Source organism: Salvia splendens, chromosome 7 (assembly GCF_004379255.2).
Source record: "Salvia splendens isolate huo1 chromosome 7, SspV2, whole genome shotgun sequence".
Lineage (NCBI taxonomy): Eukaryota > Viridiplantae > Streptophyta > Magnoliopsida > Lamiales > Lamiaceae > Salvia > Salvia splendens.
In genome coordinates this window covers 1-69,599 of record NC_056038.1, presented here as the reverse complement: position 1 = coordinate 69,599, position 69,599 = coordinate 1, and the positions used below count along the sequence as shown (strand labels likewise).

Genomic DNA, 69,599 nt, shown 5'->3' with positions numbered 1-69,599 from the left:
CGGAAGGCATACCCGAGAGCGCCTCGGTTCAGGCCATACTCGACTGGCAGAGAAGGACGATGGAGATGATGTATACAGACATTTACAATGTTTTATCAGCAAAAGGAATCCACAATGTGGATGCGAGGGAATACTTGACTTTCTTCTGCCTTGGCAACAGGGAAGTCAAGATCCCGGGGGAGTACACTCCCCTAGAACATCCTGAGCCCAACACCGACTACATCAAAGCCCAACAAGCTAGGAGATTTATGATTTATGTTCATTCAAAGATGATGATAGGTATTCAAAACACCTAATTTTAATCCTTCTGTTATCAAACTTCATTCTACTTCTTGAATAATTTGTTGTCTATCATTCAACAGTTGATGATGAATACATAATTGTGGGATCAGCCAACATCAACCAAAGATCGATGGACGGGGGTCGAGACAGTGAGATAGCAATGGGAGCATTCCAACCTCATCACCTGGCGACAGATCTATCTCCTGCCAGGGGAGAGATATTCGGCTTGAGAATGGCCTTATGGTGCGAGCACCTTCTGCGCGAAGACGACACTTTTCTTGATCCCGGGAGCCTAGAATGTGTTCGGAATGTCAATGCAATTGCCGATCAGAATTGGAGATTTTATTCAAGTGAGACATTTGGGGAAGATATTCCCGGCCATCTTCTCAGCTACCCGATTCTAATTTCGAGTGGTGGTGAGATCAGTGCAATTCCAAGCTTTGAATTCTTTCCTGATACAAAAGCTTCAGTCCTTGGAAGTGTATCAACATATCTTCCTCCCATTCTAACTACATGACCAAGAAATCTGGGCACACAATATGTGATCATTCCTTCAAAACTGTACTCCTACGAAGTTATTCAATCCTAGGTGCCTACTCTATTTTATACTGTATTTATACCATGTGTATCTATTCAATATGAAGTAGACATGAATCTGTGTAATAGTATATAAATATGTTCTCAATGCATCAAGTGTGTGTGTATGAGAGAGAGAGGTAATGATGTGAGTACAGAAGAGTTTAAAGTGCGAAGCATAGCAAAGCACACAAAAACAAGAAGCAATGACTACTAGACTGATAGCTTGTGTTTATATCAACAATTGAAAAACAACAACAGAGAGCAAAGTAGCAGTACCATCCAGATATTTCGTCAGCCTGTCTTCAACATCGAATCCATTCGAAATGTAATGGAAAGTGGGTGAAAAGAGATAGTGGAATGTAAAGGAAGGTGGGTGAAAAGAGATATAGCGTAAAGGAGTATTAATTTTATAATGAAATGCGAGTGAAAAAAATGTTAGTGGAATATGGAGGCTATTACCTGATAGAAATCCATGGGTTCCATCTTAAAACCCTTGGAGTTGTTGGACTTTTTTATGATCGATTGGACAATTGGCCCAATTTTTTTTCGATCCGTTGGACCACTGGCCCAAATTTTCAGCCCAGTTATACTGCTGGGTCAGTCATTTTTTTCGGTTTCAGCCCAGATATACTGCTGGGTCAGTTAAATATGACCCACAGTCGACGACCCGCTCTGATACCATGATAGAAATCCATGGGTTCCATCTTAAAACCAATTGGTGATAAGAGGAGAGGCCCACGAGACTTATATAGTGGATTAAGCTCTTTGTGTACACCGATGTGGGATATTATTATATTCATTTTTATATTTCAATTGTCAACATTACCATTTATGGAATATTCCCACTGAGACTCTTACAGTGGGATATCCAAAAATGGTTAACCAGGATTTCAAAAGTGGGACGGAGGGAATAATAAATAGTTAAGTAAAGAAAGAACAAAGTAAAAAAAAATAATGTAGATAATTTTGTGTTAATTTTTGCATTATTTATTTTAAAAAAGAAAATGATATTAATATAGTAACATACTACTTGTATGAATTACTATAGTAATTGTCTTTAGTTTGAAACATATCAATAGTTGGGCTGGGCAATCCGATCGCGTAAATTGATGGATAGGCTTTCTGGCCTATATGTATTTATATACTGGAGTTGGAACTTCTAAAATTGTGGTTGAAATTTCTACTTTTTCTATTTGTTCCAAATACATTACAGGTGTGTTCGGTTTGTAAGATTATATTCCGTGATTAAATTTGTATTATGTTTAGTTCATAAGATTGCATTTAATGACTTAATCCTATATTATGTCTTGCTATTATTTTATCTAAGACCTATTAATATTTGCTAATTGCTATCTTAATAAGGTGAATTCTTGCAACCAAATGCAAATTTAAGAGTGAAATTAGGTATGAATAGGGACTTCATGATGATATACCAACCAACAAAAACAAAACCTTTTGAAAAAAAGGGAACTCAAACAAATTAGGCGTCGGACGAACTCAAAAGTTGAGAACTCGATAATGAGTAACTTTTAAATTTTTGTTTGTTTTATTTTGGAATACAACCATGTAGAAAAAAGTAATTTACGTATTATCAACCCTTTATTTATTTATAGATTAAAAAATACAATATGTGGTTGGTGGAATTGTAGCAGTTAAAACTAAAAACTACACACAAACACCTACCTGCTCAATTAAAAAAAAGACTTTAGTTGATTTGAACTTTCTTAAGATATGCTACCCCGTTTAAGTTGATTAATTCTTGGAAGGATAATCAGATACAGCTAGCTAGAGTAATATCCTCTCCTAATTCCCAACTCACTCCAATTTTGTTCAGTAGTTGAGATCATCTATTTTAAATTGTACAAGGCGCCTTGATAAAAAAATTGAAATGAACAAAAAAATCCAACTTCTTCTCAATAGATCAAAAACCATTGATTTACAAATCAATAATAGTACAAAACAAGACAGTACATATTTGATAGTTTTATCATTACAAAACTTGAACTGATCCTACCATTTACACTACACAAGCTTCACCCCTATGTCATCTAGGGCCGGAGAGGCGAACTGCGGACAGATAGGCGTCGCTGTTGCAGTCCGAGGAGGTGCCCCCCTCGCTGATGGACTTAAAGAAGCTCGAGTAAAGCCGTGACCCTAGCTGTGAGGCTGTTGGAGGCGGAGGGACAGGGCTGAGGCCTTCGAGCATCTGCACGACTTTAGTCATAGGGGGACGAAGATGCATATCATCTTGTATGCACCATAGAGCAACTTTGATGGCTATAGCAGCCCTCTCATCTTCTTCATGGATCTTCAACTTGTCATCCATGATCTCCTTCAACCTCCCTTCCTCCATCATCTTGAACGCGTAAGAAGGGAAGTGCAACTTCTCCGAGCTCTGTGAAGTGTCATAGTTTTTCCGGCCACCAATGAGCTCGAGCAACACCATACCATAGCTATAAACATCACTCTTTTCTGATATAGCATAGCTAGTGATCCATTCTGGTGCAAGGTAGCCTCTAGTGCCCCTCATTGTCGTGAACACATGGCTTTGCTCACGCGTCATGAGCTTCGCCAGCCCAAAATCGGAGACCTTAGCCATGAAGTGATCATCAAGAAGCACATTCTCAGGCTTGATGTCACAATGAATGATCTTAACATCACAGTCCTCGTGGAGATAAGCCAGGCCCTTGGCTGTCCCCACAGCAATGTTGTATCGCGTGTTCCAATCGAGCATGAACTCGCCTTTGTCTTTTTTGAACAGCCATTTGTCTAAGGAGCCATTAGCCATGTACTCGTAGGCTAGGAGGCGGTGGCTCCCATCCGCGCAGAAGCCCCTGAGGCGGACGAGGTGGAGGTGGTGGATGCTGCCTATGATGCTCACTTCAGCACGAAACTCCTTCTTGCCTTGACCAATGCCTTCGAGTTGCTTGACAGCGACCCGTGTCCCGTCAGAGAGAGTGCCGTCATAGACTGATCCGAACCCTCCTTGTCCGAGCTTGACTGAGAAGTCCCTTGTTGCTGTCTGGAGGTCTTTGTAGCTGAACCGGATAGGCATCCCGGATAGGCCTTCCAAGAAGTTGTCCTCCTCCGAGCTCTCCCTAGGCGTCTCAGGCACTTTCTTGTTTTTACGGTAGAAATGGAATGCAGCAAACACCATTGCTACTATCACAACCACAGTCACAATCACAATGACTATCACTATTGGGGAAGGTTTACTACTGCCTCCGCCTCCATCTCTCCTTCCATTGCTCGAGATTTTGATGTACGAAGCGTAGCCACCTCCATTACTAGATCCCTCCATGCTTCCTATCTCATTAAACAGGAAGCAATTCCCAGAACTGTTCTGGAAAAACAAGGCGCCACATGAGCAATTGCCAAGACACGAAGCCTTGCAACCGTCTAAGGTTGCTGTCTTAGAGAATGGCTGAACAAATGGCAATGCAAAGTAGCTCAGATCATCACCACCACTAACAAGTTCTACCAACGCTGTTGAGTTATCACAGCGAGGAGAGGCGATGGATTTGCACGAGGCGATGGATGAGGGACACTGGCATGTGTTACCAGTATTGCAAACTGCATATGGATCACAGGCTGCAGGTCTACTACACTGATCTTGTGGTATTCTTGTTGAAGAGGGACTAGACGAGCCGGCTTGGAGCATGGAGAATGTGATAGAGCCATCACTGCCTACCACTGCGATCCATGTTGCATTTTCACTAGTGCTCTCCGAGAAGATGAATTGCCAAAGCAACACTCTACTTGAATCATAGAACTTCCAAGAATTGGCTCTTAGAACAGCTGAGGTGACTGCACTGTGCCCTTTATTGATGGTTATCCGGCTATCTCTTCCCATAGACCAATACAGCTGTGGAGGATTGAAACCCGCGGACAGAGACATGTCCCCAGCCTGGATCTTAAGCGAGTAAGTCAAGTTGCTCGTAGCACGATCACTGATAAGCCTCATTCCTTGAGAGAATTCCTGATTGGAAAGAAGGGTGTTAGTGGGATGGCTAAAACTCTGCCAAACAAATGTGTTGTCATCACTCCCAACCAACACAAGATTTCCATTATCCAACAACTGCAATGAGGAAATTCCTTTGTCTGCAGTATCAGAAGACCAGATTGTTGATCCACCACTTTGTAAGAAGGCATTGCCAGAAATATCAAACTCAAAGCTGTCTGAATTCTTAACTGGGGAATCTCTGTTGGCAGCCCAGACTATAGTTGAGCTGCTCTTGTGGATGACAACAAGAAGAAATTGAGTAACATCTGAAGCAGTGGTGGTTAAACCAAAGGCGAAATTCGAGTTGTTTGACAGCAGAAACAATCCATCATTGTCTATGTAATACATCTGAGACCCTTTGAATCCTGGATCTAATTTCCCTATACGTTGCACACTCCCACTGCAGATTTGCAGCAGCAGCAGCAGCAATAGTAATATAATAGGAATGCAAGAAAACCCCCAATTTCCCATCATCACATACAGATTTGCTTCAGCAACAACCACAATCAAAACCAATATTAGCCTCGCACCGAAAATTCACTCTCTCGCCTGAATTCCCTTTTTCAATTCTGAAACTGCAAAACCAGGAGAAAAACTAAACATGTGAACCGTAAAAATCCAATCTTTCAACTGAATTCTGACTCCTTTCCTTTCAAGAATTTGAATAAACAGAGCATATTAAATTATCCAATTCAAGTTCTTGACAAGAAAAAAAAGGAAATGATAGAGATAATGACAGCACAGTTTTGGAAGTTCTGACAATGTCAAAACTGAGGTAACCAATAGGCTGAGACAGAAAGCTTGGCAAAATAAATGATCCAATTGGAACACGGCAACGGAAAAGGAAGTTTACTACAAAAATTCATCAAATGGGACTGCAATTTGCTGAAAAATAAAGACTTTGAATTTAAGAGGAAAATACTCAGCAGCAAGGCATTAAATGAAGGTAGGTAGTGAGCAGTAAACAATAAGTAACATGCAGATGCAGACATACCATTCACAGAATTGCAGCCACCAAAAAATGGAGTCTTTTATGCATAAGGCTGACAGAGAAGAGAAAATAAAAATAAAAAGAACAAGTGGGATTTGAAGAGATGGGCATTTTCCCTGAATTGAAGGCAGAAACAAACAAACAGAATTGGATGTATCTGTTTCTGCTTATGTCAAAGTCTGGGAGAGTTCTGAGGTGGGCATTAACTTTTTATCGTCAAAAATCCAAAATACAGGGTGTGCATGTGCTATATAAATAGGGAGTAGTAGTATGAGGTGATGACCCTTTTTTTTAAGAAATAACAAGATTATATTTTGATAGTTAATCCATGAGTATATCAGTAAAATGCTTATGTATGTGTTGCATATTGTTTGCGTATGTGTGTGAGATATATAATGAATTTTTTTAAATCAACAAATACTAATTCAACATCAACCCCACCTAAAAGTGTTTTCCTGGACTCGTGCTTGGTGTAAAGAGTTTCACACAAATTTGTGAATATTCTCAGTTGAATTTGATTTTACATAAATCTGTTTTAGATGTGTATTACTAGCATAAAATCTCATACCTATACTAATTTTGTGCCCGTATATGTATAATAATATAGGTATAGAGGAGATGGAAGTATAAATTATTTCGAAATTTAATACTACTACTAATAAGCTGTCCGTATGTGATTATGCCATGTAGCACGTAAACTTTATTTTATTAATAGTAGATGGATGGGAATTAATGGGGAAATAAATTAGGGATGGGATAATTAAATAAGGTTTGACGACTTTGATGCAAGATGAAATAAAAAATAGCCTAAGGTCTAAAGCATACCAACTCCATATCTTCCTCATTTAAACTCTAACTATCCTGGGCTATTTTTTATTTTTATGTATTACATACTTTTTTTAACATTATATATGAGATGTTTAGTAGTAGTTTAAAATTTATTTTATATCACCACGCGCAGGTACTAGAAATAGTAGTATTAGTATTAGATAACCTATGTGGTTGAAGAAGTAAGCAGACAATTTTCCTTGAACAGAATTAATATTATCGTTAATTATTAATTTAGTAAGATGTAGTAGTAGTAGTATATAGTAGTAGCAGTAGTAGTAATTCACTCAGATTTTTAATGAGAAGTAAGAATATGCAATTGAAATTAATTAGGTGATGGAGATGAATACCATGTTCTTAGCTTGACCATATGCATCAGTAATTCACTCAGATTTTTAATTTTTTTAATATCAGATGTCTAAAATTTATTTCATATAATTATTATTATTAACTTCATCTACTTTTTAAAAATAACAAGTTTTGAAATGGTTGCAATTAATAAAATAAAGAGAGAAAGAAAAAATGTAGGGTAAGTAGTGATAGTGGATATTGGTGTTTAGGCCATCCATAATAGGAATAACCCAGCAATAGCCTATCCACAAACTCCTCCTGCCACATCATCAACACTAAAAATCCTCCTGCCACATCATCAAAACAAACAAATAGCCCAGCCATAGCGTAGCCATATCCTAGTCACATCACTCAAAATTATATAAAACAAATAATTAACAATCACACAAAATACGGAATTAAATTTCCGACACATATACGAGAAAATTCAATAATAATATTAAAATTTTAAAAAGTACATTAATTAAAAAAACACACTTCATTAAAATTAAAATAACATTACAACATCCTCATTAATGAGTTTGTCCCACATCGAAAGTGGAATATAAAACATTTAAGGATGTCTCTATAAAAGAGAAACAACCAAGAATGAGTTTGTCCCACATCGAAAGTGGAACATAAAACATTCAAGGATGTCTCTATAAAAGAGAAACAACCAAGAATGAGTTTGTCCCACATCGAAAGTGGAACATAAAACATTCACGGATGTCTCTATAAAATAGAAACAACCAAGAATGAGTTTGTCTCACATCAAAAGTGGAACATAAAACATTCAAGGATGTCTCTATAAAAGAGAAACAACCAAGAATGAGTTTGTCCCACATCGAAAGTGGAACATAAAACATTTAAGGATGTCTTTATAAAAGAGAAACAACCAAGAATGAGTTTGTCCCACATCAAAAGTGGAACATAAAACATTCACGGATGTCTCTATAAAATAGAAACAACCAAGAATGAGTTTCATAAAAAAAACATTAAATAAAAAATTAAAAAATTTGCTGGGCGATGCGCTCGGCGATCCGGAGCCTGCAATGGCGCCGAGCGGATCGCCCAGCGTCCACACATCGCCTAGCGCTAGGCGATTTTTTTTTCAGAAACCGGCTCGGCGGTTACTAGGGGTGTCGAAACGGGTAGCGGGTATTGGGTACCCGCACACCCGACCCGTTACCCGTCGGGTTTCGGGTACCCGCTACTCGACATAAGTGGGAACGGGTTCGGGTACGGGTATTGAGTTTCAGGTTTTTGCGGGTATCGGTTTAAATATAAATATTGTATTAAAAATTTTAATTAATATCCATTTAAGTCTTTTGTCCATTACCGTAATTTTAATTAATACACATTTTAGGATTAACTCTGAAGTCTTTTGTCCATTACCCTAAATTGTCTGCTCTTCACACACCGCGCCGCCACCCGCCGCCCGCCACCACCCACATCAGCCGCCGACCCCTGCCGCGAAGAAGGTAAGGGCTCAAGTCAATAACTTCCAGATTACTGTCCCAATTCCTAAGAAACTGCGTTGGAAATTATTAAAACTAAAACAAGATTTTGTTCTGTGTTTACAAAATATTGCATACTCTTTCATGCAGTCTCTTTATGCATTAAAATATAGATTTAGGTGGCAAGTATTTGGGGATGAGTTTTAGAATTATAACACGTAACCTATGTGCCAACGTGATGAATATATTTTAAACGGGTCGGGTACGGGTACCCGCCTGTCGGGTACGGGATACCCATACCCGACAAGGCGGGTACCCGTCACTGTGCGGGTCGGGTAACGAGACAAAGATTTTGGCTACAAACGGGTACGGGTACCCGGTTCTCCGGGTACGGGTACCCGCAGGTACCCGTTTTGACACCCCTAGCGGTTACAATGGTTCGCCTAGCGGACCGCCTAGCTCCGGGGCTCGGCTAGGCGGTGCGCTAGACGCCATTGTGGATGCTCTTACAATATTAGTAGTAATGTTAGTGAATTTTGCGATCTATAAATGTTAAATTTATAATTGGAATGATATAATTGTAAATAAAATGATGTCTAAAGGTAATATGTTTGTTCAAAAATTTTATAAATTAAAATTATTGTTTAATTTTAAGGAAGAATAAAAATAGAAATATTTGATATTTTTATGGAGGAGAAAGTAATAGTAGTAGTCTGAGATTGGATTCTGCATCTCACTCCATTAGGGGATTGCATCCCATTAATTCTTCCATATCTGACTCACGTTCTAATTAAATTTTTATTTTTGTCGAGTTATATTTATTTATTTTGAAAATTACTACAGTGGGAAATCCTTTAAACAATGATTTCATTGAGACATACACAGATTATAATTACTAATTAAAATACCATCTTAAAAAAAGATCTACGCACGATATATAGACCCTTTTCTGTCACAATACTGAACTAAAATTAATTTTGATGAAAATGGTGATATTCTCGGTATTGGGATATGCAAAAAACAAGGAATATTAAATGCCAAAGAAATACGTGATTAACAAATACGACTAATTAGTAGGTGATCAGCACGATTATAACTTGTAGGAATCAAGTGTTTTTAATTAATGAAGCATTTCTTATTCTCGTATTTTGGGACTAAGAGCATCCGCATCGCTGCTCTCTCAGAAGGACGACGTCTGTGCCGCTGGCGCAGCTTTGTGCTGTCCGCCGCTGTGCTCTTGCCGCTGGCACGGCGCTGCTCGATGCATCGAGCACGTCCGTGCCGCTGAGCAGGCTGACGTGGCATGGCGGGATTGGCCAACGGCAAAGTCGTTGGCATTTTCAAATTTTTTTTAAAATAATTTGAATTTAATTTAAAAATTCTTTTTAAATAAAAAAATTATTTTCCCACTTCCCAATAAATTATATCCATTTTTTACCCATTTTTAATTTATTTTTCAAAAATGTCCCCAAAATTCACATTTTCATCTATAAATAGCCCCACTTCCACACAAAAAATTTCCCACCACATTACATAATTCTCATCTAAATTCTCTCATCTAAATTGTCTTATCAATTCTCAATCTTTTACTCTTACAAAAAAAATGTCCGGCTCCGGCGATCACCCCTCCGACTCCCGCGGTTGGAACCACGAATGGTTCGGCTCACAACCATTCCCTAGTCCGGAAACGCAATTCTCGGCTCATCCTCAAACCCAAGGTTCTCAAGTTCCGGGTGGCTACCAGCCTTACCCGGTGGACGACCAAGATGCCCCCGATGGGCGATACGGGTGGGCACCCGAACCCGGATCGGGAGGGAGCGGCGGCTCTCAAACTCATCCTACTCCTACTCCTACTCCTCGTGGTGTCCACACCCCGTACACTCCGGCGGAGATGGATCAGTTATTCATAGCCTATTTGATTATCTTCGAAGATCCGGAGGTTAGCACGAACCAAAGTGGAGATAGGTTTTGGTGGCACGTCTCTCGCCGGTACAATGAAAACTGCCCGGATGGAACCATCGAGCGCAATGAGAGTATGGTGCGCAATGCCATCTTCAGAGCCAACGAAGAAATCCAAAAGTTCCAGGGGTATTACCTCCAGGAAGAGCGGTCGGCGGGGAGCGGCAGGAGCGAGCTCGACATCATCAGTGCCGCGTTGGCGACCTACCAATCCCAACATTACAAACCGTTCAAGTATCTCAGCGCTTGACAGGAGGTGCGTGTGCATCCGAAGTATAAGGGAGGCGTATCATCCTCCTCCAGCTCCTCCAATAAACGGTCGAGGTCGGTATCCCTATCCGACACCAGCGAGGATGAGGTGGCTAGCCAGCTTGCCGGAGCTAACTTGGGTGGCCCCGACGCCGACCGCAAGGAAGGAAGAAGGCGACGACCAACCGCCGTCGTGCCGCGACCCCATCCGCCCCCTTTGTGCCACATCAACCCCCCACCAACTCGCTGTGGACCCTTTTGGCTCAACTCAATTTGGTCGATAGGTCTCGGATGACTCCCGAGCAACTTGATTCACATTTGACCATGATACGGGGTCTCCGAAAAATATTGGGGATAGGGCTAGAGGACTGGTCTTCCAAGGGGGTATTTTTTAGCCTTTAATTATGTAATTTTTAATTTGTAGGATTTTAATTATGTATTTTTTATTTTTTAGGATTTTAATTATGTATTTTTAATGGAATGATAAGACCCTTGAGCATGTTCTTGCGGAAGAGCATGGATGTGAGTGTTGTGCTCTTGAGGAAGAGTAGAGAGTAAAAAATTAATAAAAGTGAGTCAGGGTCCACATCCATGCTCTTGCCAAACAGCATGGATGTGGATGCTCTAACGTAGATAATATCTTCGTGGCTCAGCAAAATGACTAGAAAAATTCTGCTGGATGTCATATTTATTTAATTTATTAATTGTATGCAAAATAATTATCATGGTAAATTTGTGGTTATCATTCTCATTTCTCCGTCGCTAATCACATGTAATAATGAGAATATGGCTCAAAAGCATTTTATGAATATTAAATAGTATACAAAAATAATATCATTGCTGTTGGAAATACTAGCATTGAGCGCATCCTTTTGTTTCTAGAAATAGAGAAGTTCAACACCAACCTTTGAAATTGAGTTGATCATGCAAGAAATACAAAATCTAATCAAATAAATAATACAGTATCTAATTAGTTCAACTGGCCAATTTTTAATTATTAAAATTTTAACTCGGGTATCGAATAAATAGACCCAAAATAATTAAAAATCAACAGCTTGAGCAGACTGACAACTGCCAAGAAAACAATAATACTCCTAGTAAGACAAAAAAAGTTACTACTCCCTCCGTTTCTTCATAGTTGAGGCGAAACTTTTCGGCACAGAGTTTTAGAAAGGAATGTTGACTGTGTTAAATAAATAGATAAAAAAAGTAAGAGAGAGGAAAAGGTAGAGAGAATAAAGTATAAGTGAATAAAGTATAAGTGAATAAAGTAAGAGAAAGTAAAGTAAGATTTAGAAAAAAGTTACCTTATATAGAAATGACTCAACTATGAAGAAACTTCCCGAAATGGAAAAATGACTCAACTGAAACGGAGGGAGTACATCAATGGCCAAAATTCAAACACGCATTTAAAAAACGTAGAACTGTATAAAAACGTCGTATGTTTGCGTATCTTATTACGTTGTATGTATTTTCCTTTCAATTTCAAAACTAAATTTTTTACCAATGATTATACATAATGTGACGAAATATGAAAATTCCATTTTCCAGTAACTGACTTAATTTCATTAATTGGTCCATTTTAGATTTTAAACAAAAGCGTTTTGAGAAGGGATAAGGGGCAATGTCCAAGTTAGGTTAGGCATTGAAAAACTGCAGCAAGAAAGCACAATAAATTTAGAATTAAAAGTCATTTCCCCAAACAAAAAATAATTAGTTAAAGAGAAAAGCTACTTTTGCTTGAAGAACACTCTTTTTCAGCATTAAAATAAACATTAGCTTGTAAACTTTGTCTTGAAAATAAAAACCTTCAACACTAAAAAGCTATGAAGTAGTATTGGATAGGGAGATTGCTTAGTGGGGTTAATATAAATTATTTATTTTGTGTGAGATAAGAATCCAACTGTATTATGATAAGTCATCTATTTGGTTAAGGATAGTGGGGTTAAGACGTTAAGTGCAATAGTGGAATTGAAATATTGCTTTCCTTATCATACTCGAGAATTAAGCATATTTTCGAATGATGTGTGTATGCAATAAATCTAAATTGGTTCTCTAATTAATTATGTGATATGATGTAGACAATGAAAGAATTATTTGTGACTAACTGTGACCATGCTATGAATTTTCGATCATAGTCCTTACTAGTAGTACTAGTATATTTTTTTTCTTCCAGTCTATTTGGGCCAAAATTGAATTCAAAACCAAATTAGCTCATGAACTTGGGCTAGTATACCTTATCTTTAACAAGCTTCGAGCCCAGATATAAGTACTATAAAAAAGGATTACTAAAACTAAATGTAAATCATTTACGAATAATAGGTATCAAATTCCATTGAGACAGATAGTAATGTTTTAAGATCAAATTGGCACAAATATCCAACGAAGAACTTCGAATTTTACAACTTAAGCAAGTCGTCACATTGAGTGCTACATTCCAATTCTCTTTGATTTGCATTCGATTATCTTTTGGCAAAATGCATAGTCAAAGGGAGACACCATCAAGTCATCTAAATAGGCTAATTTTTTCCAACTAAGATGATAATCAGAGGCTCTCAAGCCCAAGAAAATATTCTAAAACACATACTCCATATAAACCTTAGCAAAGACAAAGATATACACCAAAAAACAGTACCATGACCTCCTCCTACGTTGTAACTGAAAAGGGTGCCTATTAGTATTACTCCATATATACAGTATATTTTCTGAAAAGATATGTATTAATGTCATCAAACAAGTTTACAAAGATGGAGAGATAAATAAGTGGATTATTGGACAGGAGAATCTTCCACAAACACTAATCATCTCTCTTTCCTCAAAGTCACGTACTTGGAATCAAACCACATATAATGCACTGGAATATTATATAGAACTGTAATCTATTACTATATGGTGACATATAACAAAATTTAGAAAGGAGCATAGGAGTACCCGGCCGGTGGCACTCCGGATCCGTTTACTGGCGGCATTCCATAATACGAAGGTGTGCCAATCTTGGCGAAACTGGTCTGGCCTTGCATTCCTTCTCTGGAATATTGTTGCCATACCATTTGCTCCTGAGCAAGCAGACCTTGCTTCTTCTCCATATCAGCCATCTGCACATAGGCAGGGGGTTGGATGCTCAACGATGCAGCAAAAGGGTCTTGTCCGAATGTCTGGACTGTTCCATCAGGCGCAGGGAGTGCTAAAACCGGTGTTTTACTTGCACCAGCACTGGGCAATGCTACACTGCTGGCACTGCCTCCACTCATCTTGGTAGTGCTTGTATGATGCTGAACCACTCCTTGATCATACATGCCATCCAAGAGTAATGAATCTAATCCACCACCCATTGCAGCCTTTTGATTGGACAAGTGACTAGCAGATTCGACCAGAGCCAACTCCCAATCGGCCTTCCCAGCCTCAGCAGCTGGATTCTGCCAAGCAGAACTCACATCCGCCTCTCCATTGGATGGGAACGCCTCCCACGAGCCATTCCCGTTGTTTGCAGCAAACAATGCCAATGCTAGCTGGTTACCTTGATCGTCTGCAGTTACTTCCCTCAAATCCACCAAATCCTGAACTGCAGGCTTAGCTGGCTCAGGCTCAACCGGTGGAGGGGGAGTTATGTTGCCAGGAGGTGGCAGTGCTTTAACCTCATTCATATCCTGCACTTGCTCCTCCTGCGGAGTTGGGTGACTCTCGACTTTCCTCTCAGGGCTCTTCATTGCCTTTGTCCTATCTCTTACAAACTCGTCCAAAGTTTCAAGTAATTTGTCAGTTATCTTTTGCACTTGTGGATACTCAGAGGACCGTGCCACGCCAGTATCCTTGCACCAGTTATAGAATCCAACCAGTTCGTCAATCTGCTTTGCAGAGCTAGCGTGTGCATCAAAGGCCTTTATACAATCTTGATGTTCCATATCAAAGAACTTATCAAGAAGCACTGCCAAGACCTCACACACATCAGCATAGAGCTTGAAACTCTCCTTCACTATGGCGTAAAGAGCCACCAAAATCATCCGCTCGTTCTTTGCCAATCCTGTAGGACGACATGCCAAAAACCGATCCAACAGCCTCTGCATATGCCCCATCTTCCCGAAAATCTTCTCCAGTGCCATCTCCCTCAATGGAGTAGCATCTTTTGCTGACTCTCCCACATCACCTGATGACCTTGATCTGCGCATTCCGTTGTTTGGCTCATTGAAATCATAATCATAATCGCGCCCCCTGCTGCTCGATTCACGATAGTTATATCTCGTGATCTCACCTTCCTTTCCACTCTGCTTTCGCTCATAAGCCATCAACTCAAGCTTCTGATCCAAGTAGAGAGCATATGTCCTGACAAAAGCCGAATGGTCCCATGAATTGGAGTGGGCCTCATCGCGAAAATCGGACAAATTCAACAACCTAGTCCCCCTCCTAGTAGCATACATCATCTCCTGCTGGAAAACAACATCCCCCTCATTGAGCAAACGGTGAATGAGCGTCAAACATTTCAGGGCAACAATCCAATCACGCGTTTTCCCCAATCTTTTGGACACTAGCACAACACAAGCACTAACATATCCGTGAGAATAGGTCGTCAATTGCAGTATTTCCCTAATATACTTCTCCGATGCGGGGTCATTGTCATGGCCGGTGGCCTTTACCACAGCGACCTCCAGCTCCGGCGCCAAATTGCTAGCGACTTTAGCGATTCCGATGCTCGTCTGATCCTTCACCGCCCCGATCGCCTTGCGCAGGGTGCTTGGAGCCATGGATTCGATTCGATTCGATTCGATCAACTACACAATCACTCACCGTTTGCTCAATTTTTACATCAATCTATCTAACTTAAAGTAGTAATGAATTGCAACTGCAAACAGTGACGAAATAATGAGTTTACCTGAAAAATCAAGCAATTAGTTCCAGGCCGGGGAGAAGCAATGCTAATGCTATACGCTGTGAATGCGATGCACCGACAGATCTAGGAAAAACTAATGGGAAGTTGGAATTTGATTTGACGGCAAAATTCTCTCTCTAGATACGGGAACTAGGTATGGAAACAACGAGGATATTTGGTAGATTCTGAGCCGTCCGATAAGATCTATGTTTGTTTTTCGTTAAAACCACAGTTCTCTGTCTCTTCTTGTTTGGACAAATCAATAAACCAACTTTTTTTTATTAGTGGACTCTCTACAAACGGCTTAACTACGTTTTCCTATATATTTTAGGCCATCCGCAACGCTGTCTCATATCCGTCTCTTTACCATCTCATCTCTTCACTATTTATGAGCTTTACCATACTTTTCACTCCATCTCTTAACTAAGAGACATCACATGCAACCCTCCATCTCTTAACCATCTCATCCCTTAACAATTCTTTCAATTTTATTTTTTATTTTTATTTTCAACAAATTCAATTAATAAAAACACACTTCATTAAATAAAATAAAATTACAACTTAAAATTCTAAAAAAATAAAAAACCACATTAATAAAATCCTAAAAAAAATAAAAATTACAAAATTTAAAATCTTCCTCTCACTCTCTCTAAATTCAAAATATCAAAACTCAAAGAAGCAGAAGAAAGAGTTGTCTAATGGCGATCATGTGCGTCTACTAGTTGCCAAATTTTGCCCAAATATGCTCAATTAGATCCTCCTGGAGTTGGGCGTGGGCGGTAGAATCACTTGTCCTTGCCCGAACAGACAACCGATCTTGCATAGACGGATGCACTCCACTGCGAGGCGGACTACTTGCGGTAGAGCTTCCCGGGGTTTCAGGGTCGAACCAATTTCCCGCCTCAGGTCCTTCGTCGGCGACAATCACGTTGTGCAAAATTATGCACATATACATGAAGTCGACCATATTCTCCATAAACCACGTACGAGCCGGGGCTTTGATAATGTTGAAGCGAGCTTGGAGAATCCCGAACGCTCTCTCCACATCCTTGCAAACAACCTCTTTCTTCTGCGCAAAAAGAGCCTGTTTTGAGATTTTTTTTTGTAAAAATACAAAAAAATACAAAAAAATAAAAAAATTTGTAAAAAACGGCTATAAACGGCTAGTATAATTTTGAGATTTTTTTTTTGAATTTTTTTTCTAAATTTAAAAAAAATAAAAAAAATACATTTTCAACCGAAATAAACGACGCCCAGTCGCGGGCCAGCGAGTGGGCGTCACGCGACGAGACACGGGACGGGCAGGAGACGAGACGGAGCCCGCAACTCTGTCTCGATGCAGTCTCGTCTAGACAGCAACGAGACGCGTTGCGGATGCTCTTACGATCTTTAATTTCATTAATCCTACAAAATAGGAATCAAAAGTTAAATTTTTTATTTTTATAATCCTATAAATTATACTCCCTCCTTCCCATTTTTATTTGGTTTGAGCACGTATTTTAAGAAATGTTAAGAGCATCCACAGTGGGCGCGGACGATAGTCCGCCACTGTAGCCATGCGGACGATGCCCGATGCATCGTCCGCGCCTTATACATCGTCCACGGACGATGGCGTCGGAACACGCATCGTCCGCGGTATCGTCTGCCCCACTGCGGCGCGGACGATACTGATGACAATGCAATGTGTTTTCCTTTTTTTAAATTTTTTTTTCAAAATTCTTATCTATTTAAACCCTATTTCTCTTCCATTTCCCACACCAATAATTCTCTCCCATCTCTCACTTTCCCCACACACCAATATTTCACTTCCAATCTTTCTCACTAAAAAAAATGAGACCCGACGACGACTGGAGTACCTCGGAGGGCATTACTCGGGCCTTATTCGATTGCGTTCATGAGGCTGCGGCAGAATGCTTGGCCGAAATGAAGCGCGAAGCGGCGGAGCAGGCCCAGGCGGTGGAACAGGTCCAGGCGGTGCAGATCCCGCGTCCGATTCGACGTCGGACGTTTGTCCGCCGCGAGTACGACGTAGCTCATCAACGTCTGTTCGCAGACTATTTTGACGAGCAACCGCGGTGGGGCCCGACGGTTTTTCACCGCCGTTTTAGAATGCGGCGACATCTTTTTCTCAGCATTGTCCAAACATTGGAGGCACGTGATGAATACTTCTAGTATCGGGAAGATTGCATCGGCAGACCCGGACTTACGCCGTTGCAGAAGTCCACGGTTGCGCTCCTGCAGTTGGCCTACGGCACCACGACGGACATGTTCAACTAGCACCTTCACGTCGGGGAGACAACTGGCCGCGAGTGCCTGAAGAATTTTTGTAGGGGAGTTGTGAAGGCTTATAGCAACACATATTTGCGAAAGCCGACTGCTGAGGATTGCCAGGCCCTGATGAAGATGCACGAGACGGCGCACGACTTTCTTGGAATGCTAGGGAGCATTGATTGTATGCATTGGGAGTGGAAGAATTGCCCGACGATGATCCTCGAAGCTGTCGCTGACCATCGGCTCTGGATCTGGCATGCTTACTTCGGTGTAGCGGGGTCGAACAACGACATCAACGTCCTCAACTCATCCATCCTCTTCACCGAGCAATGCAATGGCAACGGCCCTGCCATCGACTTCACTGCCAACGGACGCCAATATCATATGGGGTACTACTTGGCCGATGACATATACCCGAGGTGGCCTGTTTTTTTGAAGACGATCAGCTGCCCAATGGGTGAGAAGAGAGTTTTATTCGCGCAAAAGCAGGAGGCTGCGCGGAAGGATGTGGAGCGGGCATTTGGTGTGCTCCAAGCGCGGTGGACAATAGTGAAGGGTCCGACGCGGTTCTGATACAAGGACGTCATCACCGATGTCATGTATGCGTGCATCATCTTGCATAACATGATTGGGGCGATGATGAAGGTGGATCTAGCTTCAGCACGGTGGCCCCGCCCCACGTTCGAGGATTACCGATGAGCTTCAATGAGGTTCTATCTAGACAGGCCTCAATGCGCAACCAATAAGACCATGCTCAGCTCATGAACGACATGATTGAAGAAGTTTGGGACCGTAACCGCCATTGAGAATTTGTAGTTTTTTTATTTCGTACTGTAATGTTTGAATTTTTAATGAAATGAAGTTTTTTCCCAATTTTTGTAGTGTTTTAAATAGTCAAATAAATAAAATACTTAGGGCGGACTATATGGCAGCCTATAGGGCATCCCACTGCAGGTGGAAGGGTAGAATGATGAAATGTTGATGTGGTGGAGCATAGGGCATCCTATAGGGCGGACTATAGGGCGCCACATTGTGGATGCCCTAAGAATAATGAGTTTAATAAGTTAGTATAATATGGACTTTACTTATATATATTAGTTTTATAATAAAATGTGAATGGAATAAGTTGGTTGAATGTAGTGTTTATTTACCATTTATGGTAAATGGATGTAATCAAATGAAAACTCTAAATATTGTACAAACTACAAACTATGATCTAGTCCGTTAGGAAATGTCAACAGATAACAAAATAATAGCAACAAAAAATGTCAACACGGTGTCAACAGTTGATGAAACTGCGTTGACATTTTCTGTTGGTGTTATTTTGTCTTTTGTTCTCATTTCTAATGGTTTAGATCATAGTTTAAAGTTTGTACAGTATTTAGAGTTTGCCTTTTATTACTACCATTATGGTAAAAATGAAATATAACTTTTATTATGAGACCGGATGAAAATTAAAAAATAAATACATGGAATAGAGAAAGACAGACTTGTGGTATCTTGGGATGATAGTTTACAACTGTTTAAGTTTTGGTTCCATTCAATTAAGCTTTTATAGCTAAGAGCATCCACAATAACACGGACTAGTCAATAGGCTAGCACTAAAATTAACAAAAAACACCTCATGCCACATCATCAAGGACTTCCCATAGCCCAGTAATAGGCTAGCAATAGGCTAACTGACGCCCTAGCCAAGCAAATACGGAATTAAAATTGGACACGAATACGGAGAAAGTGCAACAATTTTCTTTCATAAAAAAATACATAGTTCAATTTAAAAAATAAATACATAGTGCAACGAGCTCTATATATAGAGTTGAAATAAAAAAAATATTAATTACGGCTCGCTGATCGAGGCCGCACAATAGCGGACGAGCGATTGGCGAGCAATCGGCTAACACTTGGCGACCGCGCCCGTGCGCACGTCCACCCCCCTCTCGTCCGTCTTGTTCGCCGCACGCAATAGAGGACTTCCGCGACGCCCGAACTGCTAGCCAGTGGCTAGGGCGTGCGTTCGTCCGCTATTGCGGATGCTCTAAAAATTTCAATTTTTAGGCTAGTCAATAGGCTAGCACTAAAACTAACCAAAAACACCTCATGCCACATCATCAAGGACTTCCCATAGCCCAGTAATAGGCTAGCAATAGGCTAACCGACGCCCTAGCCAAGCAAATACGGAATTAAAATTGGACACGAATACGGAGAAAGTGCAACAATTTTATTTCATAAAAAAATACATAGTTCAATTTAAAAAATAAATACATAGTGCAACGAGATCTATATATAGAGTTGAAATAAAAAAATATTAATTACGGCTCGCTGATCGAGGCGCACAATAGCGGACGAGCGATTGGCGAGCAATCGGCTAACACCTGGCGACCGCGCCCGTGCGCACGTCTACCCCCTTCTCGTCCGTCTCGTTCGCCGCACGCAATAGAGGACTTCCGCGACGCTCGGACTGCTAGCCGGTGGCTAGGGCGTGCGTTCGTCCGCTATTGCGGATGCTCTAAAAATTTCAATTTGTATTCTTGAGTTCTTAAAATTAGGAAAAAAATTTCTGTTTGGGTGATTTGGATAGCTAAAAGTTTAAGTGATAAATACCACAATTTTAGAATAAATCAATCAAATTCATTATTTTAAAAAAATATTTTTATCTATAAACTGCTAATCTTGATTATTACAAAACTTTAAGTAGTTAATAATTTGTGATGTTGTTATACTAAATGGTCCAATTCGATAATTTGCTATAGAATTAGAAACTGACAAAGTCTAACATACGTTTAAACTTTAATTAGAGAATGTTTTTTATAATAATTACGGATTACTACTATTTTAGAGCATCCTCATCCGTGCTCTTGCCAACAAACACAGATGTGGGACCCACTTTTACTCTCTGCTCTTAGGCAAGAGCACAACACTCACATCCGTGCTCTTCCGCAAGGACAAGCTCAAGAGTCCTACCATTCTATTATTCAATTTAAATAAAAACATTTCCACAAAATTAAAATGCATTAAAAATATCCGGAATACTATTACAAATTACAAAAAAATTAAAAATTACAAAATTAAAATCCTAAAAATTAAAAACTACATAATTAAAATTCTAAAAATTAAAAATTACATAATTAAATTCATAAAATTAAAAAACCCACTACTCGTGAAGTCAATCGCCGGTGCTACATCATTCAGAACATCATTGAAGAGTGGTGAAGAATAGAGCGCGTTCAAGTCGTTGTTGGATCCGACAATACCAAAATATGCATGCCAAATCCATAGGCGATAGTCGGCGACCGCTTCAAGGATAAGTGTTGGGCCTCCTCCTTTGTGGCCGCTTAAGTGTTGCCCCCTCCAAGCAGTCGGACAATTCTTCCACCTCCAATGCATGCAGTCAATGCTGCCAAGCATACCGGGAAAACCATGGACTGTTTCGTGAAGACGAAGCAACCGTTGGCAATCATCGGTGGTGGGTGCCCGAAGGAATTCCTCACCGAAAGCTGAACGAACGCTGTCGCAAAAATTTTTAAGGCAAAGGATTCCAGTTGACTCACCGACATACAAATACTCGTCGAAGAGATCAACCATTTGCCCAGTAGCAAGTTGTCAGATGGCACACGTACACTTTTGCAACGCCGAGAGACTTTGCCGACCGGTTGCGTCTGTACTTGATTGAAAGTATTCAACACGGGCAGATAATGTGTTGACAATACGCATAAACAAACGTTTTGACATGCGAAAACGGCGCCGGAAGTAATCTTCCGGAAACCGCAACTGGTCGGAAAAATAGTCGACAACGAGCCTTTCGTTGGCTCCCTCCGGTCACGATGGATGTAGCGGCGAGTTGATCTAGTTGGTCGAGGAGGGGCGAGGGTATTCGCGGTGACATAGGCTTGATAGGCGGCAATATTGTTCATAGTATTCTTGTTCTTCGCGCTCCGCTTCTGTAATGAAATTAGTGAAATCCATTTGAGAGGGTTTGAGTGAGAGAGGAAGATGTAGATAAGTTGTATGAAAAATATGAATGAAAGATGAATGAGAGATGATTTGATGTGAAAAATGGATGATAAATGTGTGTATTTATAGTTGATTTTGGGAATAAAAAAATCAAAAAAATGCCAGAAAAACGGTAAAAAACAACCATATTTTTGGGAATCTTAACTTTTTTTTAATTTTTGCTATTATTTTCGATTTTTTTAAAAAAAATGAATTTTCAATGGAAATATCGTTGGCCAATCAGAACGCGCCACGTCAGCTGCTCGCTGGCACGGACGTGCTCTATGCATCAAGCTGCGCCGCGCTAGCGGCAAGAGCGCAGCGGCCAGCAGGCGGTGCCGCGCCGCTGACATGGACGGACGGCCGCGTGTCCACTCACTGCTGCGGATGCTCTTATACTTCCTCCATCTCATAGAAATAAGTCATTTGTGGTTGACACTAGTTTTAATGTATAATTGGAAAAGTAAGAGAGAAGGAGAAAAAGTAATTGAAATTATGCAGTGGATGATGTGACCCATAAATGATACAGTAAAATAAAAGAGAAGGAGAAAAATGTTACCATAAATGGATATAGCACAAGGACGAGTACAAGGGTCCCACCATTCCATTATTCAATTTAAATAAAAACATTTCCACAAAGGTAAAATGCATTAAAAATACCCGGAATAATATTACAAAAGACATTAAAAATTAAAAATTACATAATTAAAATCCTAAAAAATAAAAATTACATAATTAAACTCCTAAAAATTAAAAATTACATAATTAAACTCCTAAAAATTAAAAATTACTCCTAAAAATTAAAAATTACATAATTAAACTCCTAAAAATTAAAAATTACATAATTAAATTCAAAAAATTAAAAAACCCACTACTCGTGGCTGAATTTCTCCCACATGTGTTTGATTAGGTCTTCTTGTAGCTCAACATGGGTTCAGGTATCGCGCATTGTGTGCCTTGTTTCGTGGGCTCCCTCCCGGTCACGATAGATGTAGCGGCGAGTTGATCTAGTTGGTTGAGGAGGAGAGGCGGGGGTATTCGCTGCGACATATGCTTCATAAGCGACACGATGTTGTTCGTAGTATTCTTGTTTTTCGCGCTCCGCTTCCGCAATGAGATGAGTGAAATCCATTTGAGGTTTTGAGTGAGAGATGAATGTGTAGATAAGTTGTATGAAAAATATGAATGAGAGATGATTTGATATGAAAAATGGATGATGAATGAGTGTATTTATAAATGATTTTGGAAAAAAAATAAAAAAATTCAAAAAATACAGAAAAACAAAAAAACGGCCATTTTTTTGGGATTGTGAAAATATATATTTTTTATTTTTTAATATTATTTTCGATTTTAAAAAAATGATTTTCCAACTGATATGCCGTTGGCCAATCAGAACGCGCCACGTCGCCTGCTCGCTGGCGGACGTGCTCGATGCATCGAGCAGCGCCGTGCTAGCGGCGCGAGCGCAGCGGCGGGCAGCGTCTCCGTGCCGCTGGCACGGACGGACGGACGGCTGCATGCTCGCCGACATGGATGCTCTAAATTTCAGCTGATGATATCAAATAGCATTGTGAAATACTGCATCTATGAATAATAATTTAGCCCTCAGATTTGTTAATTCAGTCTCCATCTTAGTAGTATAATTTACCATTTCTTCATTCCCAGTTAAAAAGGATTTTACATTTGTATCGAATTGGTTTCGATAGATGATTGTTGCAGCCAATTTGTCGTGTTTTTAGGAAAGAAGTTGGCTTCATACGGTTCTCGGGTCTCACCTTTCGCGATTTTTCTCCATCAGATAAGGTTGCTGATATGAATAGTAATCTCATCTTAACACAATATCAGATTCACGATTCTTGAAATTCTATGTTTTTTTTTCCTCATAAGAAAACTAAGGAGAAAGGTTACAACTTTGGGCTATTCCCTCATACTAGTAAAATTTGCAGCAGTTCAGCACAAGGCAAGGAAGAAATGTGGCACCGGCGTGTTGTTAGATTATGGAGTTGAAGATGCTCCATCACTTAGTTTCTTGAAGATTCTGCTGACTTCCGGAGGTTTGGAACATTTTAATATGGTCCAACATAAGCGTCTAAAGATTGTATAATATTTATGACTATGTATTGAATGACCCGAATACGTGATCTACTAAGTTAATATAACTTATAGGGTCAAACGATCATCTATAAAAGTATGAGGACTATTGTGCAGATACTACTTTGGATAGTTTTAATTTTGTTATGGGTGAAATTATAGTTATAATGAAGTTAGGGACTCGTTCTCTAAATACGGGATTATGGTCCCCAAGTGCAACCTATAAATACATCGATAGATTCCCATTCCTATTAATGTTACATAATACAGAAAACATATTCTCCGTAAAAAAGCGTTGACACTTGGAAGACCGACTTCACGAATCATCAAGAACATTATGAATCATCTGACTTCACGAATCATCAAGAACATTATGAATCCGAATTCATGTACGCTTCCACTTTATATTTATCAATCGTATTCGACATGTATGATTTATGTGAATCATTAATTTGAATCCAACAATTGGTATCAAAGCCCATACATGTTGGATCGAATTGATTATTCGATTGTTATGGATTTTTTTTTTTGAAATTCTTGATTCATGATTTTGTGTTTCGCTTCGTCTTTTAAGTGCCGGATGAATCACCTGTTTATAAATTATTGTTCATGATTATTGTTACTGCACGCAAACCAAGATGTGATTGGTTTATAAATTAAGAATTCAATTACATGACTTGATTACATGTGTGTGCGATTAATTCTGTTTTTGGTTGAATTTTTTTCAGTCGGTGGAATTCTTCCTGGACTAATTTATAGTTGGTTCAACAAATTTGTTTGAAGAAAAGCTTCAGTGAAATACGTCAAAAATTTTGCCCAAAAATCTTTCAATTTTGTTTGCAGTTTTGATTGGATTCTTTACATTAAAAGTTTTCGTAAATCTTTAAATCTGATTTGATGCGATTCAGTCATCAATTTCGAAATTTTGGTTAAATCACGTGTCAGATTTTTTGGGAAAATTTTGGTGTTCTTGAGCACCCTGTATTTCAATTTTTCCGTTGATTGTGGCTAAATTCCGGCAAACGTCGTAGGCGCCAAGTCACCGATAATCGTCGCGTCAGTTGTGGCGGCGAAACGGTGCGTCTGTTTTGTTTTTATTTTTTATTTTTAAAATAGCCGACAACTGCTAATATTTTTTTGACTAAAGGCCCAAAATGGTCCCTAACATTTATCGGTTTTTTGATTTTGGTCCAAAACATTATCTTTTGGATTATTCGGTCCCTTCACATTTGAAATCAGACCACATTTAGTCCTAAATTGACGGAATGGTTAAAATTGACGGAATGTTCGAGTCAACGCGATTTTAATCAATTTTGACCAGATTAATAGTTATAACTATGTTTTATTAATTGCTAATACCTAATTAATCTAATTAATCAAAAACTTAAAAATGTAAAATTTAAACATGAAAAAAAAATCAAAATTTTTTAGAGGAAAAGGCGAAGCGACGCACGCAGCACTTCAGCAACACTTCGAATTCGAACAAAATCCTTCATCAACACTTCTTCGAACAAAACCCTTCTTCAACACGTCTAACAAAACCCTAAACTCTTCACAAAATTCGAATAGATTAGGCGATTCAACCAGTTTCGAGCCGGCGATTCCAAAGCAGTTTGCAATGAGTTGGTACGTGTATGACTCCTATCACCGTTGCTTCGGCGATCCTCGTGACAACAAATACACGTTTGAGAGGAGGAGGAAGGCGTTGCACAGTCAACCAGCGCCGAGTGAAAATCGAGAAGATAAGCTTTACTGCATGTTTAATCTCGTTTCGAAAGTGGTCCCAAATGTTTGTGTCAATTTGTCCTCTATTTGTCTCGATTTTGTCTTATTAGGAATTGAGTTGGCTTGATTTTATCTTATTATGAATTGATTTGTCTCGATTTTCACTTATTACGCGATTAGGGTTTTGTCTCGATTAGGATTTTCATGTTGTGTGCTGAGCATGTGGGTCAGGTGTACTGAGTGTGCTGAGCATGTGGGTATGTGTGTATATTCTTTGAGGGTTTAGGGTTGGTTGGTGTTGTTGAGGAGGTCAATGTGGAGGTGCCTCCATATGTTGACAGTGACTACGCCCTTACACAAGACCATGGAGAGGCTAATGTTGATGATAAGGGGAAGAGCAAGGTGGATGTTGTTGCTGAGGAGGTCAATGTGGAGGTGCCTCCATTTGTTGATAGTGACTACGACCTTAGTGATAAGGATGAAGAAATATTATGGTTGCCCAAGTGGAAGGGTAGAATAGGGTCGTGGATGTAATGTCAAGGCACCATACTGATGATACTAGTGACAATGATCAACTTCCTAGTAACTCACCAAGTTCGGCATCCGAAGATGAAGAAGAGCAAGAGCATGATGACGATACAAGGCGTTTGACTAGAAGATATAAGGCTGGCACTGATTTGAACGACCCGAGATGGGATGCTCGAGTGTATTAGGATGTATCTCATGGATAGGTTTACCACAAGGAGGAAGATGGGGGCAAGGTTGGAGGATGCTTTTGACCCGAAAATCAGAAAGAAGCTTGAGAAGACGAAGGAGAAGATTGGAGAATGCATGGTGAAAGAGGCCGGGGATTGGATTTATCAAGTCAATACAAAGTGGAATGACCAATTTGTTGTCGACCTACAGGACCGCACTTGTAGCTGCAGGCGCTGGATGTTGACTGGATTACCGTGTCAACATGCCATTGCAGCGATTGAGATGACTTCGAAGAATGTTGACGACTTTGTCGCAAAGTGCTACTCCAAGGAAACCTTCGAAATGGTGTATGGAGCCATCATCTATCCAGTCCAAGGACCACAACTATGGACAAAGACGGCCCACCCGAACGTTATTCCACCCGAGCTGACCAAGCTGCCCGGACGTCCGAAGGGAGCTAGACAAAAGAGCGTGCAAGAGGCTCGAGAAATGACAAAAGAGAAGGCTCGGGCAGCCCGTATAGTGCAAGTTAGAGATGACATTAATGGTGGCCAAAAGATGTCACGGAAAGGGTTGATGATGGATTACAAATGTCGGCTTTGTGGAGTTGTCGGTCACAACAAAAGAAAATTCGTACCGGAATCAAACCGAAACTCTCACTTTCGGTCTCTGACAGCGGCATTGCATGTGTCACGGCGTCGTCTTCGTCGATTGGCTCACACCACTTGAAAAAACGGCAATCTTTTCTCTCACAAACAAAGTATAGCTTCCCCCTTGTTGGTTTTCCATGGGTGTTGACGATTCTCAGCGAAGCCCGATTCTTGCAATGGCAAAATTCGTACCGGAATCGGAGGTCACGTCCACCGCCACTCTCACTGGTCTCTCTGCTGTGGTTCGAACGGTCCATGGTTGGGGAATTGGGGTTACTTGATGTTCTTCTGAGAACTAGGGCTTCTCGCGTTTATTACCTGCCTCCGACGAAGATGAATAGAAATGAGAGAGAGAATGCAAACGAAGAAGCGAATTTAGAGAGAACAGAGCTTAATATTTATTTTATTAAATCAATTTAACCAAATTTGCATTTATTTCAATGTCTGAAAAAAAATCAAATTTTTTAAAATGTTAATCTGGTCAAAATTGATTAAAATCGCGTTGACTCGAAAATTCTGTCAATTTTAACAATTCCGTCAATTTAGGACTAAATGAGGTCCAATTTCAAATGTGAGGGACCAAATAATCCAAAAGATAATGTTTTGGACCAAAATAAAAAAAAACCCCAAATGTTAGGGACCATTTTGGGCCTTTTGTCTATTTTTTTTATGGCTCAAATCTTTAATAACTAACTTAAATTGTTGGTTATTTTTTCAAAAGCCGCAACTTATGGTTTCTTTTGGGCCTTTTTAGGTGCATTTTTTTACTTTATTTAAATTATTAATTGCTTGTAAAATAGCCCGAAATTAAAAGTGAAACAATTAAATTGTTTAATTGTTTTTGTTGATGTTAAGTAATTGATTAAATAATGACTTAAGTTTAAGTTGTCTATTATTCTAAATTTATTAATTGCTTGTAAAATAGCCCGAAATTAAAAGTGAAACAATTAAATTGTTTAATTGTTTTTGTTGTTGTTAAGTAATTGATTAAATAATGACTTAAGTTTAAGTTGTCTATTATTCTAAATAAATTAATTGAAACATTAACTCGCCAAAATGAGCTCTAATGTGTAGATTAATTTCATTTAGAATATATAGGATATTAGTATACTTGAAATGCATGCGAATAATTAATCGACCCAAAGGAAGATTGTTATTTGGCAGTGTTTCTTGTGTACACTGTGGTGATAATATGAGATGATCCTTTGGTTATTGTGGACACTAAGTCGGCCCAAAGGAAGACTTATTGGTTGACAGGAAATTATTATCTATATTTGATTACTACATTAAGATGTCACTTGCAAGTTAATTATTTTGTCCAAAGATGAAAATTTAATGTTGTGTCAGACATCTTGAAATGGGAATAGTCATTATTTAATTTATTTACTTATTATTTACGTGAGCTAATTATTGTCCTACTTGTTATATTTGTTCTTTCTAGCTCAAGAGTCTGTTATTGGTTTTCTAAACTCCATTCATGTGCTAAAAGGAAATACCTATGCATCATGGAGAAGCAAGGTATTGATTGGTTTGGGAATTGCAAATTTAGACTATGCACTTCGGACGGAGCAACCCGCCCCTCTTACTGATGAAAGCTCCGATGAGGATAAACGGAATTTTGAGAGGTGGGAACACTCCAATCGCATGAGTCTTATGATTATGCAACATGCTATCCCTGAAAACTTTCGTGGTACTGTCCCGAAAGAAGCAACTGCTAAGGAATTCCTCGAGGCCATTGATATGAATTTCGCAAGCAATGAAAAGGCCGAAACGGCTTCATTGATGCATAAACTTGTGACTATGAGGTATAATGGCCGAGGGGAAATTCGGGAGCATATTATGGAAATGTCAAACACTGCTTCAAAGCTTACGGCAGTTAATTTGACGATCTGTGATGATCAATTAGTGCATTTGGTTATGATATCTCTTCCTCATCAATTTGATCATTTCAAAGTCAGTTACAATACTGTGAAGGATACATGGTCATTGAATGAGTTGATTTCTCATTGTGTTCAAGAGAAGAGAGGTTGAATCAAAGTAAGACGGAAAGTGCTCACTTAGCAATAAGCTATATGGGTAAATGAGGAAGGGACAAGGGAAAGAGGATTCTTTCCGAGTTCACTAATGGGAGGAGGATTCTTCCCGATTCCTCCAGAAATGTTGCGGGTCCATCTGCAAAACAGTTTAAGAAGGAAAGATCAGGTTCAGTTTGCTTCTTTTGCAAGAAAGATGGACACAAGAAGAATGATTGTGAAGAATATCACGCTTGGTGCGTGAAAAAGGGTACATTTTTCACTTATGTTTGTTCAGAAGTTAATTTAGCTTTTGTACCTGGACATACTTGGCCGTTAGATTCTGGTGCTACTACTCACATAAGTGTGTCCATGCAGGGTTGTATCCAGTGCCGAAAGCCGATTGATGCTGAAAGATTCATCTATGTGGCCGATGGCAAACAAGTTGAAGTGGATGCAATAGGCACATTTAGATTATTACTAAAAACTGGTTGTTATTTGGATTTAGAACATGCATTTGTTGTACCGTCATTTAGACGGAATTTAATTTCTATTTCTGTATTGGACAAATTCGGTTATACTTGTTCATTTAGAAATAGTAAATTTAGTCTTTATCTAAATTCAACTTTGGTTGGCACCGGTTCTCTTTCTTATGGTGATAATCTTTATTTGCTTAATACTATTACTTCATTTAATGAAGTCCTGCATGTGAACTCACAAGGTACAAAGTGTAAATTAATGAGTGAGAATTATGCTACAATTTGGCACAAACGTTTGGGTCATATCTCCAAACGGAGAATAGAAAGACTTGTATCAGATGGAATTCTTACCATTCCTAATATGACAGACTTTCAAGTTTGTGTTGAGTGCATTAAGGGGAAACAAACAAACATTAGAGTGTCCACAGTGGGAGAGCCGCGGCCCGCGGCTCGGTGCACGGCCCCCTACTGCAGAGAGCCGAGAGACGCGGCTGAGGGCCGAGAGCTGAGAGAGAGCCGCGGCCGCGGCCTTCACGCGGCTGAGCCGTGTGAGCCGCGGCCCTCCACTGCAGCGGGCAACGTTTCGCGGCTGGGCCGCGATATAATTTTTTTTTTTAATTTTCGAAAATTATTTTATAAATATTACTTCCATTTCCATTTTTTTCCACTCCATTTTACACTTCCAATCCCCAATTCAAACACCACTCTTTCCAATCTATTTCAATTCAACTTTTGAATTATGGATTCCGACGATGAACAGTTCCAAGAAGTGGTAGATCTGGAGTTCCAAAACCTTGTTGCAGCGGTGCAACGTGAAGCTGACGAGGCGGAGGCGGCGGCGGTGGCGGTCCCTCGGCCGTTCTATCATCGGCGGTATATCGACCGTGACCATGCCGGGGCTGACCGCCGGTTGATGGAAGACTACTTCAACGAGAACGCCCGTTATCAGCCAGAAATTTTCCGTCGGCGATTCAGAATGTCGCAACATCTCTTCGTCCATATAGCGACCTGTTTGGCGCAGCGGTTCAAGTGCTTCAACTTGCGATATGATGCCACCGGCCGACCCGGCTTGTCGACACACCAGAAGTGTACGGTGGCAATTAGGCAGCTTGCCTATGCCGGGCCCGCCAACATGTTCGACGAATACCTACAGATGGGCGAAACGACTGCCCTACAGACATTGAGGCAGTTTTGTAGGGGCATTAATGATATCTTCAAAGGAGAGTATCTACGGAAGCCAACGGCCGATGATTGCCAGAAACTAATTGATATGCACGGGACGGTACATCATTTTCCAGGGATGTTGGGGAGCATCGATTGCATGCACTGGGAGTGGCGGAACTGCCCGGTGGCTTGGAAGGGGCAGTTCACTTCTGGTTTCAAAGGCCGACATCCCACGATGATCCTGGAAGCCATTGCTGATTATCCCTTGTGAATCTGGCATGCGTATTTTGGGGTCGTTGGGTCGAACAACGACATCAACGTTCTACGCTCGTCCCACCTGTTCAATGACGAGAGCCGGGGTGAGGGTCCGCAAGTTAGATTCATGGCCAACGGCACGCAGTACAACATGGGATACTATTTGGCCGATGGGATATACCCTCGCTGGCCCGTGTTTGTGAAGTCGATCCGACAACCCGTTGGGCCGAAGCAAACCTACTTCGCGAAAAAACAAGAGGGTGCTAGGAAGGATGTTTAGTGAGCTTTTGGTGTCCTCTAAGCGCCATGGGCCATCATACGGTGCCCGGTTCGACAATGGCACGAAAAAGATGTATTAGACTTCATGACTGCATGTATCATATTGCACAATATGATAATAGCTGACGAAGGATTTGCTGCAGAGCGATGGACACCGGAAGATGGTGCTAGTTCGAGCTCGGGTACTGCCATGGAGCCCCTGCAGATGGGTGTACCACGTACGAATGAATACTTGATCCAGCGGTACACCGATATGCGGAGCCAAATATCGCATACATCACTGCATGCTGATATGGTTAAAGAGGTCTGGAACCGTAGAAGGAGCGCCGCAGAGTATAATTTTCCTATTTTAATATAATACAACGAAGTTCTTGTTAAATATTTTTTTTAGGTTATGAATTTTTTTTTGATTCCAAATTATTTTATTTTAATTAAAATTATAAATATAATAAATTGTATTCTAATAAAATTTATTGAACTTAAATTAAAAATATCATTTAAAAAGGCAATCAAATTATTTTTTTTAGAGAGCCACATTTCGTGGCCCTCTTTGTTTTTATTTAGTTTTGTTAATTTACCATTTATGAGGGCCACAAGAGAGCCACAAATGGTGGCCGAGCCAACTTTGGTGGCCTTCAAGGGCCACCATTGTGGACACTCTTAGGAGATTTGAAGCCAATCGGACTATAGACGTCTTAGAACTTATCCATATAGATATCTGTGGACCGTTCCCTACTGCTTCTTGGAATGGTCAATGATATTTTATTACGTTCATAGACAATTATTCCAGATATGGTTATTTATATCTAATAAGTGAAAAATCTCAAGCACTGGATACGCTCAAGAGTTATAAGGCCGAGGTTGAAAATCAACTTGGCAAAAGAATTAAAAACGTCAGATCTGACCATGGTGGAGAATACTATGGTAGATATGACGGCTCAGGTGAACAACGTCCATGACCTTTTTCCAGATTCCTAGAGGAATGTGGAATCGTTCCCCAGTACACAATGCCCGGTAGTCCTACCATGAATGGTGTTGCTGAAAGACAAAATAGAACCCTCAAGGATATGGTTAGAAGCATGATTAGTCATTCTACTTTGCCAGAATCCCTTTGGGGAGAGGCACTTAAGACCGCAACATACATCCTAAGCCGTGTACCTACTAAAGCAACTGCCGTAACCCCTTATGAATTGTGGACGGGCAAAAAGCCCAGCTTAGGTCATTTACATGTTTTGGGTTGTCCAGCGAAGCTCGGCCTTATAGGCCACACGAACATAAATTGGACTCTAAAACGGTAAGTTGTTACTTTGTAGGTTATCCTGAGCGGTCAAGGGGTTTCAAGTTCTATGATCCCACAACTAGATCATTTTTTAGACTATTAATGCAAGGTTCTTTGAGGGAGTTGAGTTTGTGGGGAAGATTGTATGAAGAATGTTGTCTTTGAAGAGGAAGTAATTTCACTTCCCTTCATTCCAGAACAAGCCGACACTCTCGTAATTCCTATTCCGCCTCCCGAACAACAACATGAAGAACAACCTCAACCTCCTCAAGAACATGACGAAGTAGTGCCAAAGAAGATCCACTAGAGTGAGGAGACCTGCAATATCTATAGATGAATATATTGTATATCTCCAAGAGCATGAGGTAGACATTGGAGTGATGGAAGATGACCCAGTCACTTTCCGTCACACCATTGAAAGCTCTAATGCTCAAAAGTGGATCAATGCCATGATTGAAGAGATTAAGTCTATGCAAAACAATGACGTTTGGGATCTTGTCCCATTCCCTGAAGGTGCAAAACCCATTGGTTGCAAATGGATTTTTAAGACCAAACGGGATTCGCAAGGCAATGTGGAAAGATATAAGGCTCGTCTTGTAGCAAAAGGCTTTACTCAAAAAGAAGACATCGATTTTAACGAGACGTTCTCTCCAGTTTCAACGAAAGATTCATTCAGAATAATCATGGCACTTGTGGCTCATTTTAATTTGGAGCTACATCAGATGGATGTAAAAGCAACGTTTCTTAATGGCGATATTACAGAAACGATTTATATGGTGCAACCTGAAAACTTTGTGTCTGGTGATCCAAAGAAGATGGTATGCAAACTTAAGAAATCCATCTATGGTCTTAAACAAGCGTCTCGTCAGTGGTATATTAAATTTCATCAAATTTTCATCTCATTTGGTTTTGAGACAAATCCTGTTGATGAATGCATATACTATAAGTTCAGTGGGAGCAAATTCATTTTCCTGGTTCTATATGTCGACGACATTCTACTTGCTTGCAAGTTGCAACGATGTAGATTTATTACGTGATACCAAGAAATTTCTTTCAAGAAAATTCGAAATGAAAGATCTTGGGGATGCTTCTTTTATATTAGGAATCCAAATACATCGGGATCGTTCCCTAGGTGTACTTGGATTATCACAAAAGAGCATCATCGCTAAAGTGTTGGCAAGATTTGGCATGAAAGATTGTAGACCAGGAGATACCCCTGTGGCTAAAGGTGATAAATTCAGTTTGAATCAATGCCCCGAAAATGAGTTTGAAAGAAAGGAAATGGAATTACATCCCTATGCATCGGTTGTGGGAAGTCTTATGTATGCACAAGTATGCACGCGTCCGGATATTACGTTCATAGTAGGCATGATAGACAGATATTTGAGTAATCCCGGTATGGATCATTGGAAAGCAGTCAAACGTGTTTTGCGGTATCTGCAAAGAACAAAGGATTATATGCTCACTTATAGGAAATCGGATCAGCTTAAGATCATTGGGTATTCCGATTCGGATTTCGCGGGATGCCAAGACAGTCGTAGATCCACATCAAGTTATGTCTTCATGCTCGCCGGAGGGGCTATATCATGGAAAAGTGTTAAACAAACATTGATAGCCACCTCTACAATGGAAGCAAAATTCATAGCTTGTTTTGAGGCATCACAACATGGAGTATGGCTGTGAAACTTTATTCAATGACTGCAAATTGTGGATAGTATTGAAAGACCACTCAAGTTATATTGTGACAATAAGTCCGCAGTCATGTACTCCAACAACAACAGGAGCTCGTCGAAGTCTAAACACATTGATATCAAGTTCCTTGCTGTTAAGGATAGAATTCAGAGTAGACAATTGCAAATTGAACACTTAGGTTCGACTTCCATGCTTGCAGATCCTTTCACTAAAGGTTTACCGCCTTCGGTCTTTCATGAGCATGTATTTCACATGGGTGTTCGACCTTGTGATACTTTGGTTTAGTGGGAGTTTATGTTCATATATGTAATGATATTGAATTTCAATTATTAAGTGCACACTTTAGTTACTTTGGTTTTAGTTACTTTGAATTATGCTTTGGTATTTTCTGATCTCACTACGGTTTCAGAGGACCAGTTGGAAATAGACATGTACAAGATCACATAGCATGTAATTTTCATGCTGCACACTCATATTTTGATTTGTGTGGCTATATATGTTGATATATGTGATCACTGATGAGTTTAGTCATGTATACGTGTTGTGACTTAAACTTCTTTGGTTCTATATTAACATGTTTAGTAGACCGGATCGGTAAAGATGATTAATATAAATAGTAAGCGCGCAACTTTAGTAATGTACAATCATTTGGTGACTTTTATGTTGGCCAAAGTGGGAGATTGTTGGAACATTTTAATATGGTTCAACATAATCGTCTAAATATTGTATAATATTTATGATTATGTATTGAATGACCTGATTACGTGATCTACTAAGTTAATATAACTTATAGGGTCAAACGGTCATCTATAAAAGTATGAGGACTATTGTGCAGATACTACTTTGAATAATTTTAATTTTGTTATGGGTGAAATTAGAGTTATAATGAAGTTAGGGACTCGTTCTCTAAATACGGGGTTATGGTCCCCAAGTACAACCTATAAATACATCGATAGATTCCCATTCCTATTAATGTTACAGAATACAAAAAATATATTCTCTGTAAAAAGCGTTGACACTTGGAATGACACTTGGAAGACCAACTTCACGAATTATCAAGAACATCATCATGAATCCGAATCCATGTACGCTTCCAGTTTATGTTTATCAATCGTATTCGACATGTATGAATTATGTGAATCATTAATTTGAATCCAACACAGGATTCTTCACCTTCCTAACCAGCCTGCAATCGCTTCCATTTTTAGGGGACGCCGGTGATTTAAGCACAGAGTATGTGAATGTGAAAAAAAAGTGGAAAAGAGAGACTAAAGATGTAGCCTAACATTAAGCCTCCTTAGCCAAACAGAATGAAAGACCATATTCAAGACATCGTAGTGCCTTGCCGGCCGATTAATAACAAAATGCCTACGGACCTCCAACACCCGTTTGTGCTTCTCCTCGTACTCCTCTGCTGCTATCCCCTCTAATATATTTTTGATCTCTGGTATCCTCCTGGCCGGAATGTGGATAGAGAAGGTGCTCCAATCAAGAACGTCGCTGAAGGGTGGGGGGTAGCCCTCCGAGATGATGACCGGCACACACCCAACGTGCATGGACTCAACCAACCTCGGGCTGGCTACCTCGTAGCCACTGGGGCAGAGGCAGTACTTGGCCCGCGACATGAGGTCCAAGTAGCTGATGTTTTTGGGGAGATACTCGTGGACTTGGAGGTCCTTGTCTTTGTCTTTCCAGTGGGAGAGGAGGGCTTCCCTTATGGCACCGTGGGCCCCGCCTGCAAAAAAGCCGAGTATGGACTTGGAGTGGTTCAGGTCCGGCTGGTTCAGGGCTGACGATGGGACGTTTATCTCTGGCAAGGTAACATCTCGCACTGGCTTGAACCCTTCGGAGACGTTGGCATTGCAGAGAACACGAATGAGGTTCTTGAAGAGCTTGGCATTCTGAGCAGTGGCATAAGGCCCCTGCATCAAATACAATAAGCAAGTATTTCTAAATTCTAATGAAACTTGAGTTGAATAGGAAAAGGGAAGTACCCAATCATGGCATGAAACGAAGAAATGGTCGGCGCCCGAGCTCCGGTTCCAATAAGGATACTTATTGGCCAAGATGGTGACGTAGTCCTGCAAGATGTTCCCGATGCGGGTTGGGTGGAAGTCGCCGTGGGGGTGATAGAGGTAGTGGACGATGTTGGTGACGGAGACCGGGAGGAGGAAGGCGTGGGCGTCGTCCGGGTGGGGCGCTGCCATGGTGCTATGGTGGAGCTCGTCGATGACGTGGCCTTCGGTGGAGTAGATGTTTTTGAAGGGGGCCAGGTGGAATAGAGGGGGCTCGCCTTCTCTGTAAACCCATACTTTGAATCTCTTCTCCATCTCTACATAGCTCCTACATATAACACACATATTATCACGTGTATTTGCATGAGAAAGAGTGAAAGCAAATGAAAAGAGAGATTGAGTTAATAAATAACTGGTGGAAAGCATGCGGGTTTCTGTATATGGAGCCTCTTGGAATGAAATACTTATGATTATTATTGAAGATGTAACTGTGGCTTCTTCCAGCTTCAAGAATGGCTGCTCGAGCTCTGCTTAATTCTTCTTCGATACTTATCTGCCAATTATTCATTCTCCAATATTATATTTTATATATACAAACACAAAACATTTCTGTCTGTGTATTGCTGTACCTGTTTGTGATGAACAAGATTAGTGGGAAAGAAAGAGAGGAAGTGAAAGTGAAAATTGAGGAATGAAATTAAGAGAATCAGAAATATAGAAGGATATACGACTGGTGCCACTCCAAATTTTAATTTTCCCATGTCTAAAGAGCTTCAATTAATTCCCAACCATATTATATATATAGGCGACTTTCCTGTTAATCTCTTCAACAAAAAGATATGGAGTTTAAAATTTAAATAAGTAGTTGAGAAAATAACTCCAAGATATGGATTTTATGCCTTCAAAAAAAGATATGGAGGTTTGCAGAGAACTAGGCAAAAGCCGTTAGAGTTGAGAATCTATTTATGGCAGTATAGATTAAAAAAATTGTTATTAATTCATTCCTAATTAATAGGATAGCATAGCTAAGAAGGTGATCAATTATATAGCTGGGTACTACGGAAAACCTTTAATTAGTTAAAAATTAGTACGTGTACCTAAATGGTATAAAAGCATTTTAACGCTTCATTTAATTAATCAAAAATATTATTTACGAGCTAAGTATTTTGAAAATACAAAGACATAACAAGAAAAGATGATTAGTATTTAATTAGTACTAAATGAAAAGTTGGATTGTATGCATGATTGGTTTTGTTGTTGCGTGTGAAGCTATGCACCGAATCACATGAACAATCTAAGTAGGAGGGAAATGAAGTGTAATGGAGTAGTTATGAGATGAGGTAAAGGTTGCATTGGAGAGGTTATGATAGCTTGTATGTCCTGAATTCATTCCACTGCAGTCTTCATGAAAGCTTCAAACTGTAGGTAGGTACATTCTCGGTGTTATTTGACTTGTTTATTCTCCTATAGTATGCATGCACAAGGGTCGAAAACCGCCGGTTCAGGGTCATGAACCGGCGGTTCAAGGGTCGGGGAATGTATGAACCTGAACCGGCCCGCCTAGCTCCCGGAGGTTCCGGTTCCGGTTCAAAAAACCGGCGGGTTACGGGGCGGTTCAAAACCGCCGGTTTTCGGCTTGAACCGCCGGTTCCCGGCCGGTTCGACGGTTCGACGAATTGTTTTTTTTTTTTTTGCATTTTTCAACTTTTCAATTTTAATCAACTTACATTACACTTTTCAAGTTTGTTTTTTGTATGAAATGTGAGTAAATAAAATTGAAAAAAATACGGATAAAGTTGCAATTTTATTGAAATTGCATGTTTACAAATTACACGTTACAAGTTACAACAATTACAAATTGAAAACATATGGCGGTCTTGAAGTCTTAAACAAAATTTAAATACAAATGAGACTACTAGTGAAGAACTAATTACAAATGACAAGAAACGATGTTGAAGTTCTTAAACGTATAAGGGTATTATATATATACTCTTAACCGGCGAAGAAGATCTTTCTACATAACTAAATTAAGGACACCTTTAGCAATTCAACTTTAAATGTTGAGTTTCGTCTAACAATCAACAAATATAGTAGAATTGTCAAAAGTTTCCCTCATTTAGCCGTATAGAGAAATATACTTCATCGACTAGAGTATATACAAATACAATTATGTAATTGTTTTTGCATATACAAAAACATATGGCGGTTCAACCCTAAACCGGCGGGTTGTCCACGGTTTCCGTTTTCTGACCGGTTTTGCATGCCTACACACTGACCCTACGGCCTAGCCTCTGAAAAGTTGCCGGAACCGTCAGAAACCGGCTCCCGAACCGGCGGTTTACCCCGACAAACCGGCGGTTTACCCCTCAAACCGGCGGTTTACCCCGCGAACCGCCGGTTCCAACGACTATACTAAACCCCTACGCGAACCCTACGAACCCCTAACCTACGAAACACTATTTAACCCTTTGAACCGGCGGTTCGAACCGCCGAACCGCCGGTTTTGAACCGCCGGTTCAGGTTCAATATATTGTCGAACCTGAACCGGCCCTTCCGACCCTTCAACCCTTCTGCCGGTTCAACTCGCCGGTTCCGGGCCCGGTTCCGGTTCATGAACCGGCGGGCCCGAACCGGCGGTTAACCGCCGGGCCGGGTCGGTTTGTGCATGCCTAGTATAACTGTATAAACATATCTCTTGAATGAAGGTACTTACAAAATATCGACCATGATGTTTAATGGAGTTGATTGACAAAATTTGTAATTCCTGGAGTTACGAATTGAAAATATGAGTATCTATAAATAAGTGAAATAACTAGGAGTACTAAATGAGAGGGTTGCAAATCTAAGGACTAAGATGATGAATATCACAAGATTCCTTTGCTTCCTTGTATTCCTTTGCGTTGTTTAGCAAGGTACTAAGAGTTGAGACATATATACACGCATAGATTGATGTAAATGTAATGAATGGAGAATTATGATAGACTACTATCTGAATTAGTGATCATGCAGGTTGTAGTCGTTGGCGATGTTTGTCAATAGTCGAAAAAAGAATGGGATGTCACTATCAAACATATCTGTGTAACATGCGAACTCTCCTATGGGAATTTCACATGTCCAAATCTTGACAAGTCCCTTGTTCAAGGCAACCGTCATCTCCAAAACTCCAGATGGCAATTGTCAACTTATTGAGTGCACCGGCTTCACTTTTATTTATGTTCGGGTTCAGATCGACTTCTGATCTCTCAAATTCTACACATTGTTATTAGTCTTTTTATGAATTGATAATCGTCTATGAATAAAATCCGAAATGGATTTTTTGGATTTTTTCGTTATGTTGAGCGAGCTCAAGCCATTTTCAATTCCCCCCCCCATTTCATGTTTTTTTTTTATTTAGAGCATCTCCAATGGTGGGCGTCCGGTCGGACGTCCGCGACGGGCGACCGGGACGTCCGCCATTGGAGCGTCGATGGTCGGATACGGACGTCCCGTGAGGACGTCGGGTGTCCTCAGACGTGCGGGCGACGGGCGGGCGGACGTCCGCCATTGTGGAGTGGGTCGGACGTCCGGGTTGGACGTCCGGTAAATATATATTTTTTTAAAACTCTATATATACGGCTCGTTGAGCTTCATTTCATTCGCACCACTTGTGTTAACAAGTTTCTCTCTCTACATCTCTAATTTCAAGTCTATCTAGAATGTCTAGTGACAGTGATAGTGAGAATGAATTGGAGGTCGCTGTGGAAGGTGCGATAGATAGACTGCTACAGCAGAGGGCGCAGCGGCGGCAGCAGGCTGCGGTACCTCGGCCGATCCATCGTCGAACTACAGTACCCCGTGACCACATTGCTGCACATATTCGGTTGTATGCAGACTACTTCGCTCCTCAGCCGCGTTTTGGGGAAGCCTTATTCCGGCGACGCTTTAGAATGCATCGTCCGCTGTTTCTGCACATCGTGGGTGCTTTAGAGAGAAGATACATGTATTTTAGGATCAGGGAGGATGCAGCTGGCAAACCCGGACTCACGCCCTTGCAGAAGTGCACTGTCGCAATCAGACAACTGGCGTACGGAGGCGCGACCGACATGTTCGACGAGTACCTCCACATTGGCGAGTCGACAGCCGTCGAGTGTCTGCAAAATTTTTGCGCGGGCGTGAGAGCGATATTCGGTGAGCGGTATCTTCGGAGTCCGAGCCCCGAAGACTGCCAGAGTCTGATAGATATGCATGGGTCGGTGCACGGGTTCCCTGGGATGTTGGGCAGCATAGATTGTATGCATTGGGAGTGGAAGAACTACCCCGCCGCCTGGAAGGGGATATACACTACCGGCTTCAAAGCCAAGCATCCCACGATGATCCTTGAAGCTGTAGCTGACTACCGGCTGTGGATATGACATGCTTATTTCGGAGTCGCCGGGTCGAACAACGACATCAACGTTCTCCAGTCGTCGCCCCTGTTCAATGCTCAGTGCAATGGCGTTGGTCCCGCCATCAGTTTCGTCGCCAACGGCAACCAGCACAATATGGGATACTATTTGGCGGATGGGATATACCCAAACTAGCCCGTCTTTGTGAAGACAATCAAGCATCCGCTCGGGCAAAAGAAGTCATACTTTGCGAGCCGTCAGGAAGCAGCGCGCAAGGATGTGGAGCGGGCATTTGGTGTGCTCCAGAGTCGATGGGCGGTAGTCAAGGGTCCTGCACGGCAGTGGTATATTCCCAACATCGGCGATGTCATGTACGCATGTATCATAATGCACAACATGATTGTCGAAAATGAAGGTGCGGAACTGACTCAGTGGACCAATGAAGATGATACGGGTGCAGGTCCAAGTCACGGCGTGGCCACCGCGAATGTGAATATGGGGGTACCTCATGGAGATGTCGAGCGGATGCGTGCATTTGCCGACATGCGGCAAGCAGATGCCCATGTTCGACTTCAGAACGATATTATCGAAGAGGTTTGGACGCGGAGGGGTTGACGTTGATGTTATTACTTTTTTTTGTTTTATTACTATGTAATTTTTTTTTTCAAATCATGTATGTTTTTTTAATGAAGTTGATAATTTTTTCCGTTCGTATTCGTGTTGAAATTTTATTTCCGTAAACGTAAATTGTTTTATTTGTGAATTTGTGATTATTTTTTATTGCGGGAAGTCCTAGTGGGAAGGGCGATGGGAAGGGCGGATTGTGCAGGGGATGTCCTAGTGACGTGGCAGTGGGATGTGAAGTCCTAGTGACGTGGCAGGAGGTGTTTTCGGGATGTCCTAGTGGATGTCCGAGTGGGACATCCGCCCACTGGAGATGCTCTTACGTTCCCGAGTCCGACGACACTTGTAAATTATATTACATTGTTGTATGTAGTATACTTGTAGTTGTAGTTGTAGATGCATATGTATTGTAAATTGTAATGTATCGTTGTCCGTTACAACTCAAACTCAATAAAATTGATACCATTTTCTCCTTATTCGTCATATTTCTATTAGAATTATACATTGTCTTGTACTCTTGTTCCAAATTGTTGTATAAATCCAAATTTCAAATTAAAAAAAAAAATTCAAATCGCGAAACCGGCGGTTCCGAACCGGAACCGCCTAAACCGTCGGAAAAACCGGCGGTTCCGAACCGGAACCGGAACCGTGAAATAGCCTCACGGTCCGGTTCCGGTTCCGCCTTCGACCAAACCGGAACCGGCGGTTCCGAACCGGAACCGTCCGGTTCCGAACCGTGGGCAACACTAGATATATGAAATAAATTGATTTTAATTAATTTTAATTGTCAGCTAAAATAAGTATAGTACACTAATCCCATGATTTAGGGGGTGTTCGGTTGGCAAGATTAAATCTCATGATTAAATATGTATTATGTTTGGTTCATAAGATTGAACCCTTCAACTTAATCCTAGATGGATAGTCTCATGATAATTAGTCATAGCCTCCCCCTCAAACTAAAATAATCCCACAACTTAATCCTAGATGGATAGTCTCATGATATTAGTCATGACAACCGAACGCCAGCCAAACAATTACTTCATCAGTCCGCCATAATTTGTGACTAATTTTTCCATCCCTATTTGTCACATTTATCTTTTATTGTAGTACTACTACTCCCTCGGTCCCCCATTAATTGGAACAAATTTCTTTTTTCGTCAGTTCCCAATTAATTGACACCCTTACTTTTACTTTTTACTACTCTCTTCGTCCGCGAATATGAGTTCCGGTTTTTCATTTTAGTCCTTCCGCGAATAGGAGTACCGGTTCAGTTTTACTATAAATGGTAATAAGGTCGCATATTCCACTAACTCATTCCACTCACATTTCATTTAAAACTAGTACTACTATATACAAGTGAGACTCATATTCCTCTAACTTTTTTCCACCCATTTTTTTTAATATTTCTTAAAACCTGTGCCGCCAAGAAATGAGACTTCTAATGGAGGGATGGAGAGAGTACGTTTAGTAATTGGACCTTATATTGTACTAACTCATTCCACTCATATATTATTATAAAATTAATATATTAATACTCATATTTCACTTACTTTTTGCATTCACTTTTCGTCACCTTTCTTAAAACTCATGTCAAGTTAACCAGAATCATCAAAGATTTGACATTTTCGAACTCTGTCCGTAACTCACTAGAGGCCCGGGAAACAAAGAAAAGATGTGTACGTGGGGAACAGTATTATTTTTTATAATGAATACCATATTTCACTAATATTTTATTCTAAATGAAAGTACTTATAAAAATATGACAATTTCTTAATTTCCAAGTCTGAATCAACTTTTGACAATTAGTGACCGATGGAGATGAAAACACAAATTTCCAGCGCATGAGATCAATCACGAAAAATGGACTCGTCGGCGAAACCCGAAAGCGACGGCGAGCGTACGCTTCTTGATCTAAGCAGTTGTCAGCTGCCCGATCTCAACTCCGTCGACCTGCCGCCCACACTCGTCGAAGTAGACCTCACGGCGAACCGGCTGACGGCGTTAGACTCCCGTCTGTCGCAGCTCTCAAATCTGAAGAAGCTTTCTCTGCGTCAGAACCTCCTTAACGACGATGCTGTCCTCCCCTTGTCGTCCTGGCATTCCATCTCCGCTCTCCAAGTACACTCATTTCCTTTTTTCCCCTTCTGTTGATTCAGTCTCTTTTTAGGTTACCCTCTCCTGTTGTTGGTATGAGATTGTGTATTGTTTTAGTTTCATTCCTTGAGAAAATCAGGGATTGGTCTTTTGTACATATTAGAAGGAGTAACCATTACGCATAAAACGAAATCTATTACTTCCTGTCTTTCATCCTCATGTGAAGAATTGGCTCTAATGAATCTAATTAAGTTTGCTTGTGGAGCATGAATTTATTTCATTGAAATTGTCTTGCGTAAATGTGTCATGTATCTAATATTCTCAGTTTTCTTATCTAGTAAGTACATTTTTGCATTGATTAAATGAGATGACATTAATGCCACCAATTCTACTTATGTGGGAGTAGTTTTAATTAGAAAGTGGAGTTGTATGCTTTAGGCATGCATTGTTTACAGAGAACGCGTTCTTTTCCTCCAATGCATGTCATCTTTATCTAACTCCTAACTGATAAAGTAGATGATCTCTTTAATCCTCCTGACGGAATAAACATATACTACCTGAATTTGTGAAAGAAATATCTCAAGTGCAAATGTGTTTCTACTGAAGCATGCATGGAATGGATGTGCAAATGAAGGAGAGTAAAATATGGGTTGATTTATCTCATATTTCAGGGTAGTCTTCTTGCACTATAGATGCTGATTCAAATCCCGTATGATGGATAAAATAATCCGTGAATTTGTTTGTTTATAAAATCCAAACACACAAACTTGTCTGTTTATGAGTATATTGAATTTGGTGCTGTTCTTCTGCAGGAGCTAGTGCTGAGAGATAATCAAATGAAGAGAATTCCAGATGTCACCATATTCAAAATGCTTCTTGTCTTTGATGTTTCATTTAATGAAATTACTTCACTCAGTGGGTTATCCAAGGTTTCAAACTCACTCAAGGAACTGTATGTGTCCAAAAATGAAGTGACAAAGATGGAGGAGATTGAGCACTTCCATGAGCTGCAAATTCTTGAACTTGGGTCCAACAGGCTACGGGTTAGGTCCATTTCTTTAAGGATGTGCTATATTAGGTCTTTTTCACATTTAGAAAAGAATGCATTGTCTGCACATAAGTGTAGCTCCATTAGTTAGAATTATCTAATTTGGATCCTTATGTGAGAATGTATAATAAATTGGAATCATGAATTTGAAACACTCAGCAAATTAATGCATCCCAATGTTCATTTTAGTGTCCTCCTATTAGCACATGGGCCCTTTGTTCCTGATATAAGTGGCTTGGTAAATATGAACTTAATTCTTTGATTTGCCTAAATTATTGATTGGCAGTAGGTAGATGGTTCGTTTGGCCAATGAACTGAGTCTGGTTATCAGGTAATGGAGAACCTACAAAATTTGTCATCCTTGCTTGAGCTATGGCTTGGTCGCAATCGTATCCGATCCATTGACCTTTGTGGACTAAAATGCATTAAGAAGCTCAGCCTTCAAAGCAATCGCTTAACATCCATGGCGGGACTTGAGGTAGCTACGTGGAGTTAATAATGCTACATTTTACAGAAACTCCTTAAATTCAACTTCTTTTTTGGAAGAGATGAATTCACATGCCCTGATTTGCAGGAATGTACTGCACTGGAAGAATTGTACCTGAGCCATAATGGTATTACAAAAATGGAAGGCTTATCAACTCTAGTCAACCTCCGGGTCTTGGATGTGGCATCAAATAAGCTCACAGAAATAACTGACATTGCCAATTTGACAAGGTGTGGAAATCAATCCATTCTATTCCAACACTTTGTTACCTTTCTGATTTTTGGTTACCACCAGGTTGGAAGATCTGTGGCTTAATGACAACCAAATAGCGTCGCTGGATAGCCTAGCTGAAGGTGCTGCCGGTTTCAGGGAGAGTCTCACAACCATCTATCTTGAGTGCAATCCTTGTGTATGTGCTTGTTGTATAATCTCTTTATTCAAATCAACAAGCATCATCTAATCTTTCTTTGTGGAATTGCAGGCAAGTTCTCCCAACTACATGTCTAGGATGAGAGAAATATTCCCCAAAATTGAGCAAGTTGACTCTGAAATGTTTGCTTAGAGCTGGTTTTTTGTGAGGCCAGTTTTGGATGAATTTTTTTATTCATATTCCCGAAAAGAATTGTATGCAGTTTTGGTTTTTGTTTCTGATGGTAAAATGCAGCGTGGCGAAGCAAACCATTTCAGTAATAATTAATCTTAAAATATGAACACAGGGTCTCCTTATATGCACAACACCTCCTTAATGTAGAACTAGAGACTAAATATTGGCCAATGGATTTAAATTTAATGGATGAGATTAAAGCTTCTACATCTTAATTCTGTACTTCATCTTGTGAATTAATTAGTTCAGCCAAGGGGTAGCTTAGTCATTTTGTATATGAGTGAAATAGGGTAAAATTGATTTTGGCATAAATCTTGGGTGAATTTATTGAATGGGGACATCCTCCTAAAACCAAACCGAGGTCCACCTCAAACCCGATGGAACCAAACCGTTCGGGTGAGCTATCCCCAATTCTAGAATTTTAATTTTGTTCACAGTTTTTTGTTTGATTTAGTTGATTAAAGTTTTTGTTTTTCATTCAATCTTGGGTGAATTTATTGAATGTAGTATTTTCGACTGATGTCACTGAATTTATCAAGTTATAAGATGAAGTATGTTCAACATTAGCTGAAGTATTTTTTTTTGACTCTATGATGCTCTGGATTCTGTTTGTTTGTGGTTTGTTGTAACTTAATTCTGTTTGTGGTCTGCTGTAACTTAACTTGTATGATGTTTTCAACGATAAAAAAGTTGATTAGATACTCTTATTTTCATTTAAGAGTCAAAGATGATTGTGCTTTATCAGAATTTTTGAACAGATTCTATCTGAATTTGTGAACAGATATGTAGTCAACAATGCTTCTATTGTATCTGCAGCTATGTTGTATATGAAGTTATTTCATTATAAGATGAAGTAATAGAAGTAATATATGAAATTGTTACAATATAAGATGTAATGCTTTCCTTCAAATTCGAGTCATTCAAAATTTGGTTCTTTTTTTTAGAGGGTTAAAATTTGTTCATTTATTTGGATGTAGTTACAACGTTACATGATGAAGTTATAACATTATATGATGAAGTTAATACTTTATAATATGCATTGCTTTCTTTCATTGCGTAGTATTTCTTGCATTTGGTTCAACACTAACATTGTAACTGTTCTTTATATAAACAAATCAGTTCCTACTAACGAGATACTTGCATTGAATCAACTACGCACGATGTTTTCAACATTCAAACTGAATGAACCACTTGTGCACCTTTTAAAATGATTAATCGAAAAATGTGTATTTGATTCATTATTATGATATACGTTGTATATTATTATATTATATTGGAAAATATTGTTACTATTGTATTTCAATATGGAGTATATTAATATTTAGTTCATTGTTTCTTGAATATAGTTCATTCCATCGTTTATTTAGTTCATGATAGGTACAATGATAGTTAACCTTGTTCCTATCATTACTGTATGCTTTAAAAGGTTATTACTGGTTCATTACTACCATTCATTCAGTTTATTTCTAATGTTCATTGAGTTCATTATTTAGTTCATATACTACACATTTGAAAAAATGTGTTATTCTTCAAGAATAAACAAAATTTTTCATTGATGTTCGTCGATTTATAGATGATTAATTTAGCTTTGATGGATTTCGGACAATCGAGGTGAAATTTGTACAATGAGACACAATTTGAGGATTTAATTTTTCATACTTGTAATATAGATATTTTAGCATGAAATTAGGAAATAATAAATCTTTTCAAATTTGATTCATGATTTGTAAGATCTGATTTTCCATAATCATATTATGGATATTTTAGCATGAAATTAGACAATAATGATATAACAACAAGTAATATTAGAACTCGCAACCATATAAAGTTCAACTTATATAAAAAACAATTCATCTAATTGCAGAAAACAATTCATCTAATTCCAGAAAACAGTTCATTACAAATAAAAATCGTAGGAACAAAAAAAATTATTGTTCATGGTCGAAATTCTTAACAAACACATATCAATCCACAATATTCATTGCTAACAGTTCATAGTAATATTAGACTCAGATCATTTTTGAAGCGACGTACTACAAATATCCACTGTTACTCGAATTACAAAACAACTACTTCAACAAATTCCGTAGACAATTTAATGAATTTCGAATCACGTTCACAGCTATTACATCTTCTTGCAGGCGTACTGAGCGTGAGCATGAATTGACGATGGAGATGTAATTGCAGGCGTGAAATCAGTGGAGATTAAATTGCAGATGGTGAATGTAATTACAGGTACTAAATTGCATATATTGAATTGCAGTCGATGGAGATGTAATTGCAAGCACTGAAATAAAGACATGGTGTGCGTTAATTGCAGTCGCGGAATGGAAACGTGTTCATCTACTTGCACGTGTGAATTGGTGATGGAGATGTAATTGCTAGCGTGAATTGGCGATGAAGATGTAATTGAAGGTGTGACCGATGGTTGAAGACGATCGATTCTGAAGATAAATTCCAAATTTGTGTCGCATGATTTAAGGAAAAAAACGAACCGCTGCAGTATTTGTATTCCAATTCAACCCTTCATCTAATTTTTGGAATTAAAATAATAAGATTTAGATGATTTATTATATCCACAAGATTATAAAATCGGATGGCTGAGATTTAGTCTCTAGTTTGTTCTTTAAAATTAGTTCGATATTGAATACAATCCTATGAACACAAGCATATGTCACGATAAATGTTCCGTATAAAAATACTCCCTAAGCTATCTCGTCATATACTAAGTGGGTTGGGCCAATGATGATAGAGGCCGGATATAATGGAAGGCCCATGACTCAGATGTCAAAATATTTATTTCAACGCTTTGAATATTATTTTTCACTTTCATTCTAAATCTCACTTCGTCACCATAAACACTACATTCAGCCAGTGGCGGATCAAGAATTTTAAATTTGGGGTACGATAAATAGTTATATCAATTTAGACTTTCAAATTCATTTGATCTTTTAATCACAATTTATATCTATATTTTTAATATACTTAATTATATACTATAAAAATGGAAGTTCTTATATATTTATATTTTATGGATGATTTATTTCAACTTTTGCAATATATATTATTTTTGCAAAAAATATTTCAATTATTTAAGCAAAGTTTTAGTCGTCTTTTAAAAAGTAGTAGAACAGATACAAATTTAAATCGATTAAATCGATTAGAATGAGCAGAAATTTTAAAAATGCATTAAAATGTTTACAAGTGATCAAGAAATAATAAAAATAAAAAAATGTATTATAGAGAATCAAATAATATTTTATAAGAGAAAATTAAATACATTCGATAATTTGTATGTACAAGAAACGAAAAGATAAAATTATTACATTAGCAAAAATATTATCCCGCTCACCAATTAACTAACTTAGATTAACTTTAATGCTGATTTTTTTTTCTTGGCTCGTGTTTCTTTTTCGAGATTCGGATGGAGTACTTTTTTGTTTTATGACAGTGACAGGAACCTTCTTTTCTTTTGATTTGAGATTGAAGAGATAAATTTATTTTCTATTACCATGTGTTCTGTGAGTGTGATGGAGTTAGAATACTGAATATTTGTCTGCTATAAGTATATTGTGTGCCATAAATTCCCGGGTGATTTCTCATACGGTATCTAATCAACATCTGGGCTCCAATTCTTGAAGGTTTATGCCTTAAATCATGTAGTTCAACTGTGCATTGGAGTGATCAGTCTGTGATCAATCTTTTCTAGCTGCGACAAATGCATCTTGAAAGGCCTTGTTTGTTTCTCCTCAAAATATGCAACATAGGAGAAAAAGGTACTACAAGAGATGCATCTTAATATCCTTCAGTATTTCTGTGAAGGCCACGATATGGATTTTAGGCATGTAATCTTGTTATAATAACAAAGATAGCTCAGTAGCAGGCGAAGAACCCTACCACACTCAAACAGCAAGCTTGTTTCGCCACTTGGTGGGTTAGAGCACATTCCATGTTGGGCTCCAAGTAGAATGTCACTTTCATGCAATGTTATCAAATCGCGGATATGGCGGTGCCAATCCATGACGCTATGGCATGGCGTTCAGTGGTGGAAACGCCATAGCACCGCCATATCCGACATTTGACAACATTGCGTGTGTATTGTATTTAGGAATGGGGCATTATGCAAGAAACATGGAGGTTAGAGTTTTATTTTATACTTTATTAATTGTTTAAAGTGTTTTAGATGTTATATTTTAATTATTTTCTAATTTCTGAATTATATATAAATATATAAGTATTATTTTATTTATTTAATTATTGACCGCCATATCCGCCATACTAATACGCCATATCCCTGTGGCGGTTTTTAGGCGAACCGCCATAAGCCGCCATACGAGATTGATAACATTGCTTTCATGGCACTATTCATCTCACTGTGCTTGTTTTTTCTTTAGTTACTCTTCTCTTTTTAGTATTCAGTTTCTAAGTTCAGTTTGGATTCTTCTTCTGTAGGATGGCTTTCTTCTGTGTGATTCATAGACTTGTTGGAATTGGTTTTTGATTTTTGATGAAACATTTGTAAAGATAAAGTGGGCTGTTTTGCCATTCATGAAACAAACAGAGGATGAAGAGTAAATACATCCCAAAACGTTACGTGACTGTTATTTTGACCTTCATCTGCACTTCTGTGTGCTACATAGAACGAGCTGGCTTCTCTATTGCATATACTGCAGCTGCTGATGCGGCAGGAATAGATCAATCGAGCAAGGGCATGATACTGTCGACATTCTATTATGGTTATGCCTGTTCACAAATTCCTGGTGGTTGGGTGGCTCAAAAAGTTGGAGGAAGGCGTGTTCTTTTGTTTTCATTTCTTTTGTGGTCCCTGACTTGTGCTTTTGTAACACTGGATCCAAATCGAGTTGTAATTTTGGTTGTAGCCCGGTTGCTTGTTGGTGTGGCCCAGGGGTTCATCTTTCCCTCCATTCACACTGTATTAGCACAATGGGTGCCCCCACATGAGAGGTCCAGATCTGTATCTCTCACAACTTCGGGAATGTATTTTGGTTCAGCTGGAGGAATGCTTGTCCTCCCAAGCCTTGTAAGACAACTGAAAGGTCCCCAGTCAGCATTTCTTGTTGAAGCAGCTTTAGGCATCATGTGGTCTCTACTTTGGTTGAAGTATGCCAGTGATCCACCTCGCTCTGAACATCCAAAGGCCACGGCTGCTGGTTTTGGTGAGTCCTTGCTTCCGATCAAAGGAACTCAAAAGGAGAAAGTAGAAAATAGGGTACATTCCATGAGAGCGCCGAAAATCCCATGGAAGAGAATAATTCTCAGCTTGCCGGTCTGGGCAATAGTTGCAAATAATTTTACTTTCCACTATGCTCTTTATGTACTCATGAATTGGCTTCCTACAGACTTTGAGTTAGCCCTCAATCGTAGTCTTCAAGATATGTGTTCCTCTAAGATGATGCCTTATCTAAACATGTTTCTGTTCTCAAATATTGGTGGGATTATGGCAGATCACTTGATTACCAGGAGAATCATGTCCGTAACTAAAACAAGAAAGCTTTTAAACACACTGGGATTCATGGTGGCTTCATGTGCGTTGATGTCTCTTCCCTGGTTTAGAACGCCTAATGGTGTTGTGTTCTGTTCATCAGTGGCTCTTGGTTTGTTGGCACTTGGAAGAGCTGGATTTGCCGTTAACCATATGGATGTGGCCCCAAGATATGCAGGAATCGTCATGGGGGTCTCTAATACAGCCGGTACCTTAGCCGGCATAGTTGGTGTTGATCTTACAGGTCGACTTCTGGAAGCTGCTAAGGCTGTGCAGTTGGACCTGACAAGTCCGGAGAGCTGGAGAGCAGTTTTCCTTATCCCGGGGTTGCTCTGTATCTTCAACTCAATAGTGTTCCTTGTATTATCAACAGGGGAGAGAATTTTTGATTGAGGTTTGTAGAGCTGCTTATTTAGTAGTGACTAAAAAAGGTATAGTTTTTAGTGGAAATCATTGCTTGGCTGGCTGCTAGTTATTTAGAAGAACTGGCACTTGGCACTGGCAGGGAGTAATCTGTATTGCAGCATTAAGAGTTGATGTACCCCTTATCGTCCTGCTGAGTAACTTGTAACATTTAGTATACACTCATGGATTTCAATTTGTCCCCTCCATAATTCAAACATGGTATATCATATTTATTTGTCTCTATGGTGTCTCTCGTTTCTCAGCATCATTAATGGGAAACTCAATTGTATACATGTCTCTGATTTGATCAGGAATTAAGAAACACTTTCAGTGTGGTCATTGGTGTATGATGTATCTCATGTGGTGGATGTGTCATTGGGCGATCACAGAGGTTTTTTTGTACTAATTCAAAATCCATCACAAATAACGACTACAAGTTTCTCATCTTAACAAAAAAAAGAAAAAGAAAAAGAGTATAGAGGTTGAACAAGTTCATGATGCATATGAATAATAATCTTCAAGTGAGACATTTTCTTGATCGTTATTTGTGCTCATCACCATCATCATCTTTGGCATACACAAAACCTCTTTGGTTATCCCCTTTGGTGCCTGTGCCCCTGGGGTGGCAACGGTGGCGCCTCTCTCTTCCATATATCGCCCAAAAAACTAGCGACAGCATCACTGCAGTGGCCACCATCACCAGCCCAACATACACCCGTTGGCTGTATTTCTGGAGCCCTGGACAGTAGTTGGTCTCTACGTCCATGAATGTCTGCCTTGCATAACTGCAATCTTCGAGTTGGATGAGGAAGGGACTGTACTGGTACAAACCGCAGCACACATCCGCAGTTGCAGAAAACTGAGAGTAGAGGTTCGGACTCAAGCGTCCTGTCGTAAGACAGATACCACTGGGTGATGCACGACAGACGTAGCCACTCCACACCTTCATTAGAGCAGATGAGTTATACAATTAAACAATTTGGGAGGAGAGGAGTTGGTCTGTCATGAGGGTACCTCAGTGGCATTGTGGAGATCGACTTCACCAGGAGAGCAAGGGCGTTCAGAGAGGTCGGGATGGAAGGGATTGCAAAGGGTTGGGAGAAGAGGGCCGGATTGGTTGTAGTACAGCTGCACGAAGTTGGAGGCAAAGTTGATATTGGAGACATTGGTTATGACAGTGTTGATCAAGTCCACTAATTGAGACGTTATTTCCTTGCTTTTAGTCAAGCTTTGTTGGGCAGTGTCATGATCGACACAGGGCAGGATGTCGTCTAGTGCTGTGTGAGCATTCGGATTTTGGATCCACTGATTCATAGCTCTGCAACTGTCTCCTGTTACACTGTGTCATCCATCACCAACCATTAAATTACAAACATGCTTATTTGAGGCAGTTAAAGTTGTAGATAACTTACTTGTGGACAATTAGGAAAATGCCACAGAGAATGAAAGTTGCACTCACAAGAATCCATCCTGCTATCACCACTCTGCAACAGCAAATCCCAAAGAATCGTATGAGACAAAGAAGAGAGGTTGTAAGTGGAACAATATGCACTTACATGTATACAGGACCTGTCATCCCTAGCATTGAAAATGCTGAAAAAAGGAAAGTTACAGAGTTACAGCACAGCAACACTAAGGAAATTCATTCATCAGATGCAAAATGAATATACCAAATCCAGCGAGTGTGAGAAGCAGCATAACAGCTGTGATTAGAATAAGAGCCAGTCTCCTGCAAACCAGCAACCCATGGTGTGTCAGCGTCTATTAGTTTCTTGATGGAGACAAAAGAAAGACGTTCACTTACACTGAATCTACTAGTTTCTTGATGTCTCGTGAGTTTTGTTCAGTTGTAGTGGTTAGCATTGTGGCTGAGGTGTCGATCATGGTCTGAAGATGATCGATGTCTGTTTGGAGAGTAGGAGGCAGAGAAACTTGAACAACATTGGTTTGCTTGGCAGCAGCAAGATGTTGGGACACATTCCTTAGAGTATCAGATGTGTCATCTGCTTGACTCACCACATACTGTAAAGTGTCTATGGTGCTGCTGTAGAATTTCTCATGCCCCGTGTACAACACAACGCATCCAATTCTGACAAATGCACCATCACTAATTAGCTAAGTAGCTTCACAGTAATTGATGTATTTATCAAGAGAGATTACACTGCAGCTATGGAAAGCAGTAGGAGGAAGATGAGAGAGAGTGCATAAGCAAATGAAGAATAGCCATAGGGATTCCTTGGACGGCAAAAGTAGCAGACACATATGAGAGATGAGCATATCCCAAAGGCAACGAACCAGATTGCAGCAATAGCAAAAAAAGGAGCAGCAGTGTAACTCACAGACTGCAAATTAACAACATATAGTATGGTTCAGACATTATTGAGTTTATAGATTGTAAAAATAGATGAAAATGTTTAAAGACTGACAGCCCAGTAATGGCGATTAGTGATGTTCCAGCCAGCAGTGTACATTTGAAAATGGTCAAGAGGGTCTTTTCTGTAAGTTCTCCTTGGAGCCAACACAAGAGTTGAGTCTAAATCTTGTTCATCCAAGTTATTTGGCGCAAGAGACATATCTGCACAGGCAGTAGCTTCCATGAAATATGAGCCCAGAAATGGAAAGAAAAGATTCAGTGGAATTACCCGGAGATGGCTGGAACGCGTCGTAGAAAGGCGGAGAAGGAGATTCCTCACCAAATGAAAATGGAAACGGAAGCAGAAAAGTGGTGGTGACGAGGGAGAAATACAGTATTAATGGCTTCATCAAGAATGCTGACATTGTAGTGGAGTAATATGCAAGTTTTCTCTACAAGCATATGCTTGAACGGTGAACCGGTTAGAAATGGAGATGTTAATACTCAGGCCCTGCAACAAATAATGAGTGTGTTTTCTTCACTTATTCTGACATACAGCTCTAAAACCCCAACCAGCTTTCACACATAATAGTGTAGATGCCCATGCAATGCAGCTTCAAAGTCAATAGAAAATCTTTATATATATTTCTTTGCTAACTTAGTTTACATATCTCAAGTTTTTCACCCAAAACAACCAAGGATGCTTCTCTCTCTACCACAATTCAGGTAAAAGTTGCACACTTGCACTGTCACACACACCCATCAAAGCTGTTTGTCTGTTTGTGTTTTTTTAAGACAGATAATAATCGACTACAGCAATAATTCCGTGATTTTAGTTTCACCTTTTTGACTATTACACACTGCTTTACAATACCTTTCCCTCTCTTCTTTTCGAAATTTGGGTAATGTCATCTTCTTTATTCCCACTTCTACATTCAATCATTTACTATGATCAAACAACAGGTCATTCGAAGCTTTTGGTTTAAGCCATTCTAACGCCGGATAAATTTTTGGTTTGATGAACATGTGTGCAAAATTTACCAAGACCATCCAAATTTAGTTTATTAAAGGATATTTTGTTTTCAAAGTTTGGCCGTAATTTATATAGGAAAATTTTGACATTTGTTTTACTGTATATAGAAATCCTTACCACATTGTTCTAAGACTTCACCCCTTCTATATTGTTATTCAATCACAATTAATGTTATTTATATAGTAAACTTATTTGAACCCTTAATCTCTCTTCCAATCATAATTAATGTTATTCAAACTTAAGCAATTATATAAGTATGTGTTAAACATGCCACTGCAAATGAATTAATAATGTCCATCCAGCTTTAGGACTGTCAACATCTTATGATGGATAGCTAGAACAGAAGCTCTTTTAGCCATTTCAAATTTAAATAAAGGAAATTATCTCCATAAAAAGCACATTGCTATTATTTGAGTTGATAAAGCACATTCACTCCTAACCAGACAAAATTAGACCACAAAAAGGGCAGAGGAACAAAGCATATTAGATTTAATTATTTTTATCATTGCTTGGCCATCCTCTCCATTAACTCATACCCTGAACTATTTCCTATTCATAGAGCTGACCAATTTAATTCAATCAAATAAAAATCTATTTAATTATTTTTACCATAGCTTCAGATTCATTGCTAAAGAAAATATGTTGTGTTTGGATATATCTCAATCCTTGCTTTAGGAAGTTCTGAACTTTATGTACATTTCATTTTTTATAGTATATTTGTTCAACTTTCTAGTTTATAGCGGAAGAAATTCATTCAGATATATACCAAAAGATTCATTTTGATAGTAAAAAAAAGGATATTGGCCTATAATATTATGAAACTTTCAAAAAGTTATTTTTTCCCACGAACTTTCAACTTGACAAATAATATCACGAACTTTACCCTGAGTTTGTTATTTCTCACAATTGAAAAAATTCTAGCTATATTAATAGATTGAAAAACAATTTTGAAAGGTATGCTTCAAGAAAAACTATACTCAAAGATTGAAAAACTTGAAGCTCTCGAAGTTATTGTCGAGAAATTCTGAAAAAAAAAATCTGTATCATGATATCATTTGCCGAAATTTTTTCATTGATGAGAAATAACAAACTTGGGTTAAACCTGTGATATTATTTCGTAAGAAAAATCTAACTTTTTAAAAATTTCATATATTAGAGGTTAATATCGGAAAAAAATTTAACCAATCAAAATCCAGCATAAGTTGGCTGAATTTAGTGTGACTTTGGAATTTGATAATTTTTTAATAGAAAAACCATATATCTACCGCAACCAGACATACTTTTACAACGGCTGAGATAAAAAAAAAAAAAAAACTTTTATCACCTCATTTTTAAAAAACGCATCCATTTCCACATATTGTTGCATCTCAATCTTTGAATTTATATTAAAAAAAAGAGTAAATACAAGATTTTGTATGGTATGCCAGAGAAGACTGTAGAATAGAAAAGAGAAGTATATGTCTAGGCAGCAAAGCCACAGCCATCCGCACTCACACAACAATTATTTGTAACCATAACCATCTTCACTTCTCCCTCTCTCTCTCTAACCTCATGAATAAAGAATAGCGTAACTTAAAAAAGTCGAAGAGGATCACCCAATAATATGGAGTAAAAATTATCTTCAGCAGAAAATAAATTATGTACGTCTCTGTTCAACTCTCTTATCATATGAAGTTAGCTTCCACCCAAACTTCTCATCTTCTTCCACAACACTTCCGATGCTACTCCCTCTGCACCATTGCCAAACAAAAAGAAGAAACACAGATCATTCCTCATCAATCAAGATAATCCCTCCGTCCCATAAAAATAGACTTTTCGGACACCACGAATTTTAATGCATAAGTGGTTAAGTACAGATATGGAAAGAAAAAGTAACTAGAGTGTTGTTACTGGAGAATGAGTTAAAAAGGTTACCAAAACTAGAAGTAGACTATTTTTGTGGACGAACCAAAATGGAAAAAAATACTCCCTCCGTCCCAATAAATATGAAACTTTTGATTTCCGGCATTGGATTTTATGCAGTGTTGTTTTGTGAGTTAATGAAGAGAAAGTGAAGTAAGAGAGAAGAAAAAAGTAGAGATAGTGTTGTTTCTATTTTAGGAAACATTTAATTTTTAATGGGACAACCCAAAAAGGAAAATGTTTCATTTCTAATGGGATAGAGGGAGTATCTATTTTTGTGGGAAGAAGAGAGTATATCTTTATTGCATTTACACACATGACATGACATGACATCTAATCAAACTAACCCCTGAATACATTTCTATTTAACCATGTATGCTGGGTCCAGGTCCACTCCTCAAACTATCATGTCTGCTAAAATCTAGTCAGCCTAGCAGCAAGATCTACTATTCAAGACTCACTGGTCTTCTTTGTACGATGTCAATGTGTGTATGCATCATAGAAGCGAAATACGATGGAGAAAAACAGGACTTTATAATGAATGCCATTCATACCCTCTGTCGTTTTGGATTTGCTTGTGACAGAGAGCCCCTCCCGCGACGAGAAGATCCTTCATCTCTGTTGTCATCAGCCTGCACATGCCATAAACAAAGAATATCTCTTAGGTTGAGCTACAACCATCTAAAATTGGTCCCCTTTCAAGAAAGACAACTTTACCTGTGTTTCATCTGCATTTGCTCCTTCAGTGGATGTATTGTTATCCGCACCTCTGGTGTTCTCAGATAGCATTGGCATTATCTGGCGTAGAATATTCGATAAAAGTACCCCTTCTTCACTCACAGCCGGTGCTGATTCCAGAGTACCTTGAGCATGACTTGGAGCAGAAGCTGCATGTGGGAGCTCGGTACTTTCACTGAGGATCTGTCCCCCTGGAAATATACTACTTAGCAGTTGCTCGAGTCCTCTGACATCGGCAGAGAATCCTTGGTCGCTAAGTGCTTCAGAAGGTAAGCTGCTGCTCCCTGACAAAAGTGTGCCCATGATTAGCATATAACAATCCCCTCTGTGGATTTGGTTACCACTGCTTTCCACTCATTAAGAAAAATGAGCTATATACCTTTCATCAAACAATCAACAATATAGATGATCAGATGTTGGGCTTAAGCATAAACAAAAATATATAGGAACAAGTATCAATTTTAAATGGTTGCAAATTTACCATTTCCTCCAGGGATTGGAATATGTTGCTGTTGTGTTGAAGAACCAGGAACAGGTTGTTCAGGATTGCCACTATGATCATGATTTAGATCTGATGTTTGAGAAGTTCTTGCATTATTTGAGCTTCCTGAAGATAGATGCTGAACTCTAGCCAAAACTGGATATAGGATCCCTATTGAACCACGAGAGGAATCAGTAGTACGCCCAACAGAGGAAGGAACTGCTGCCACTACAGTTCTTAAGGGAATAGCCCTCAGTTGTGGTTCCCTATTGCGTGAGCTTGGTTCAACCGGCGCAGAATCTTGTTGTTGACTGGGACTTGCTCTATTGGGTGATGATGTACCAGTTTGCCCTTGAGACGGGGAAGTAGTAGGCTCTCTTCGAGGAAATAGTGAACCTGATTACAGAAACAAGAGGAAAAGGATTAGCATAACTGCCTCCAAACACGAATGCTGCAATTTAATAGGCTCTCCTCATTAACTTTATTCTTATATGGGATGGAAACGTTCAAATATTAGCATGAAGGAATTAAAACTTTACAAAAATCATCAAGTTGAAATCCATACAAGCAGAAATGCAACAGCACCTGCTCGTATTCTGATGTCAATATTTCTGGGAAGGAAACCTGTAGCAGCAGAATTTCCAGCTAAACCAGAGCCATGTTGAGCAGTACCCACAGGAACTGAACCAAAACTCGCCCCTGGTTGGAAAGGCAGAGGCTGAATTCATAAACAGCAGAGCATAAGTATGCGTAGCTGGTTGAACAAAGTGAGGGAAGTTCATTAAAAGATATGACCTGAACCATGATAGGATTTGGCCCGGTTGAAGATATGAAGACCGACGGTCCAGCATTTACCAATGCATCAGCCTAAATAACAGAAGCAATCTGCCTATGAAAGTACATTAAGCAATATGGTATATAAGACACTAGAAAGTGAAAGGACATACCGGTGATTGACCCATTCGCAGGGTCATCATGGCCCTACCAAGCTCTAGCATCAAAGCACCCAAATTCTGAAAAAGAGCTCCTGATCTTATAGCATTAGATTGAATTCTTGACCGCTCAAACGAATCCATTACACTTGAATGTGATTCAAGCTGTCTTGAAAGTTGCTGCAGTGAAAGATAGAATTTTATTCACACAAAGCACTTTAATTGCAAGAACTTCATGTTTGATTACATGATCTCCAGAGTCCGGTGTGAATTTATTGGGACACAGGCTTCTCCCAACCACACAATTTGAGGTTACAGCCCTGATAAGAATGAGGCTAGTATGCATACATAGCAAGTTAATGATAGTCTTCATCATTCCTAGGCAACTGTATCACATTTTCAATTATCTGAACTAGATAGTAAATCAAACTTCTTATTACTAATATAGAGTTTGAGAACATACCAACAAGCACTCAGTGGCTTGTTCAAGAAGAAGAAGTCTGGCAGATGACATCACCTCAGCCAATGACTCAGGATTCAGGAGCCCTCTTGGCTCACTAGAATACCCAGCAGACTCAAACTCTTGCCCATCCCTCCCATTTTGAGCATTTGTGCTTTGGCCTGAAATCGGCAGTCCAAAAACAATGTAATAGCCAGCAGACTACAATAGAAACAACAGATCTGGTCAAAGAGAGAAGTATCTCACCGTAGGCAGAAAATTCTTGTCTCAAGTGGCTCAAGTACTGTAACAAAGTAGTCAGTGAATCGGGTATAACCTGCGGATGTAAAACCTTAATTACTAACTGACAACTTAGGACAGAAAACATTAGGGCAAAAGTATATAGTACTTGAGCCACTTGAGACAAGAATTTTCTGCCTACTAATATTCTTCAGGGATATTAGAACATTTGACATTCTGTGGTATAGAACTCAAATACTGTTACTGATTTTCATCCATGCACAAAAGTTCATGGCTTTGAATTAAAAATAAACACTAGAGCTACCGGCGGCTGCAAAGGCTCCACAGGAACAGCAACTGAAGCTGCTTGGTCAGATTGTGGTATACTAGAATTTCTGGTACCACTTAGTCCAGGTGCAGTTGAGAGATTTTCCAATGGAGGTTGCTGGCCAAGAAAACCATAGAGCATGGATTGAGTTGTCCACTAGATAGCAAGCATATACAAAAAAAGGGCACCTTGCTACAAACATTTAGAAACTTACATTTAGATCAATCCCTTCAGTGCCATTTCCATATCTTGTAACACCAAAAGAAGTAAGTACAGCAGAAACAATCTGCAAGATAAATGTCACAAACATAAATTCTAACCAATCGCACACAGTTGAGACAAGTCAAATGATTACCCGATTTAGATCGGGAAAAGCTCCATCTCCTTGTTCTGATATATTGAAGGTTCCAACCACCATACCAGGGCTTATGTGACTGCCTGCATTCTGCCCTGCACTTGATGTTGGATCCGCTGCTGCAGATAGATCATAGAAGAATCTTTTTAATATAGGTCTGTCACTTATACAGCCATCACATTCATCAGAACATTGTGCCTTAAATATTACTTAGACTAAATCATTCAGAACAAAACTGAAAGCTCATAGCAATGCCAATGCAAACCAGACCTAGCTGATCTGACTGCTCTTCTGAGGTAGAAATAGGTTGTCTCACAACAAGATGCAGAGTGTGCCCATCCTCCACATCTATAAACGTAAGGGTTAAGGAAATCAATGAATCATCTACAATCAGAAGGATGAAAAACAGCTTTAGTCAGAAAAATTGGCATCTTTAAAGGATGTAATCTGTGGGATCTAAAACTGTCACAACCGTTTCTCTGAACTTCAAAACAAAAGGTAAAAAATAAAAACAAATGAAGAACAAATGGAAAACTAATACTTAGATCAAAGGTGTTAAAGAGATCAAATCAAGGACATAACATAGAAGGATACGGTAAGCTGAGAGGAGTTGGTCATCCTTCAAAACTTTTCCACGGCATATAAGGCGTTGTTGCTCTGACAGGACACCAGTTACAGACGCAATCTGTTCCTTCAGTTCTGGAACAGGCACCTGCATTATGAAAACCAATGATATTATTTTTAAATGAAGAGTACTACAATGGTGTGGGAACTCATCAAAAGATGGATATTATTGTCAATAACTCTTCCCCATAAACCAAATATCCCAACATTACCAGCTCAAACAAAGAAATTGATTCGCACCTCCGCCCCCTAACTATTTCCTTCTCTTGAGTCTTGATAAAACATAATGCCAGACAGTGGACGAAGATGTTCTTTGGCCAGCAATGAAGCTACAGGAGTTGCAACCATGGACTCCAATTGATGTAGCCAACCCTAAACACTATTCCTAAGATATATTTTTATTATTATCCTCCTAAACACTCATTATGGCCAACCCTACTCTTTCCATATTTCTGATCAGCTTAGAAAGATATGGTTTTTAAAGAGTTGGCAAAACATTACTCATTGTTGAAAATAAAAGGTTTCCAATATAGGCATAGGCGAGAGTGAGTAATTCATTCTTGCTAGCAACTCCATTGTTTTAACTTAGCTTGCAATGCAATTATGAAAGCAAACAAGCAAGTACCAATGCAAACCTTGTAGATAAGAGATTGGTCATATAAAACTAATCATAGACATAATATTTTTCAATAAGTATCATGGGATAGCGAAATCAGATGAGAAATATATATTACACATTTATCCACCCGCAGGGTGAACGTTTGAGAATCCAATGTCTTGATCTTGATCTGAACAGAGGTTTGAGAACATTCAGCTGCATCCATTCCGGAAATATTTATGTGCTCTCCACCATTACTTCCCATCTTATTCAAGATCACCAAAAACTGAAACAGAGATAGCATGGTTAAGAAAGTGGAAATCTTTTAGCATTACCTGCTGGAAAAGGTATTTGAGCATCAAAGACTTAAAAAATGACCATGCCTATTATATAATTTTCACATTTTATAGACCACATATAAACATTCAACAATGAGGTACACCAGGAAGATGAGACCAATCTCAGTAGATAGTCATGGTAGCATATAAGGCAAGTAGATTGCTTGACCTTTTATATTTCCTTTCCATATATTACCTTCTGACTCCTGACTCCACTGAGGAACTTGAAATGAAATCCCCCTACAACAGGGTATTCACCTTTTATCTAAAGACAAACAACTTAATCACATTAAAAATCATGGATACGTTCTAAGAACATTTGAGTATACTAATTCAGTGAACAACTTGTGTTCAGTTGTGCTAAACTACTGTGCACTTCTTGCGTGCGTTTTTGCTAAAATACTAGGATCAAAAGTCCCATTAGCAAGTTCTGGCATTGACCAGTAAATGACAGTCCCAGGGTTCCTATCATGACCAGTTTTAGAATAAAAATTCCTGCTTGAAATTGAAGTTAATTTAAATCCGCAAATCCCAGTAGTCATCCAAGACTCAAGCCCTTGCTTTTTTCTCCGAAAACAATCCGCCCATGAAGCCTGAAAGTGACAACGCAGAAACAAAAAGGGGGCTAATCTCGAATACTGGCTATTATACCCAGAATCTGAAGAGCAAGAGTAAAACCCTTGAAATTGAATCAAAGAAAAAACTAAAGATCCATCCCCAATTTTCTGGTCGGCAGGAACGCGACAAACAAGAAATCATCGTTTGCAATCAACATACCAAGCTGGCCGATAAACACTAGGGTATTTCACATATGCAAGGGAACAAAGAAGAAACAAAGAATTTTCCAAAAAGCATATACAGAAACATAAGGATTTAATTCTCAGGGTAAAAGAAATAAAACCTGTGTGAAGGGTCGATCGAGAAGAGTTTTAATAACTTAATATTAACATATGGAATCGGAAAGAATCTATTTTAAGGTCGATTTGGGTTTGGGTTTGGGTTTGGGTTTGGGTTTGGGTTTGGGCTACAAATGTTATCTACCGGCCCGTAATAATATCTCAGTCCACCTGCGTTAAACATAGTAATTTAATTTAGACATTTATCAAATACAACTAATAAAATAATTGCTCCATATAAATTAGGGAATAGAAAAGTAGAGAGAGTATGAGGCAAAGAAAATTTATATAAAACCAGTCCATAAAACAATGAATAAAAAGAATGCGAAGCTAGTTTTTAGCGATAGGTTGTTGATCTATAAAAAGAATGCGAAGCTAGTTTTTAGCGATAGGTTGTTGATCTGTTAGTTGAGGCATCCATGAGGGTGGAAGCATCCCAGTTTGTTCGTGCACCGCTTTGAGCAAGGGAGGCAGCATCTTATATATCCCAGCAACTTCCTTCATGGCATCACTAGTAGCAGCAGAGTCTCCGTTGGTCCAGATGCTGAGGTTGGGCTGGAGTCCGCGCACGGCCTCAGCATTGGTCTTTGCAAGTTCTTGAAAGACTCCCCCATTTATCATCAAATAATCCCTCATGGCCGCATAGTTTCCTCCGAATGCACTGAGAATGGCGCGTATGTAGGTCCCTTGAGCCTCGGCCAGAGCCGTGAGGCCTTCGGCTTCCTTCTTCTTGGCGTAGAGGTCGCCCTCCACCTTCTGCTTGCGTTGATATAACTCAGCCTCTGCTGCAGCCTTGAGCGCCTCTGACTCTTTCTGCTTCTGGTAGAGATAGGCTTCTGAAAGTTTTTGTTGGGCGTATAAGGCGGAGTTGGCTTCCTGCGACTTGGTTTCAAACTCGACGTTGGCTTTGGTGAGGAAATCAGCCTTGAGCTTTTCTGTGGTTGTGAGTGCGTTCATTCTCTCGACTTCTCTCTGGAGTTCTGCTTCACGGATGGCCACTGCTTTCTTGGACTCCACCTGCGCCACTTCAGCCTCCTTGGCCCATCCAGCTTTCTTCATAGCGAGTTGGGCGTTGGCTTCGGCAGCCATGGCCTCCTGCTGGTTCTGGTAAATCATGACCTCGGTCTCCACCTTGAATTCCTGTTTCTTGCCTTCTCCGTGCCTCTGGGTGGACACGATCTTGGTCTCGGCGTCGATCTTGGCAGCATTCTGTTTGGTCTGGCCATCTCGGAGCTTGGCGCCAACCTCGCCCTTCATCTTGGCCTCGGCAACGTCAATTCTGGCCTGGTTGGCTGCTTCCATCTGGATCTTCTGGCCGAGGTAGGAGAAGTACTCGTGGCCTTGGACGTCGACGAGCTGCTTGACGTTGGCGTTGTAGATGAGGAGGCCGAACTGGTTGAGTTCGAGCTGGACTTTGTCGAACACCTCTTGCTTGAACTGCTTGGTGCCCTTGAAGATGTCCTCCATGGTCATGGAGGCAGCCAGAACCCTGGTCTCACCCTCGATCACGCCCTCCACCAGCTCGGTCACGTGGTTGGAGGTGGTGTCGTGGGAGGACATGAGCTTCGCGTACTTGAGGAGGCTGTCGTGGTCGTCTGTGCGGGGGCCGATGGTGAACACGGCCGGGAGGATGAAGGGGAGCTTCTCCGCGCTCATGGCTTGGACCTCGAAGGTGTAGTTCACAGGGGATAGGTCGATTCGGGTGTATGTTTGCCCAGGAAGCACCCACGACTTCCGAGTCAGCTTCATGTCCTTGATCCATCCTCCCGTTATCACAAGGTATTCCGATGCTCGAGCTACTTTATACATCATCACCATCTATTCTAATCTAGGGCTAATTAATTCGCAGAAAATTCAGATTTGTGATTCAAGCCACAAAAACTCTTATTTATACAAAAACTCCTAGTATAACCAAATCCCGACAAGGAAGGAGAAATAGGAATTAATCAAACGAGTAATCTTTGAATCGACTTGGTTCGGTGTTGTTAATCACAACACTAATTCATAGGAGTACTACTACTATATTAATTAAATAAGTACTCCATAATTTTCTTATAATCATTTACTCCATTAATTAGAAATATTCATTTATTGATTACCAATATATGCACCCCACACATATCTAATTAATATTATAGCTAACGCGCCTGATCTGTGAGCATATCTTAAAAATCCCAATTACTTAATAAGATAGTAGTAGTATATTTGATTCTCTGGCCATTGAACATGATTTTCTCTAATTAATTAATTTTTATATTATTTTACTAGAAAAATAGGATACTGAGATAGACTCAAAATTAAGTAAACAGCAATTGTGAAAATAGAGTGAATATATTATTTATTTATTTATTTATTTATTTATTATTATTCCCTCCATCTATCAATATATATCCCATTTTTAACTGACTCGGGTTTTAAGAAATTGTTCGACTATGTAAAATAAAATGGTAGAAAAAGTTAGTGAGTAAAGTGAGTTCGTAGAATGTGGGGACCACTTTTCAAAAATGGTAAAAAGTAAAATAGAACATTTATGGTGAATGAGCGAAAAAGAAAACAATGGGATATTTTATGGGGACGGAGGGAGTATTATTCATGCAGTAGCCACACATGTTGATAAACACGGGTTTTGCATATTTCTGAGGCCTAGATTTGGCTCGTTTTAAATTTCAATCATGCAAATTATGTTCTTAAATTGCATATGTTGTACGTTTTTATATTTTGACGTATTTATTGATAAATGATACTAGAAAAGACAGAAAAGGTGCAAAAAGGCCAAGGTTCAGCAGCCTCTGTTCGATCCCATTCTGTTAGAGAGATTGAAATCCAATCAGTTCCCAATACATACCATTCTCTTAGTTTTCGAAAGAGCTTCGCGTGAGTACCTTGAACATCTAAATTTGAGTTATTTGGAGAAAGTTATGGCCATTTTACGAACGTTGCGCAGTGCAGTCAAAAGCTGGCGGAATTAGGAGGAAATTCAAGGAAGGACCTTGTGATACCAAATCTCTCCTATTAATTGAAGGACTCGAAATTACCATCTTTTCCATTACTTGGAGGACACTTTTTATTTTTTACCAATTCTAAATCTTTTTCAAGCGTAAATATACCGTATAACCTAATTCATAATATTAATTTCGTAACTTCCAATCCTCTCCCTCTATATACTTCTTCCATCCCATATTCCACATATTATTCCTTCATATTCGAGGGAGCGGAGCTTCACAGATCCAGGCAAGAGAAGACTGAAAGCTGCATAATTCAACCTTGGGTTTTGTTTTGTTTTACTTCATGTCTAGTACTTTAATTGTTGTGTCTATGAGTAGTAAACATCTTTTGTGGAACCTTTGGTAAACATGTTATGATTTTGAGTTATTTATTCAATTGTATTTCCTTATTAGCTCTTGTAGTTATTTCAATTTCTCTTGTGCATATACATTTGTTTGATTGACCATCGTTTAAATGCATGTGGTTTCTACTATACGGAAGGGGCTGCCGTTTTCGTGCAAATTTGACGAAAAGATAATCAGATAATGACCATACACCACTGTTTCCCATCAAATGTGATTTCCAAAGCAACTTGAAGTAGTAAAAAAGGACGAGTAACGAAGAAGTTATGGGCATCTGAAGATTTCAAAGTATACGGAAGGGGTTGCCGTTTTCGTGCAAATTCGATGAAAAGATAATCAGATAATGACCATACCCACTGTTTCCCATCAAATATGATTTTCAACGCAACTTGAAGTAGTAAAAAAGGACGAGTAACAAAGAAGTTATGGGCATCTGAAGATTTCAAAGTATACGAAAGGGGTTGCCGTTTTCGTGCAAATTCGACGAAAAGATAATCAGATAATCACCATACCCACTGTTTCCCATCAAATATGATTTCCAACGCAACTTGAAGTAGTAAAAAAGGACGAGTAACAAAGAAGTTATGGGCATATGAAGATTTCAAAATATACGGAAGGGGCTGCCTAGGGCGTTTTCGTGCAAATTCGACGAAAAGATAATCAGATAATGACCATACGCCACTGTTTCCCATCAAATATGATTTCCAACGCAACTTGAAGTAGTAAAAAAGGATGAGTAATGAAGAAGTTATGGGCATCTGAAGATTTCAAAGTATACGGAAGGGGCTGCCTAGGGCATTTTCGTGCAAATTTGACGAAACGATAATCATATAATGACCATACCTCACTATTTCCCATCAAATATGATTTCCAATGCAACTTGAAGTAGTAAAAAAGGACGAGTAACGAAGGAGTTATGGTCCTCTGAAGATTTCAAAGTATACGAAATGGGCTGCCTAGGGCAATTTCGTGCAAATTCGACAAAATGATAATCAGATAATGACCATACCCCACTGTTTCCCATCAAATATGATTTCCAACACAACTTTCAGTAGTAAAAAAGGACGAGTAACAAAGAAGTTATGGGCCTCTAAAGATTTCAAAGTATACGGAAGGGGCTACCGTTTTCGTACAAATTCGACGAAAAGGGTTCAGGGTTTTTTTTTCCTCCGGGTTTAGGGTTTAGGGTTAAGTGGTTTAGGGTTTAGGGTTTAGTGGGTTATAGGGTTTAGGGTTTCTTTTCCTCCGGACATACATATTTAGGGTTTAGGGTTTAGGGTTTAGGGTTTTTTTTTCTCAAACACCTTAGCGGTGGGGGGTTAGGCAGACCCCCAACCTGTCCATATCATCCATATATATTTAGGGTTTTTTTTTTTTTTTTAGGGTTTTTTTTAGGGTTTATTTTTCCCTCAAACACCATCACGGCGAGGGGTTAAGGGTTTTTTTTTTTTTTTGAAAATTAACTTCATATATTTATATTATATATATGAAGGAGGAAATTACAAATCAACTCCTATAACAAGGAGGAAAGACAAATTACGCCACCCAGGGTTCGAACTTGAGACCTCCAGGATGGACGCGGTATCCAGCACCCTTTACCGCTAGGCCAAGGGGCTTGGATCGGCGAGGGGTTAAGGGTTTTTTTTTTTTTTTAAATTAACTTCATATATTTATATCAGGGTTTAGGGTTTAGGGTTTTTTTTTTTTTTTTTTTTTTTTCCTTCAAACACCATCACGGCGGGGGGTTAAGGCAGAGGGTTTAGGGTTTAGGGTTCAGGGTTCAGGGTTTAGGGTTCAGGGTTTAGGGTTTAGGGTTTAGGGTTTAGGGTTTAGGGTTTAGGGTTTAGGGTTTAGGGTTTAGGGTTTAGGGTTTAGGGTTTAGGGTTTAGGGTTTAGGGTTTAGGGTTTAGGGTTTAGGGTTTAGGGTTTAGGGTTTAGGGTTCAGGGTTTAGGGTTTAGGGTTTAGGGTTTAGGGTTTAGGGTTTAGGGTTTAGGGTTCAGGGTTTAGGGTTTAGGGTTTAGGGTTTAGGGTTTAGGGTTTAGGGTTTAGGGTTTAGGGTTTAGGGTTCAGGGTTTAGGGTTCAGGGTTTAGGGGTTTAGGGTTCAGGGTTTAGGGTTTAGGGTTTAGGGTTTAGGGTTTAGGGTTCAGGGTTTAGGGTTTAGGGTTCAGGGTTTAGGGTTTAGGGTTTAGGGTTTAGGGTTTAGGGTTTAGGGTTTAGGGTTTAGGGTTTAGGGTTTAGGGTTTAGGGTTTAGGGTTCAGGGTTTAGGGTTTAGGGTTTAGGGTTTAGGGTTTAGGGTTTAGGGTTCAGGGTTTAGGGTTTAGGGTTTAGGGTTTAGGGTTCAGGGTTTAGGGTTTAGGGTTTAGGGTTTAGGGTTTAGGGTTTAGGGTTTAGGGTTTAGGGTTTAGGGTTTAGGGTTTAGGGTTTAGGGTTTAGGGTTTAGGGTTTAGGGTTTAGGGTTTAGGGTTTAGGGTTTAGGGTTTAGGGTTTAGGGTTTAGGGTTTAGGGTTTAGGGTTTAGGGTTTAGGGTTTAGGGTTTAGGGTTTAGGGTTTAGGGTTTAGGGTTTAGGGTTTAGGGTTTAGGGTTTAGGGTTTAGGGTTTAGGGTTTAGGGTTTAGGGTTTAGGGTTTAGGGTTTAGGGTTTAGGGTTTAGGGTTTAGGGTTTAGGGTTTAGGGTTTAGGGTTTAGGGTTTAGGGTTTAGGGTTTAGGGTTTAGGGTTTAGGGTTCAGGGTTTAGGGTTTAGGGTTTAGGGTTTAGGGTTTAGGGTTTAGGGTTTAGGGTTTAGGGTTTAGGGTTTAGGGTTTAGGGTTTAGGGTTTAGGGTTTAGGGTTTAGGGTTTAGGGTTAGGGTTTAGGGTTTAGGGTTTAGGGTTTAGGGTTTAGGGTTTAGGGTTTAGGGTTTAGGGTTTAGGGTTTAGGGTTTAGGGTTTAGGGTTTAGGGTTTAGGGTTTAGGGTTTAGGGTTTAGGGTTTAGGGTTTAGGGTTTAGGGTTTAGGGTTTAGGGTTTAGGGTTTAGGGTTTAGGGTTTAGGGTTTAGGGTTTAGGGTTTAGGGTTTAGGGTTTAGGGTTTAGGGTTTAGGGTTTAGGGTTTAGGGTTTAGGGTTTAGGGTTTAGGGTTTAGGGTTTAGGGTTTAGGGTTTAGGGTTTAGGGTTTAGGGTTTAGGGTTTAGGGTTTAGGGTTTAGGGTTTAGGGTTTAGGGTTTAGGGTTTAGGGTTTAGGGTTTAGGGTTTAGGGTTTAGGGTTTAGGGTTTAGGGTTTAGGGTTTAGGGTTTAGGGTTTAGGGTTTAGGGTTTAGGGTTTAGGGTTTAGGGTTTAGGGTTTAGGGTTTAGGGTTTAGGGTTTAGGGTTTTAGGGTTTAGGGTTTAGGGTTTAGGGTTTAGGGTTTAGGGTTTAGGGTTTAGGGTTTAGGGTTTAGGGTTTAGGGTTTAGGGTTTAGGGTTTAGGGTTTAGGGTTCAGGGTTTAGGGTTTAGGGTTTAGGGTTTAGGGTTTAGGGTTTAGGGTTTAGGGTTTAGGGTTTAGGGTTCAGGGTTTAGGGTTTAGGGTTTAGGGTTTAGGGTTTAGGGTTTAGGGTTTAGGGTTTAGGGTTTAGGGTTTAGGGTTTAGGGTTTAGGGTTTAGGGTTTAGGGTTTTTTAGGGTTTAGGGTTTAGGGTTTAGGGTTTAGGGTTTAGGGTTTAGGGTTTAGGGTTTAGGGTTTAGGGTTTAGGGTTTAGGGTTTAGGGTTTA

At 39.6% G+C, this 69,599-nt stretch overlaps 9 protein-coding genes across 15 annotated transcripts in view; 3 read left to right on the top strand and 6 right to left on the bottom strand.

Moving 5' to 3' along the window:
* The window catches only part of LOC121740826 (phospholipase D alpha 1-like), a 3,258-nt gene extending 2,283 nt beyond the window's left edge, over positions 1-975 (top strand). The window contains exons 4-5 of the mRNA XM_042133455.1: positions 1-279; positions 363-975. The exon at positions 1-279 is cut by the window's left edge and continues 1,579 nt beyond it. Of these exons, the coding sequence (XP_041989389.1) occupies positions 1-279; positions 363-799 (716 nt within the window). The 3' untranslated portion in view covers positions 800-975. The remainder of the gene's footprint in view (positions 280-362) is intronic.
* A 1,775-nt stretch (positions 976-2,750) lies between these two features.
* On the bottom strand, positions 2,751-6,108 carry LOC121740820 (G-type lectin S-receptor-like serine/threonine-protein kinase SD2-5). The gene is made up of 2 exons (XM_042133450.1): positions 5,859-6,108; positions 2,751-5,439 (listed from the first exon to the last, which is right to left on the bottom strand). Exon 2 carries the CDS (start codon positions 5,336-5,338, stop codon positions 2,906-2,908), a length of 2,433 nt encoding a protein of 810 aa, XP_041989384.1. The 5' UTR covers positions 5,339-5,439; positions 5,859-6,108; the 3' UTR covers positions 2,751-2,905.
* A 7,271-nt stretch (positions 6,109-13,379) lies between these two features.
* Positions 13,380-15,752, bottom strand: LOC121742550 (putative clathrin assembly protein At2g25430). Its single transcript, XM_042135713.1, has 2 exons — positions 15,546-15,752; positions 13,380-15,444 (listed from the first exon to the last, which is right to left on the bottom strand). Exon 2 carries the CDS (start codon positions 15,415-15,417, stop codon positions 13,588-13,590), a length of 1,830 nt encoding a protein of 609 aa, XP_041991647.1. The 5' UTR covers positions 15,418-15,444; positions 15,546-15,752; the 3' UTR covers positions 13,380-13,587.
* A 19,264-nt stretch (positions 15,753-35,016) lies between these two features.
* Positions 35,017-37,118, bottom strand: LOC121811576 (probable glycosyltransferase At5g20260). Of its 2 annotated transcripts, XM_042212441.1 has the most exons (4): positions 36,770-37,118; positions 36,554-36,693; positions 36,120-36,468; positions 35,017-36,047 (listed from the first exon to the last, which is right to left on the bottom strand). In XM_042212441.1, the coding sequence occupies exons 1-4, from the start codon at positions 36,899-36,901 to the stop codon at positions 35,394-35,396; spliced, it is 1,275 nt and encodes a 424-aa protein (XP_042068375.1). In that variant the 5' UTR covers positions 36,902-37,118; the 3' UTR covers positions 35,017-35,393. The 2 variants fall into 2 exon arrangements, with proteins under 2 accessions (XP_042068375.1, XP_042068376.1); XM_042212442.1 differs by lacking the exon at positions 36,770-37,118 and having other exon boundaries at positions 36,120-36,457; positions 36,554-36,659.
* A 5,799-nt stretch (positions 37,119-42,917) lies between these two features.
* On the top strand, positions 42,918-45,468 carry LOC121740784 (protein phosphatase 1 regulatory inhibitor subunit PPP1R7 homolog). Its single transcript, XM_042133402.1, has 6 exons — positions 42,918-43,246; positions 44,035-44,265; positions 44,602-44,748; positions 44,845-44,987; positions 45,052-45,166; positions 45,239-45,468. Exons 1-6 carry the CDS (start codon positions 42,989-42,991, stop codon positions 45,317-45,319), a joined length of 975 nt encoding a protein of 324 aa, XP_041989336.1. The 5' UTR covers positions 42,918-42,988; the 3' UTR covers positions 45,320-45,468.
* A 3,601-nt stretch (positions 45,469-49,069) lies between these two features.
* Positions 49,070-51,479, top strand: LOC121740945 (probable anion transporter 5). The gene is made up of 2 exons (XM_042133608.1): positions 49,070-49,137; positions 49,814-51,479. The coding sequence occupies exon 2, from the start codon at positions 49,926-49,928 to the stop codon at positions 51,255-51,257; it is 1,332 nt and encodes a 443-aa protein (XP_041989542.1). The 5' UTR covers positions 49,070-49,137; positions 49,814-49,925; the 3' UTR covers positions 51,258-51,479.
* Positions 51,480-51,537: 58 nt separating this feature from the next.
* LOC121810890 lies at positions 51,538-54,387 on the bottom strand. The gene is made up of 9 exons (XM_042211613.1): positions 53,912-54,387; positions 53,696-53,844; positions 53,430-53,611; positions 53,074-53,358; positions 52,940-52,998; positions 52,826-52,862; positions 52,682-52,753; positions 52,284-52,608; positions 51,538-52,212 (listed from the first exon to the last, which is right to left on the bottom strand). The coding sequence occupies exons 1-9, from the start codon at positions 54,045-54,047 to the stop codon at positions 51,811-51,813; spliced, it is 1,647 nt and encodes a 548-aa protein (XP_042067547.1). The 5' UTR covers positions 54,048-54,387; the 3' UTR covers positions 51,538-51,810.
* Positions 54,388-56,015: 1,628 nt separating this feature from the next.
* LOC121741449 (ubiquitin-like domain-containing protein CIP73) lies at positions 56,016-62,642 on the bottom strand. Of its 6 annotated transcripts, none has more exons than XM_042134210.1 (16): positions 62,532-62,642; positions 61,429-61,578; positions 60,665-60,782; positions 60,341-60,418; positions 60,071-60,189; positions 59,930-60,001; positions 59,713-59,832; positions 59,415-59,484; positions 59,172-59,329; positions 58,724-58,888; positions 58,572-58,643; positions 58,362-58,494; positions 57,777-58,172; positions 57,275-57,579; positions 57,112-57,189; positions 56,016-56,385 (listed from the first exon to the last, which is right to left on the bottom strand). In XM_042134210.1, exons 2-16 carry the CDS (start codon positions 61,555-61,557, stop codon positions 56,377-56,379), a joined length of 2,022 nt encoding a protein of 673 aa, XP_041990144.1. In that variant the 5' UTR covers positions 61,558-61,578; positions 62,532-62,642; the 3' UTR covers positions 56,016-56,376. The 6 variants fall into 6 exon arrangements, with proteins under 6 accessions (XP_041990144.1, XP_041990142.1, XP_041990143.1 ...); XM_042134208.1 differs by lacking the exon at positions 62,532-62,642 and adding an exon at positions 61,800-62,525; XM_042134209.1 differs by lacking the exon at positions 62,532-62,642 and adding an exon at positions 61,827-62,525.
* A 167-nt stretch (positions 62,643-62,809) lies between these two features.
* On the bottom strand, positions 62,810-64,364 carry LOC121740983 (flotillin-like protein 4). Its single transcript, XM_042133656.1, has one exon. The coding sequence runs from the start codon at positions 64,342-64,344 to the stop codon at positions 62,902-62,904; it is 1,443 nt and encodes a 480-aa protein (XP_041989590.1). The 5' UTR covers positions 64,345-64,364; the 3' UTR covers positions 62,810-62,901.
* Positions 64,365-69,599: the final 5,235 nt, after the last annotated feature.

Bases quoted from the DNA above. Each gene is read 5' to 3' on its own strand.
- LOC121810890 (XM_042211613.1), bottom strand. From the start codon at position 54,047: ATGTCAGCATTCTTGATGAAGCCATTAATACTGTATTTCTCCCTCGTC. The intron at 53,845-53,911 runs GTAATTCCACTG...CTGCCTGTGCAG, and splicing joins CGCGTTCCAGCCATCTCCGG to ATATGTCTCTTGCGCCAAAT. The intron at 52,863-52,939 runs GTATATTCATTT...TCCTTTTTTCAG, and splicing joins TCTCACACTCGCTGGATTTG to CATTTTCAATGCTAGGGATG.
- LOC121740983 (XM_042133656.1), bottom strand. From the start codon at position 64,344: ATGGTGATGATGTATAAAGTAGCTCGAGCATCGGAATACCTTGTGATA.
- LOC121740945 (XM_042133608.1), top strand. From the start codon at position 49,926: ATGAAGAGTAAATACATCCCAAAACGTTACGTGACTGTTATTTTGACC.
- LOC121740784 (XM_042133402.1), top strand. From the start codon at position 42,989: ATGGACTCGTCGGCGAAACCCGAAAGCGACGGCGAGCGTACGCTTCTT. The intron at 43,247-44,034 runs GTACACTCATTT...GTTCTTCTGCAG, and splicing joins ATTCCATCTCCGCTCTCCAA to GAGCTAGTGCTGAGAGATAA. The intron at 44,988-45,051 runs GTGTGGAAATCA...GGTTACCACCAG, and splicing joins GACATTGCCAATTTGACAAG to GTTGGAAGATCTGTGGCTTA.
- LOC121742550 (XM_042135713.1), bottom strand. From the start codon at position 15,417: ATGGCTCCAAGCACCCTGCGCAAGGCGATCGGGGCGGTGAAGGATCAG.
- LOC121811576 (XM_042212441.1), bottom strand. From the start codon at position 36,901: ATGGGAAAATTAAAATTTGGAGTGGCACCAGTCGTATATCCTTCTATA. The intron at 36,694-36,769 runs GTACAGCAATAC...AATAATTGGCAG, and splicing joins ATCTTGTTCATCACAAACAG to ATAAGTATCGAAGAAGAATT. The intron at 36,469-36,553 runs GTTATTTATTAA...TGTTATATGTAG, and splicing joins AACCCGCATGCTTTCCACCA to GAGCTATGTAGAGATGGAGA.
- LOC121741449 (XM_042134206.1), bottom strand. From the start codon at position 61,596: ATGCTATCTCTGTTTCAGTTTTTGGTGATCTTGAATAAGATGGGAAGT. The intron at 60,190-60,340 runs GTCTGGTTTGCA...ATCTATCTGCAG, and splicing joins AGAGCAGTCAGATCAGCTAG to CAGCGGATCCAACATCAAGT. The intron at 59,485-59,712 runs GTAGCTCTAGTG...TTACATCCGCAG, and splicing joins TGGAGCCTTTGCAGCCGCCG to GTTATACCCGATTCACTGAC.
- LOC121740820 (XM_042133450.1), bottom strand. From the start codon at position 5,338: ATGATGGGAAATTGGGGGTTTTCTTGCATTCCTATTATATTACTATTG.